The 72,089-nt window shown below is 37.0% G+C and overlaps 1 protein-coding gene and 1 long non-coding RNA gene across 9 annotated transcripts; one reads left to right on the top strand and one right to left on the bottom strand.

Annotated features, from left to right (window-relative positions):
• Positions 1 to 30,670: 30,670 nt before the first annotated feature.
• On the bottom strand, positions 30,671 to 39,225 carry LOC124170443. 4 transcript variants are annotated; one of them, XR_006867456.1, is made up of 4 exons: positions 38,760 to 39,024; positions 35,763 to 38,636; positions 35,474 to 35,662; positions 30,671 to 30,991 (listed from the first exon to the last, which is right to left on the bottom strand). It is a non-coding gene; the product is annotated as an uncharacterized LOC124170443 (long non-coding RNA). The 4 variants fall into 4 exon arrangements; XR_006867455.1 differs by having other exon boundaries at positions 38,802 to 39,024; XR_006867454.1 differs by lacking the exons at positions 35,763 to 38,636; positions 38,760 to 39,024 and adding an exon at positions 39,031 to 39,225.
• Positions 39,226 to 40,083: 858 nt separating this feature from the next.
• Positions 40,084 to 60,523, top strand: LOC124170439. 5 transcript variants are annotated; one of them, XM_046549160.1, is made up of 5 exons: positions 40,084 to 40,233; positions 41,293 to 41,374; positions 51,031 to 51,132; positions 53,361 to 54,835; positions 57,638 to 60,523. In XM_046549160.1, the coding sequence occupies exons 4-5, from the start codon at positions 53,504 to 53,506 to the stop codon at positions 57,641 to 57,643; spliced, it is 1,338 nt and encodes a 445-aa protein (XP_046405116.1). In that variant the 5' UTR covers positions 40,084 to 40,233; positions 41,293 to 41,374; positions 51,031 to 51,132; positions 53,361 to 53,503; the 3' UTR covers positions 57,644 to 60,523. The 5 variants fall into 5 exon arrangements, with proteins under 5 accessions (XP_046405116.1, XP_046405120.1, XP_046405115.1 ...); XM_046549164.1 differs by lacking the exon at positions 51,031 to 51,132 and having other exon boundaries at positions 53,361 to 54,829; XM_046549159.1 differs by lacking the exon at positions 51,031 to 51,132.
• The last annotated feature ends 11,566 nt before the right edge of the window (positions 60,524 to 72,089 follow it).

Below are 72,089 nucleotides of genomic sequence, written 5' to 3'. Positions count from 1 at the left end.
AACGCCCCATCAGGGTGGAAAGAGTTCCGATTCTCTCTTCGAATGCGTCGTCGCATGCGATTCTTGTCCTACTCATGAACCGATACCTGCTTCAATTCTCCGTTTCTAGACGATAAATGCTAAGAGAGTGACTTTCCGGGCCCGAAGATATCTTGATAGCTTCGACAATTAGATGATATGCACGAGATTTAAAAAAAGAATTAGACCAAACGAGACGCATTCCTAACGATATTTCTGTTTTTTTTTTCAGCTGTAATTGATTGTCACTCAGTTTTCTATCTACAATTCTTCAATTACACTTTACTGATATGCAACATTGTCCAAAACAGCATGATTTTCAAAGAAACAAGCGCAGCATTAATCCCTCAAACAATTGGAGACGGTTTGGAAACGCCGACTACATATATCACGTAGCGCGCCCGGCTTCGCTTTGAAGGCAACGACGTCACTGAAGCAAGATCTGACTTGTTCGTCCTTGACTCCCTATTTTGTAGCCTTGTTGTTTGAAATACGGAGGGAGGGAGCGTGCTCCTTCCTCTCCACCTCTCCTTTACGCGCTCATTCCCAGTGGCGTTCCCCATGGGGAGGGTCCGGACCCCACCCCCCAAAATATAAAAACACAGTTACTGTCCTTCACAAAAGAAAACAAAATATTGAAATATCGTAAAGATGATAGTATGCCAAGGTCAAAGCGGTCATCGATTTCGAAAAAGGTGACAGCTTCATCTTAGAACAAGAGTATTTTACCGCTAAATACGGATCAGGTACACGCGCAATCGACATCAATTTGAGTTCAAAACTGTAAATATTCTTCGTTGACATTCGAAAAACTTGTTCCAGTACGTTGAACAAAGTTACCGCACTTTTTCAGTACATTGGCCAATTGAAAATTTTCGTAAATATTCATTCCAAATTTTCAAACGCGGCTCGGCAATATTATGTGATTAAGCTGAAGTTTAAGTAGTTTATAATTCTAGAATATAACTGAATCCAACCGCAAATTTGCATTCGTAACTAATTCGAAAATAATTTTGTTGGCTAATTGCTCTTCCTGTGCACATTCATTCTTAGTACAATACTATATAATATGAGAAAATTGATAAAATAACGATTAAATATTTGTACTTTTGTGGTAAGCTCATAACCTCGCTCCAGCCAATGATATGCTTCGCTGTGTTTCTAACTAGATCAAGTCATACGGTAAATCTTCCATTTTTTAAACGAGCGTTCATGCTAAATTTCTCGATACTTAAACAAGCTGACATAATAATTTTTCCAATGAACGTTTCCTCGATCTACGATTGATTCCGCACTAAGTTTTCTTTACGAATAATGAATGGCCTCTCTTTATGCCTGTTCCTCAAGGACTCAAAAATCAGACTCATACCCAATTGACATGAATTTTAGTTCAAAACTATAAATATTCTTCGTTGACATTCAAACCACTTGTTTCTCTCCGTTATACATATATACCGCACAGTTTTAGCGTATAGGCAGAACGTAATCTTTGGTAAGTATCCTAAATATTCTAACGCGACTAGGCGGGGTAAAATATTATGAGATCAGGCAGTTGTTAAATGCCTGAAATAATTTTTTGGGACAAATGTTCCTGTAAAATTTTAATTCTCAGTATAAGACTGTAAAATATTAGTGCACTGATAACACAACAATTAAATAATGCGCTGTTGGAGTCAGCTCCTATCAATCATGTATCGCTACATCCAGTTATATGTTGAAAGGCAAATATGTTTGAAACTTTTTGAATTTCAATGCTAAATTATGCCGTCTTTAAAAAAACGTCACGGTGACCTGGGAATGTGAAAGGCTCGCGTAACTAAATCATGAATTCACATAAATGTGTGCTCATACATAATGAGAAGAGAAAAAGGCATGCGAAATACGATATATTCAATAGACTAAGAAGGAGAATAAAAATGTGTACTATGAGTCGGGTTAGTTAACTATTACGGGGCTTATTTCATCTGTTGTAAGTTCAAGAATTTTCTGGAATGATATAGAAAGAAATTGAAGGGGATTATTGCCATCTTAAATTTGTGCGATACGCCAATATTGAAATAGGGAAACAGACATGACCCAGGCAGCTATCGTCCACTATCGTTAGCATCGATTATAGGCAAGATACTTGAGCTTATCGTCGTTAGCAATATCATTACTTTCTTGGACAGTCGTAACTTCTTCCATGGCTGTCAGCACGGATTCCGAAAAGGTAGATCATGCGAAACACAGCTCGCGTTCTTTCATAACGACGATCTGTAATCCGGAGAATCGAAAAGACAAGGTGATGCATTACTTCTAGATTTTAAGAAAGCTTTAGACACAGTACCTCACATTAAAGTTTTATAGAAATTACAGTCACGCGCATTAAACGAAACAGTGGTTAACTGGATACACGACTTTCTGAATGATCATAAACAAAAAGTAGTTCTTGACGAAATCAGCTCTGATGTAGTTTAAGTGACATCAGGTATTCCACAAGGAACCGTAATCGGCCCACTTTTGTTCATTATATACGTTAATGATCTCTGCTCCCGAATTAGCAGTAAAATACGTTTATCTGCTGACGACGCTGTCTTCTATCGCGAAATTACTGATCACTCCGGCTATGAAGTTCTATCATCGGATTTAAACAATATTTATTTGTCGAGTCATAAGTGGGGACTCGAACTTAACCTGAGCAAATACATGTCGGTATATTTTGTGCAGCGTCCAACTTAAACTATGTGTTTATGCTGTGGATGGTATTAACATAAAGGCAACAGAGGAAGTGTACGATAAACCTGAACCTATCGCGGTGAACTTATATAAGAAATATTTGGGGCATAGCCCTGAATAAATTAGGATTCGTAATGCGTATTGTGGAAAGATTTTTGGATGGGAAAGTAAAAGAAGAGTGCTATTTCACACTGGGCCGTCCGCACCTCGAATACGCAGCGAGCTAATGTGATCCGGTGCAGAAAGACTTAATCTGCGAACTGAATAAATTACAAAGGAAGGCTGCATGGTTCGTCAAAAACCGCTACGAACGTACGTACAGAGTTACCCAGATGTTAAGCGAATTAGGCTGGGAGCCATTGGAGACTCAGAGGCTGCACGCTAGGGTTAAATTGTTTCAACAATAGGTCTCTGAACACCTATGTAGGTAAAGACGTTTCTGAAAAGTAGGTGTAATTATTAAGCTAAAAGTTATAACAATATGGCTGTAAAGTCATCTATTATTTTATTATGAGCATTTAAAATACGTCTCACAAGCCATCAAGGAAAAACGTAATTCGCACCGCCGCCATCTTGAATGACGTCAGCTCATGCAATAGTGTTGTTCTTAACCACCTTGACCGTGCACATTATTGAAGTTTACAGTGGAGATATTGTGGTTATTGCGCCGTATGTTTCGTGTCGTAGTTATTCCTCGATATGTCGCAGCGTATAGCTTCAAGTACTGCATTGTGCCTAAGTGCAGAAATACGACTAGAAATTCTCCAAATAAATATTTTCATACGGTCACCCAAGACTTAGAACGAAGATTGGTTCGGATGAGAAAGTGCCGACGAATGTGAATGAATGAAAAAAATGAATTATAATATTAACGCATTGTTTATCAGATTTGACACAATCCTATACCTCATCTTCACCAGTGGAAAGTTTATTCACTTGCTGGCTTTATCCACTTCGAGGGGATGTCTGTCCGACACTTTTTGAAAAATTTGTATTCCTCAAGGAGACTAATGCAACCATATAGAGCAACATTTGAGAAGTTTTACTTTAAAAAATAAAATATATATTTTTAAAACATACCTTTCTCGTGTACTATTTGTAACTATCCTTACGAGCAAAAACAGGTTAAATATTTTTTAAGATCTCTTAGTTTCCATAAGGTGAGGTGGGGTAAGTGCGACTGCGGGGTAAGTGCGACCCCCCTTCAGGTAAATCGTATTTCCGTTCTCGAAGCAGGTGGCGGTCGTGCAACATATTCCACACATTGTTATGAAACCAGAGCCAACGACTTTGTAATACTTATCCCTTAATTTCTCGTTCCACATGCTTAGGAAATATACCCGTCCGTTCATCTCGTAGTCTTAGTTGGTTGTGAGGAGAGGCTATACCGCAGTTCCCTCTGAATCAACGCATCGGAGGTGTTAGGTAAGAACTATATCTTGTTTTCTCTTCTTCATGGATTGGTTTTCCTTGCTTTACTTTAAATTAGGAACTCGGGTCATTATATTTAGTTTAGATGGGGGGTCGCACTTTCCCCGTCGTAACCATTCATTCCTACCTTCCGGGGCAAGTGCGACCCCGTTGCCTGGGGTAAGTGCGACCCCCTGCCGCACTTACCCAACTTTTAGTTTCTGTCTGGAAGTTCTTGCGTTAAACTTTCTTAAATAAATGTTGCAAAACACCGAAGTTTATAAAAACTAGGTCTTTGAATTAGAGTCCTCTCATTAAGTCTTATTTTGAAGGTTCATCTGATAAAGAAAGCTTACTTCAGTTTGTTGATTGATTATGATAGGGCATTGGATATCATGTCTTCTGACGAGGAGGATGTAGACGACATGGTATTAATGCCTGAAACAAGATAGCATGGGTCGAAAAAGCTTAACAAATTCGGTGACTAACATTCAAAGTGGAGATTGGATTCTGGCTAGATTCAGCACCAAAAAGTCAGTTGCTCACTATGTAGGGAAAATTCTGGAGATTAATGAATAAGGTGATGCCGTGGTTTACTTTTTGAAGACATTTTTTGGAACTGAAATAAGTTTCACCTGTCCATGGAATGAGGATTCCAGCGAAATACCTAGGGAAGGTGTTGTAAAAATATTACCGAAGCCCTCTGTCGGCCGTCGACCGGCCGGCTTACAAATGTTTTTTTTTTTAATTTCAAAAAGTATTTCAAATACTGTTTTAGATTTCAAACTCCCAAGTCACAGGTATTGTGCATTTCAATTTTGCCCAGCCCTACTTACACAATACTTGAACTGATCTCAGAACTAGCTATGCAATCATTGCAAGAAAGGCTGTTAACTTCCACCTCACCGCCCTCCTCAAAAACTCGTGCCTCCACATAATAAGTTGTGCTCGGGGCACACACGAGCTCGAACGATACATTCGTTTTCATTGTGCATAATTTGCACGCAACCAATGGCAGTCTGAACATATGTTTAGATTGTGCCGATGGCGCCGTCAGCGTAATCTTCTCGTCCGACCCTAATGAATGGAATTTCATTGTTAAATTTCATAAACACATTTAATATGTATTTTACAAGAGCCGGCGATATTATATTTCCATAGCTATGCATATTCACTCCCCGGCTTTCAGCATGCATGTAGCAATTTCTGTTGCTTATGTAAGTAAACATTGCTGCCGTTGTAATTTTCGGCAAGTTTCCGGTGTCAGCCTTGGTGAAACCAGGTTCCGTGGCATTAGTTTTTTTACGATAAAACCTCCGAAAGATATATAAGAAATAAAACCTCACGTTAAAGTCGTTAAATAAACCGAGAACTTTGGTGACAATGCGCAACGCCACTGGATTTCCCACACGATTGCATGAGCTGACGTCACTTTCCGGCTGGCCAATGGAATTACGTTTTGAAGTGGGTGTGTTTTTGGAACTGTTTCGGTCATTTCTTTTCTAAATTCTTAAGAAAATATGTGAAATGAGTGCGTTAAAGTGGCCTTTATGACAATTTTACTATATTTTACGATTTTTAGTTAGTGTTTTAAGGGATATTAAAATTTTGTCCAGAGACCTATTGAGAATGGATATCTTTAAGAGCGACATGGAGAACATTATGTTAGAGACGAACTATATTTCCCGGTCTGACATAAGCGATAAATTAAGATAGATGTTTTGCCGAACGGTTAGACATGCGAATTCGTTTTTCCCCCAAACCGTAAAGGATTTCATTAAATGCTCTCCGTAATTTCCTTGGAGCATTTCCTTTTTATTTATTCAATGCCCTAAAACCCCCTGCCACACGTATTTTAGGCGGCTTGCGAGAAATCATGTAGAAATCATGTTGAATTCATCTTTGGACGCTGAGTTTAGCCACGAGAGTTGAAATGTTTGAAGAGCGATGAGAATTTGGTGAATGGGCTAGAATAACTTCTTTATGACTTCATGGCATACAAAAACTAAATGGAAACTTCAAGTAATATGTTTGCGTCATAGAGCCATCAGCGTTACAAGATCCGATTACGGATATTTGTATTTTAAACTCCTTTTTTAAGAGGCAGTAAAAGAATTCCTCCATAATTCACGATTTGAGAAAAAACACGCCTGATTGTCTCTAGTATAAGTACAGCACTACTCTCTCGATATTTTTTGGTGTATTTCACAATCGACCAAACACTACGGTAATTTTTCCTTAACCAGCTTTAGTGTCAATATTTCCTATGGACATTCTCTCGCTCAGTTTGCTATACGAATTAGCAATGACTTTTCTTTATGCCCGTACCTCAAGGACTCGGGACTCAGTCTCATGTGCAATTGACATGAATTTGAGTTAAAACTTTAAATATTCTTCGTTTGCATTCGAACCAATTGTTCCATTCCGTTCCACACATTTTCCGCACATTTACAGGACGTAATTGTTGGTGAATATTCATCCCAAATTTCTAAACGAGACTCGTTATCATGGAATATAATGCGATTAGGTTGAAGTGTATCCAGTTTATTATAGTTGTCTATTGTAACTGTTTCATAATATTTCACAGTACTTGCCAATTCCCAAATCAAATGTTTGAAAAACTCTTCCTGCGCAGTACAAGGTTATAATGAGTGAAATAATTGATAAAATAACACATAAATATTTGTAAAATTGGAGTAGCATCCCACCAAGCATAAGTTGATTTAAGGGTATGGGAATGTGCCTTCCCCCCCCCCCCCAAGACGCTTAAGTTATAAACATGCATTTTAATACGGTTTTCATTAATTCCATTTTGTTTTGTGTATTACGGAGCCTAAATCTTCAAGTTTCATACTTATAACTTTAAATATTAAAGTGAAGAGAATATTTCTTGAAGCAATTGTTTATAATGTTGTTTATAATCTCAAATGTGGGAATACCGTTTGCCTGTCAGACCTCTGTGCTCCCCCCGGAAGATATCCATGATCTGTCCTTGCCCTGTATTGCTTTATCCAATGAAATACTGAAAGACTAAAATGTTTGGAATTAATGGAATTTCGATTATAAAATCTCCTATCGCTAAAATAAATGTCTGCACGTGATAATAAAGTATATAGCTCGCGTAAATGAATCATAAATTCACATGAATCTCTGCTCAGAAATGTCGAGATGAGATAAAGGCAGCCAAAATAGAATACATACGATAGAGTTAGAAGAAGAATAAGAAATGAATACTACAAGTCGTGTTAGTGATCAATGGGGTTGTTTCTTCAGTTATCAGTGCAACAATTTTCTCGGCAATACAGGATTTATTCAAGGGTTATAACATATTCTCCAATATATATGCAATGTCTAAATCTATTTCCCGTATTGTCCCAACGTGAACCGAACTATCTTAGTGCTTCAACTTGTAAAGGATACTTTTTTCCATCTTTTTTATGATTTAAAAAAGTAGATTTTACATGTGAGAGTGGTTCTCTCCATTAAATACAACTTATGCAGAAAACGCTATTTTATTATTTTTCATTTTACGAGTCCTTGCGTTGCTTTGTACGATGAGGTACTTATTTATAATGTTTTTCAAAAATATACTGCTATGCAGCTACAACGTAATATTTTCTTTCCAATGGTGTGTTAGCCGCTGCCTGTAGTAAATTTCAAGGAAAAAATGGTTGAAAAGAGAGTAAAAACATTTTCAAAAAGGCAGAAAAAGAAGAAAATACACAGCAAAATGACAAATGTTGCGGTAAATTACGAGGTCGCCAGGTCGCAATTATTTATTTCATACGCTGTTCACCCGTCTTTTGTTTAATCGAATCTAGTCAATTCTTTTATAATGCAAGGCCCTATGTCTGGATTGAAAATTGCACGGAAATATAAATATGGGAGGGCTGCTCAGAAGGCACTTCGACTCAATTTGAAAACACAGTTGTCTCGCCAGATAGGCTGTTACGTCTTCGATGAGTGATTATCGACGTTGTGTGTGATGAATGCTTTTACTGCAGAAATTAATACGAATTTTCTTCAACTTTTAAGTAGATTTGGACTAGTAATTAGATTACTTTGTGGGAATTTCCTTGAGCACAGCTTTTCATATTTTTTTGGCCGAAAAATCAGATAAGGTTTCTCGTTGCAACAGAATTTATTCTGTCTTTAGTTCCTTACAATTTACGAAATACCCATTTGTTAACTACCCAACAAAGAATCTACCGATTCGATCGATGGATTTTTCTTCCTCATAGGAAAATCCACTAGGATTGGTAGAACATTAATAGCTCACGCTTGGCTTCGCTAATTATAGCAGGGCCTCCTTCGCTTCTATAGCGTTGGGGTGTTTTTCCCTCGTCCCGTCCCTTCCGTTCCTATCATTTCCCAGAGGCGTCGGCTCCCATCGCGGCGGCGCACAGTGGTCCCAAATCGAAAAAAGCTGGCCAGAAGTCATTTTTTCAACTTTTTACGAGGAAGTTTTGAATTATGTATTCGAATTCTACAGAATATGGCCTATAATATTTCGTACCTGATAGGTCTGTGTGATTATTATGTTGGCCTGTGTAACCCGTCAAACATGGGCATGTTCAGCCTAAAACGCCCGAGACGTAGAAATAGTCGATTTTAGGGTAATTTAACTTAATAAATGACTATTTTAATTTCATGGGATTCATTTTTCAATTTTAATATGGTAATTTTGCATATTTTTTAACAATAATATAGTATGTTTTGTTCGTTTCAGAATTTATTATAACAATATTTAATTATTTATAATGTTAGCTATTTTTGGGCCTATTTTTAGTCAAATGTGTCGATATAGTTTTATGCCCGTCGAAGACTCCTATGCTGAATCCTTAGGAAGAGTATGTACAACAAGATGGAGAAAAAAATCTTGCCTATACTTGCCTATCCGACATCTAGAGGGTTTTAAGTTGAGCGGTGCACCGCTCCGCTGAGGGCGGCTGGCCGGCGGGAGACAGTGGCATTGTCGCTCAAATATTCCTGTATCGGTGGTCAAACTTGCATGGCGTATACTTAGTATAATGCTACATCCTGTACGATTACATAAATCAAGTGCTTCACGCCTATCGTTTGCACAATTCTCGTTTGTGCACTCACCTTCAAATATTCATGAAACCAATGAGGGCCGGTTTCCATGCTCTTAGTGAGAAACTATATGAGTGATCAAAAGCGACTACTTAAGTCCTTATGCGAGAAACTTACAGTAACCACAAGATGCTTTTCTCTGCAAAACTTTCCTCATATTTTTATAGAGAAGAGATCCCTTACATGCTGTACAGCGTTGTCAGCACGTTATTCCGAAATAAGGTATTGGCGTTAAGAGAAATAAATGCTCCCTAATGCCAAGAATTGTTCACAGAATCGTTTCAACAGCCCATAGACGTAGATAGGATTGAATTCGGAGGGAAAAATTCGTCTAAACTCACCAATGGAGCGTGAATCTTGCAAGTGCATTTTTTAATAATAATGGAATGAGGATGACGGCCTCCCTCACCAGAGCCATTGCATGGATGTGGTGAATATTTCCCACTCAGTAATAATTAATGATTTTCTTAGTGAAAAAGTGCTGTGCTCCGAACTGTGTTAACACGGCTAACTCGAGAAACCTCTCCTGTCCAGGTAATTAAAGCACTTGCTTTGGCAATGTTTGGCATTCAAATTTCACGATACGACGGAAACTCAGAGGCGAGTCTATATAAGCTTGTATATATTTTATTCAATGTCAACTCATAATTTCCGGTTTATTATTGGTTAAAAAAGACAACTTTTAGAAATCACATTCATCGTTACAGCCGTAAATACTCGTGTTAAATTTGAATTATGGGTGCCGCAAATTTTTTCGTACCTTGCGGTGTACAATAAATATACAGAGAGAAAAGAATATTAATGAGCGAAGAAGAAGGAATAGGTCGTGGAATATTTGAAAACAAGATATAAGAAAACAAGAGAACAAGATGAAATCAAGCATGCAAAAAATATTATGACGCGTTTTGTGATAAGAATGTTTTCTCGAAACACCTGAGAAAGTGGAATCAAAGCTCGAGGACAGATGAGCACTTCAAAGAGACGTTCAAAAGCTGGTTGCAGAAGGAAATGAAATTCCCTCCAGAAGCATATCAATACCTCCCTCTCGCATCTAGTGAGTGCAAATGATTTCCGTGCATGCACAGTCGGCGAATATATGCAGTGTATAAAAATAATCACTCATTAATCTCAATCATCATATTTTTAAAAGTGAAGTTTAATTCAGGATTTCATTTCAGACAAGATGAAATTACGTATAAATATAAAATTATAATCAATAAGTAAGAAATATTGGACCCGTTTCCATGATTTTGAAAAATCTACGAATAAATGCTTTATGTGTATGAAATGTAATTATTAATGTGATTTGTAATTTTCACGACAGGTATCGATGAAAGGGCCAGCTTTTTTCGATTTTGGACCACTGTGCGGCGCCTCTATCCTTTTTCCTTCCTCTCCTCCCCCTCCCCGGGTGATCGGGCGTATAAGCCACTGGCTTGGTTCCCGGCCCCGGTGTGTTGTATCCTCGAAGGGTTTGTTTTGAACCCTCAAACTCTTCACCCAACAAAGACCTTCTTTCTGGTATAAGGGTGAGCCTCGCGTATTTTTAAATACATTCTTTTTCACGTAAATGAATCATATAAATACGCATAAATCCGTACTTAGAGATGAGTAGATGAGTAAGTGAGACATTCAAATGACGATACAGACAATGCACTCAGGAGAAGAGAATGAGAAATATGTACAATGGTGCCGACTCCATGGAGTCCGAGGGGGCCCGAGCCCCCCAAAAATTCGTAATCGGGGGGGGGAGGAAAAGATGTCAATTTTCGCCGGAATGTCGAGTCATTGAGTTTTCAGAGTTCTAATGTTGATCATATGGCTCATCTAAAATGCTAAAAAATTTAAAACTCCCTATTCATAAATTTCTCGGAGCAAGACCCCCAGCATACCTTGGGGCTTCAACTCGCAAAGGATATATTTCCGTCGCTTCTCTAAAGCGGCATTTACACGAGATAGAGTGTGGACTAGATAGACTCACTCTTTATTGACAAATGGCAGGTGAGGGCAGATTCAAAGTGAGGGGGAGATAAGATATCGCCAATGGAGAGATTCACGACTTCAATGCCTCTCTTTGGACGCTAAGTTTAGCCACGAGAGTCGAAATACTTGCAGTGCGGCGAGAATTTTATTGCAGGGGATAAAACGTAATGACTTCATACTACCAACCCAATAACTAAATCGAAACTTTGAGTAATATCCACGATGGGACAGTGTGAGGACTGTTGTTTGTGTTATGTTGGCCAGACTGGTAGAAGAATTCAAGACAGAGTGAAGGACACACGGAAGTAGTTTCATATATAATGACGGAAAATCACGTTTTGCTAATCTATTAGGCATGAATAACCATTTTAGCAATTTTTACATAGATATTTTACATTGTGTTGACAAAGGGCTTAAGTTAGATTTCATGGAAAAATTTGAAATTGCCAATTGCCCCAATGGATTTTGTAATGATGTTTTATTTTGGACTGACTCACCTTTTTTTTTAAAGTTAAGCCTCCCCATGACGTCAAAACCCTGACCTTCACTCACGCTCCCCTTGTTGTGTGTCTTCTGGTTTCGGCCTTCACTCGTTTGTTCACCTGTTAAACTGTTTCCCCCTCCCACTACCCCCACTCCAATTCCATGTGCCCCCACCTCCTACCTTGGACTGCGCATACATATATAACGAGACATTATTTCTTGGATTACCTCGAAAATAACATAAGTGTCGAAACCATGGTCGGTTGCTAAGTGTTAAATTATACATCGTGGAAATAACCATTTGTATTTTGATCGTGGATATAGTAATATTCCACAAAATTATGCCTGAAACGATTTTATACGACTCAGCTCAAGGATTCTAACTTAATTCGCGATTTACATAAAAGAACACGCATTATCGCCTTAAGAAGCAATATAATTACCACACTACGCCCTCGATATATGTTTCGGTGTATTTCAAAATCGACTAAATGATGAGGTAATTTTTCTCTTACTTCAACCAGCATTCTTGGTAATATTTCCTTAAAATGAACGTTGATTTACGGCTAATCCCGCGTCAAGTGTTCTCAACAATTATTGAATGTTTTTTTCTCCTGCACGTGTACCTCAAGGTCTTTAAGCTACGACCATAATCACCTGAAGGTGTAGCTGCGTTGCGAAGCCAGGGGCGTGCCTATTTGAATAGAAAAGTGAAACTTACAAAGTTATATTCTTTTATTTCCAAATGACCTTTTGTCATGGCCATGAGTAAAAATTGGAACTTATCGAATTTGGTGAAAAACAGTTATTTTTAATGTCACAACCGTGAGGCACAGTCTTCAAATACGGTTATCATTGCAAAATTTGGCGCGATTTGAGAGTTTCGCAAATACTATTATAAATAATTTGATGGAGATTTACAAATATAACAATAGTAGATAGAGAAATATTGATTCAATTTGGCTTTTTCGTGCCGTTTGCTTTATTTAATTATTCTGATCAATCTCAATGACACGATATATATGCCTATACATAAGAGTCTAATTACTCTCGTTAAATATTCTAACTGTGGCAGTGCTTCTGTTTAAATTCATTTTCCGAGAAATTTCCGCCGCAGCCAATCCTGTGATAATTCAGCCTCCTACATTTCCCTTCTTATCTTCAGTCAAACGCATCTCATAAAGAAGAACTCACATCCTTTTCAAAGTATATGATATTTACTGAAGATGGGCTCTTCACCCCTGATAATAACGTCTTCCAACTTAATAGTGTTCTACCGAGTTATTTCTGAGCTAATCGGCTATCTTTTAATATGAAAAGACATATTTTTTAAACCATTTTTAGAAAGAAATCTGTTTGGTGTTGTCATTTCGTGAAGAAATTAAAAAAAAACTCAAGAGAGAATTCCAAAACACCCATTATAACCTTATCTATTTTAACATTTTTATCACAAATTAATGGTCTTTAGAGAACCCGCTAGTTCAAGTCTTTGCGTGCCATGGACGTCTTTCTATTTTATTGATTTTGCTTGCGTGAAACTGTAATATTTCGCCCATATTACTTTTCCAGTTTACTGCTCAGCTGCTCCGGTATTTCAAAAATGAACTGCTCGATGGAAAAACAGTTTTTTTAATGTCTTGAGGACGAAAAGCCCTCTGTAGCTACCAGCACCCTTTTCTCAGCCTACTTTGTGTGAAAATTCTTTTAGGAAAGAACCATTCGTTAAGGGTGCAGCGACCCTTTTTGTCATCCAGGATTTTGGATGATTTGCTTGGAACAATGCTTTTTTATGATTTCCACGGTTCTCATAGTTCAAATTGAGCGTAATAAAAAATGTCATGCATCTTACGGCGGTACATCATTTGTAGCAATTTTTTTATTTTTCAAATCAGTAGGTTTTTATTTATAAAATGTATATTTTAAAGTTACCAATAAATGTTATTCAGCTCATTCATATAGGAGAGAAAAGTCCATTTTTATTGAAATATACATCGATTTAAATATATTTTTGATGCTAATGTTTTGAAAAAATTGCGAATTAAGTAGAAACGGCTGGATTTTTCAGTAGGGATTAGTATTAAGCGGCCGGCACTCAAAGTGTTGAAAGGAATACCAGAAAATCAGTCACTTATTTGGGCAAAGATAAATAACGACTAATTGATACGTAAATGCATATATCCACTGAGCGATAGATGCAGAATGGGAAACATTTCAATGGGATCTTTTTATCCACATAGTATAAAGAGTCGTGTTTTAAATACCAGATTTTTAATAGAGTTAGCCATGATAATGATATAAATAATCGAATATTGCCAAATAAATAAATATTGTCAGTTTAAATCTATCTCATGTGAAAGTACTTCCAATTCTTTCCTCTTGCGATCTCAACCTCCTTTACACTACCACAAGCAAAGAATGTTTTTTCAATTAGATTATGAAGCGGCCATTGCAGCAGTGAGTTTTATTGAAATGAATGCCTTTCGAGTAACAAAACTAAATGTTAAATGAAATAACTACCTGGGTGAATTTAATGGCTTCATATTGCCCAGAATTTAAGCATTGTGTGGTTTACGAGAGTCAAAGGTAAGCACATACAATTTTAAACGCATTCAAATAGAGGAATGACGCTTGAGCGATCAAAAAAATACTTTTAAAAACTGTAATTGAAACCAGTGTCCGCCATGTTAAACATTGGAACAAAAAAATCAGTCAGGGTCCCCCCTGACAGTGGATGATTGTCGAGGACTTAAATTGATTTTATGTGTCAATGTACTTTAAATATTTATTATTGCAATCCCAACTTCTTTAGTGCTACCATAGGCAAGGATATTTTTTCAATGTATTTATGAATCGGTCTTTGGAGTACAGATATGGATTGAAATTCATTCAAAAGATTAAATGATTAGGTTAAGAGTAAAAGTAGTAACAAAATAGCCATGAGGACAGATGATTTTGAACTAATGTACTATTGACCCCTGGGTTATAAAATGTATCGATAAAAAAAGTTTTTGACACATAAGTGACCCAGATGTCCGCCTTAGAAACAAAAGAACGAAAATAGGCCTCCTGCATGTCCTAGGCTCCTGATAGTCGCCTCAGAGAAAATATATGAGATCGCCTATCCTTACTCTGAGATAGTCGCAAATAGAAAGAAATAAAATAAAAGAAATGAAATTAGGTAAAAATAATTGAACAGCAAAAATACTTGAGCAACGAACCACAGCAACCATTCATATCTTCATGAAACGAAAGACGAAAAAAGTATAATATAGAGGCTTTAAGTTATAATTGCTCAATATGTGTATTCATGATACGTAAGTATAAAACTTACGAGGTACACATTGAAATCTATGCTCAGATATGACTAGATGAAAAAATGGCACTGGAAATGCTATAAGAAAACAGAAGGATAGTAATAAAAAAAAATACGTTATATAGGTCGTCTTAATAACAAGCACATCAATACGAAATATTGCATTTATTAGAAATTTATCAGACGATAGCCGATCTCTTCCAAGCAAATTTCGGGAGTTACTTACAACAATTCGTTCGTGGGAAGAAAGTCAAGTCCTTATCGCTTTATTGCGTTTCCTTGACAGCGGAACATTGTAAACGCCGGGTTTCCCTCCGCACTTCTTTCTCTTCTTTCCTATTTATAAATGTCCATCGGACAACCAATTTAAAACGTTTCCTTGGAACGGTGGGATAGCTCGGATTTCGTTCGGGGGGGTCCAAAACCAGGGGGAGGATATTTTTAAAAGCAGAATACTTAGTAAAGGGTTTTAAACTAATTTTAACATTATTAATGATCGAAAAAACTTCATTTGTAAAAGAAATATTTTCTAAATTTAATGATTTTTCACTGTTTCGTTTTCTTTTATGAAGGAGCGTAATTGTGATATGATAATTTCGTGGGGTTCCGGACCCCTTTAGACCTCCCCCTCGCTTCGCCACTGCCTCGGAGTAATGGAGACCCCCTTTCACAAGATTCGATCTTTCAAGAATGCGTCGCCACTCTGATTATCGTGTGTTCATCTCTTATCTTATTAATATTATCCTCAACCTCTTATCTCCCTCTCAAACACTCTACATCTCTCTTGGAAATTCCTCACCTCTGCGTCCCTCCACACGTGCAAAGAAATTGAAATCGACCAAATAGATAACATTGTGGCCAAATTGAGTCATCTGACGATAACGGCAAATAATCACATTTAATTTCTTGTCGTTCCTCTCATAAGTCACGTGCACATTCATGAAACATTCAGTTTTGAATTATCGAGTAAATTTCTTTTTACAGATAAAAGAGTAGGCCTTCTCTTAAATTAATTTCAGCAAACACAGATTGCATGGCAAGAATATTTTTAGAATAAATTTTAAGTATTTCTTACTCTTATCCGATTATTCATTTTCAATTTGTTATTAAAAGCCTGCGTAATAAATAATTATTTGTTAAAGTATTTGTGGAAAACCCCGTGCGAGCTACTTCGTATAAATCGCTTGTGCAGATGTCGAAGAGAAGTGATCTTCAAAAGTGCGAAAACCTCTTTCTTGACCGAGATAATAAAGCAATAAGCGGCATTTTTTCGAACGGACTGCTATGTATCCATTATAGAACGTCTTAAACGCAAGGTAAGAATCATACCACGAAGGTTGGGGTCACGGGCACAATAGGGATTAACGCGGACGGCAGTGGTCCCAAATAGAAAAAGCAGGCCAAAATTAATAACATCGTGATTTTACCTAAATTAGCAACAAAAGAGGTAGTTCCTTACTGATTTATTTCATCTGAATCTGGCATTACTTTTATGACGTCTCTTCATTTTAGCATTTTTTGAGCTATTATGATTTAGGTACTCAATTTTTAGAAAATCTCGATATAGATGTCATTGCTATTGGCGATAACTTGGTGACCACGAAGAGCTTAAAAGAGTATAATTTTAAGGTATAAGATATATAAGTTGTTGTGAAAAGCATTGATGGAACGTAAGACATGAATTTGACGTGATTTCTAACCCGCGACCATGAGCATAGTCCGTGAGATATCAAAATCGGAAAAAATTCTCACATTTTTTCATTTTTGGCTTCCATGTATTTAATAGGTCATATTAAATGAAATAAAATGAGTGATGTTAAGAGAATTGTGGAGAATAATGTTTGAATTTATATTAAGTCACTTTCAAGTATCACAAAAATGAATTATAAAAGAATCGTCGGTTAAAGTCACCCCATCGGACTCGTTGTCGCTCTGCGAATCAATTAAAAATAGCAGATTTTCACCTCACCTGATAGGCTGGCCTCGTTTTTTGTAAATCCTGATGAAAACATTATCTACTTGTGTACTACAATTAATATTTAATTCACATGTAGCAAAATTTCATTGTACATGTTTCTTTTTGAATTTGCTTAAATTTATAATGTTTTTACATCAAGATAGATAAGGGGGAATACTTAGAAGGGAGGGAATGTTGAAATCAGTGTCAGAGGGTAGAATGTTAGGTAAACTAGGGAGAGGAAGGAAGAGAATAGGATTTTTAGATATAACAAAAGGGAGTAGGCCTTACTGCGAATAGGGTAGTTTCCTTCATCAAAGAAAACGAAAGGCATTGATAACGATTCGATACCCACCATTAGTGTATACATAATATACAGATTATTTGATTTCAGAAATCCCAGTTTAGACGAATGTTAATAGTCAATTTCAACCTCATTTGAAAAAGGCCAGATTGGCGCCCATGCGATGCCACTCCACGTGACGTTACAGGGAACTAGTTTCTGTACAAGTAGATAGGAGTTTTACGTCGTCTGAGATTACTACTGCATGCATGCATGAGGCACAGAGCTCAGGGAAACATCTCTTAATAATCACCTATTTAAACTGCCTATGGTCGGAATGTTTAGTTTGTTTAATAGAGTGTTAATTATCTTTATTTAAGCCGAGGGCTACCTGCTAGCAGGGTACTCTGCTACCTGCTAGCAGCCTGCATCGTAGCGGCACTCATATTCTCGCACCAAAGTGGCCTCACACTGCGGCAGCCGGAACCAGAATGATGTCACACGGGCTTTTCCCAGTATATGATCTTGCTCTTTCCCTGCGTACTCTGCTGGTGCAGTCTTATCGTGTTTTCCACCGGAGGAGGTGATTGTTCGCCGACGTATCGATGGCTGCCTCTGCTACCAAAACATGGGCTTATTCATCCATCATAAATCCAAGAAAACTTCACCAACAATTTTACTATCAGCTAATCTTTTGAATCCAACTTTTTCTTCTCCTCTTCTGTCTAAAATTTTCCCATCCTTTTATTTGTTTGAAACTGCCCAATGTTACGGTAATGTAAGTTACGATACTACGGTAATTTTCATAAATATTGTATAATACATCAATCCTTGCTTACAGGGACTCTACATTAATCTTACTCAGTTGCATCCTGACGTTTATGCAACACGAAAACCCATATTAATCCGTCCGGGATAATCCTATCAAAGCAGGTCAATCTGATGTTTGGCCAATTCTCCTATCGTTAGTCCACCAATTACACATTTTATTCTCGTAGAAGTCGATTTTTATCAAACCTGAGAGACTTGGTCCACTTCAGACATATCAAAAGTGGTAATAGGAATATTTTTCTGATGAATATGCCGTAATGGTGCTAATAACATTGGAAATTGATTGCTGATATAGTAAAAATGGAAAAATGTTGGGTTCGTCGTTCGTGGTCGATTATTTCTACTCCTACATTGTCTGCTACTTCAATGTTAAACAAAAAAACTGCTTTCTCCAACAATATAATCTCCGCATACACCTTTTGTCCCATGGAAGTCCTTGGTTTTACTTGATTGCCTGAATAACATACAGATTTAACTTAACTATCCATTATAAAGCCCAATCTTGGGACTTGACCAATGCCAAGTCCAGTTTTTAAATGTCCAGTTTAACCAGACAATAAAACATTTGTATGAAACAATAAAACATTAATATGAAAACGTTTACATCCCAAGTTAACAAGTTTTTTAATGACTGTCTCTGTCAGATAATGCGTGCATGCATGACGCATCATACTTCTCAGTAGTGCACAAGACAAAATGTCTCTTTCAAATCCAAGGAACTACGTACAACATGTGAAAATTTTGGCAACCCTTCCACCATGTTCAATATTATTTAAATAAATGAAATATCATAGCACTTTTCCACGAGATTCTTTAGTGCGTACAACGCGTTTCGGCTCACTGAGCCATCATCTGGTACGAGACACTGCAATACATTTGAAAATCTCCTTTATACCCTTGAGAAAAGGGGGTGGGGTTGGGGAGGATTTGACATCTTTGAAGAAGGGGATGGGGACGGGCGTACAGAGCAGAGACAGTGGGAGAAGATACGACTACGGGATGTGGTGAAGCCATGTTGGAAGGAGGACTATAGTCATAACTGTAAAATAATGACAGGTGGGGAAGAAACATGGAAAAACGGGAGGGGATTTGAGAAGAGTGAAAAATAGGGTAAAAAGAGAGGCCGCGTGTCTTTCGAAAGGGAGAGGAGTAATTAGCGACACAGGAAAAGAGGAGAGGGTGAGGAGTCCCTTTGGGTTAGCTGCGAAGGAGTGAGAATTAACCACCATTTTGGTGGGTTAGTGGTTATTACGAAAAGCGGCTCAAATGCTGGAAATAACTTCATGGTTAATTAAATGCAGGAGAGAAGAAAAAAAATCATTTTCGGCAGACAATGCATTTCTCGAAGAATGAAGACGAACTTAAAGCTATACAGTACGGTTATAACAATTAATTACGATCAATCTAAGTGCGATAGGGATTGTTTATGTAAATCTTTATTCATAATCTAGAATATTACAAATTGATCTACAATAGTTGCTCTCAACAATCAAATGAAATGTCCTCCTGTAATACATAGACGCAAATGGCACAAAGCAGTTTTTCCTTTTTTTTGACATTGTTCGACCAATTTTAAAAATGTGAAAAAAAATCAGGATTATGCTTTGATGTCGGGGTAACAACATATATTTTTTTCGGCATGTCTATTCTTTGCTAAATTTTTAAATATAATTTTGAAAATTTCAAACTCATGTAAAAGTTTAGTTTTCGGTCAATAAGTTTTGAAAAAAAATCAGAATGGTAGAACATAATAAGGTATACATTTTAAAATTAAGAAAAAGATTTTACAAGAATTAAAACTGGAGACATGGTTAAAAAACAAAAAATCGTGTTTCAATTCTTTTTGTTGTTAATTTCCATTGTTAGGGCCTGAAACTTTGGGGAAACAAATTTCCATTGTTAGGGCCTGAAATTTTGGGGAAACATAATTTTTTATGCAATTCAAGTGTATATTTTTTATTTTTCAAAACATCAGGGGGCACTTTTCACCATCTTAAGCGGCTAGACCAGGTTTCCCAAGCTCTTTCGAGCAACTGCCCCCTTGGGCCCATAAACCTATACTCAACGCCACCCTAATCGGTATATTCAAAATAATAATCAGAATCATATACTAATTAACCAAATGACGAACATTGTAATAATGAAATTATAAACAATGACTAATTAAATTTTTATTTAGAATCCAATGGATGTATAGTTTTTTAAAATCATTTATGCAAATGATTTAATACACAATTAAAGAAATATACTGAGAATATACTTTTTAATATTTAAATATATAATTTAAAGAAAGCTTTTTTAGAATTTTTCATGTCATTTTTTTACTTAATTTAAGCAATTATATAGCATGAAAATTTTCAATTCATAGTAATAGAATGACCAATCATGTTTTTTAAAATTATTTCAACAGTTAAGTGACTTTATATTATACTTGTTCATGGTCTATTGATATCATTTAAGAAGATTCTATAGCTAAAATCAATTACATATTTCCATCAAGTAAAATTTTAATGAGAAGGATTAGCTTGATGATATGATACAAGTTTTCCAGCGTCCGGTTTAATGTCACCTAGTCATTGCATTTGCAAACCTGAAGTCTGTTTCTCTGCTTGGAAATAAGCTGAGTGACTTCACTAAGACCACGTTCCACCGAATATGAAGTCGGAAATGCAAGAAGGAGTTTTTTTTAACCACCATCCATAGTGCAGGATAATGATGAGAAATCTCCTTCTGTAGCCAAAGCTCTTGATAATTTATCTTAAACTTTGGCTTTAATTCAATGTCATTTTGTGATCCAATTAATCCTTCCTCTAATACCCCAACTTCCTCAGTAGGGGAGACTGGGGCACAGTGGGACAGTTTTAGCATTTCATTTTTATTTCCCACAGAATTATTGGAAAATGGAAGATTTTGGTGCCATTGCTTAAAGAGTATATTCCTCAACTTATTAAAAAATTCGCAAGTAATCCAACTAACTTAAAATAGTTGAAATACCCAAGTTTCTTCTTTGTTGAAAAGTGTCCCACTCTGCCCCAGGCTGGGGCAGAGTGGGACAGTGCACGGGGCAGGGTGGGACAGGCTTGCATTACTCAATAAAATACAAAGTTTAAATTAATTGAGGGTACAAATGAATTAATTAACATTAATAGGTGAAATATACATGCAAGCGAACATTTTAATCAAGAAATTTTTATTCAAGATACATGTGCTGATAAAAAATATTAAGTCATGTAATTATAAACTTTAAAACACTGCATGCAATGTTTTTCATCAACATTTAATTACGCTAATGGCTGAAGTTCTGCCAACTGTCCTTGGTGGTAAATTTAGTCACTTTATTCTGAAACTGTAGCTATATCTTCCAGTTCCAATCTTTTTTTTAGTTCTTTAATGTGAAAATCTTAAATTTTCTTGACATTTTATCGCTCATTTTTCAACATTTTCTTATGACCAGGCTGTTTTTTCTCTCTTTCCTTTGATGATATTATTTTATTTATTATTGATGATATTTTCCAGTCTCTTTTTAACTGGTGTGTCCGTAGGTATCTCCTATCTTTTCTTTTGTCTAGCATGTGTAGATATTAGCCTGCTAGATTTTGGACGTTATTCCTCAGGGAGGAAAACTATGCTCTCTAAAACGAAGTTTCAACCCGGGTTGTCCTGGGCTTTCGAGATTTTACTCTGTTTCTAAGTGAAATTCTAAAGGTCCAACAAACTGATCTTTGACAGTTTCTTGGGCAAGGTCTTTGTCATTAAAAATACTTGGGTTAACAGGGCATATCCTGGTTGAACCGAAAGTAAAAATAATATGTATTATTAGATGTAAATGCTTTTTTATGTGCTGTATTCAACCAAGTTGCAAATTGTTATTCTCTCTCCTGGGTGGTTTATAGGCCATTTGCGGTCATTTCAATATTTTTTCAAAAGGCCAAACAAACAATTATCTAATTGATTGCAGTGAGGTGACAAAGTAAAAAGTACCACCCATTCATTTTTACTAACTCAATAGTATCGGCAGAAATATATGATTCGTGGTTATGTAAAACTAGCAATGCAGGGTTTTCTTTAAAAAAATTTGCGTGATCGATGAAATATTTTAAAACCAGTAAAAATAAATTGATAGCCATCCATTTAGAAGGACATGCGGCACCTACTGATCCTATGGGACACTTCAACAGTATTTTTTGGAGGAATTTCACTCTAGACAACACAAGAAATGGAGGAATTGTATTAACCTGAACCTTTATAATATAGCACAATGACATCGAGGAGCCTCTTTCAGAGGAGGTAACTTCACCTACTTGTTTTCACCTTTGAGGGCTGTCACTTTTCCTGAAGTTGAACGGCAGTGAAACCACTTTCATCATGATTACACCTCCAGCGGAAAATACATGTTGACATAAAGAGCTGATAGATCGGAAAAAAATGCACTCACAACCGTCCTATAGAAGCCCACGTCTCTGGCCAGTGAGGTTGCTTCTGGTTTTCGAAGGCTAATCGAAGGATTCCGCTTCAAAAAAACGTAAAATAAACCAACATCAGCGATGTCTTTCTGATCGCAAGATGGCGGGTATTTCTTTCTATTTCTCTGAGCTATCTCATATACTAATTTTTTCGTGCGCAGAGGAGACAGTCTGTGGTGCAGTCGTGCTGCAGTTTTAAGTCACAGTTTACTATGGTGGTAATTTATTTTATAAGCTATGAATCTCAAAAATTCAATTTATAAATAATTTGAATTAAATAGATAATACGTAATAAACAATCTTGCCTAAAAATTCTCTTTAAAAATAAAGTTTGATTGCCTGTTTTTCTTCCTTTCACGCAAATCACTGAATGTTCCCAGAGCAGGTTTGTAGAAAGGAGGAATGTGGCAGCAACTAATGTTTATGAGACTCTCTCTTCTCACTACCTCAAGCTCGCTTCTGGCCAAGACTGAACTGTTCCTTACAAAGAGCACATCTATATAACAGATGTGGGATTCAGGAAATGTAGACAAATTGTCGCATACGATCGGGGTTCACACTAATTATTTACTTCGGCATTACTTTTCTCATGTTCATTGCTGTTGCCATTCTTTAGTTTTGTCCTCACATTCACTAACTGAAATGTACTGCTTTAAATCCTAAAGCATCAATATGGAGCCAAAACATTATAAAGTAAGCATGATATGAAATTTGAGTGCGTTTAGGTAACGGATATTGATAGTACGAAGCTCCTGGGCTGTAATTCGGCATCAAACTGTGCCCCAATTCGAGTTGTCCCACTGTGCCCCAATCCAAGTTGTCCCACTGTGCCCCAATTTCAGCTGTCCCACTGTGCCCCGCATGTCCTGAAGTCTTGTATTTGTCAGCAAAAATTTTAAACATGTTACTTTCGAAAAATATGTCTAGAAAAATATTACTAAGTCTTTAAATAATGTATTCACCAAGTTATTCCTTATGAAACTTGCTATAATTAAGAGAATTGCATAAATATTCATAACATGAAAGTTACGAAAATTATAGCAAAAAAACATATTTTATAACATTTACGCGAAGCTACATAAGATTAGGAAATAAGATTTTTGTGCATTATTCCTCGTGATATGACTTCCTTAATTTTAATGCATTTGCCCTTTGACAGAGTAAATTGTTTAAATAAATCAATTGTCCCACTGTGCCCCGTGTCCCACTGTGCCCCAGTCTCCCCTATCTACAAACGGATTTACCACCCAGTCTGGAATTTCCAACAAAAGGAGATCCTCAACAATCTGCGTCATATTTTTACATAAGGTAAGTAGCTAAATGGTCGCAAAAGACGCTCAAATCATCAGCACATGAACCAGCTTGCTCTTCTAGCTCAAGCAGGGAAGGCAATTGATACAGCTCGCGGCAACCTATGCTGTGCTTAAATAAAATCAACTTGGAAATAAACACAGCCTCCACAGATTTTGCCTTCATAAGATTTTTGTCGTTTCCCTGCGATTGTAAATTCATTTCATTAAACTTTTCAGTTCATTTCATAAAAGTTCAGTCAAAAATGCAACGTTACTCCTAATCTCTATAAGGTTTTTGCTGAGAAAAGCATCTTTCTCCTAAAAAAATTGCACGACAGTGTTAAAAGGTTTATAGAAACGCCTTATACAATTGCCTTTTGACAGCAAACGGACTTCGGTGTGTAGTAACATACGTTTAAAATCTTCGTCGTTGTCATCACACACCTCTCGAAAGAGTCGATCGTTAAGAGCATGGGCTTAAATTTAGTTAACTGCTATAATTACTATTTTCAAGGACTTGTGAAGGCGATCACTCAGTTTTTGACCTCTAGATGTTGTCGGTGAATGACAAAATGAATAGCAAAGACAATTGATACATATTTTCTCAAGTATACAATACAACCATATGGTGACGACCAGTCATTGATGGAGCTCCATCTGTTGCAATCTTACGTGTACAAAGTATAAGGGAAAAGGTCCTCGTTTTGAATATTTTATTACCATTTCATGAAAACATAAACAGTATACTAGCCGTTTATTTTTGTAATATACTTCGCCATCATAAAATAATAATAGGAAATATTATATAGAAGTACTACAACGATATCATCTGAAGAATGTAAAATCACATACCAAAACAGCCTAGGTAATATCGCTGGAACCGACTTCTTTGGAAAATGATCATTCTAGTAAATATTTGGTGCGTAACTACCGAATCTAGTTATCAGATGACCTGATTCCTCTCCGCATTCACAACCGTTTTTTTTCACACTGACCTTTACTGCTGAAGTTCTCAGTGTCGTGAAGATGCACCAACGATAGACCAAATGATACTGAGCCCCTTCAAACGTTTCCTTTATGCAGGAAAGGGTTGGAAATATTTTTCAACAGTTTTTAGTTTAAAATGTAAGAAAACACATGGTTTAAATTTTTTCCAGACGCGGGAAACAAAGTAAACTTTAGAAACAAAGCTGGAAAACAAAGACAAAAGGAAGGTTATGGAACATTCGCACTTGTCACATTGTCAGGACCCTCCGATGCCCCCCTGCCATCCCCTTTGCACTTCTCGCCCCCGTATACCACAGCAACGCCCCCCAGGGGAGAAACTTTGGGAACCGCTGAGCTATACCCTTTGCATCTCAACAAAATGAAAACATAAAAAATTATTTTGAAAGACTGTTAAAGTAGTCTATTTGACTAGATTCAACACTCATGCCAATCTTTACACACTGAACTTTTGGTGACACATTTGACTATTTCAATACAATGTAAGCGGTAAAATATAAATAAATACATTTCTTTTATGAATACAGACAGAATATCCGGGTTGCGAATAATCCGTGCATTATTTTTTTCACTCTCGCCCAATTTTTTATGCGATATTTATAAAAAAATAAAATCCGACGCAAAATCATCGGAATTACTGCATTTGAATGCTAGGATACACCGGGCTCATTATTTTCGTTAGAATTCCCTTCGTAAAAACAGAAGAGATCGCTCGCTAGCTGCATTCACGGGATCACCGTGTTCCCGTTTTCCAAGCCTAGCAGTGCACCACTGCGCTCCTTGATCACGGATGCACGTCCCGCAGCAGTTGCTACCCGGGGAACCGGTGCGAGACGCAACCATGTGGCGTGGTGCCTGACAGTGTAGTTTCTGACGTCGAGCAGTTGTTTTAATGCATTCGTGGGAACCACTTTTCTGTATCTGTGATCATAAAGCTATGGATGTGTGATTTTCGAAACTAGGCCTTACATGGAGCATTAATAATACGAGTACAACCATGTAATCACCGCTAAAAAGATTGCAAACTGACAAAGAAAGCTTGGAATTAGTCCGGGAAGCACTCTAAAACAAGAGAATACCTGCCATTGATTTCAGGGTGAATGTCAAATTCAAATTCAGGGTCAATGTCAAATTCACCCTGAAGACGATGGCAGACTTTTGCCTCGAAACGTCGGTGCTGAAAAACCCTTGGACACGACTGGAAACCCTGTGAGAACTCTTCCTCCTAAATTTTCATTTCTAAGGAATTATATTAGGCCTGTTAATGTTTACGAGGGGATGGGGGAGAACAGCGTATCACCGGATTTCTTCTCCTGTATCTATTTTGGGTTGGAGAGACAGCCGATTGGTGTGATGTATGGTTGAGGCAAGCCATTGGAAGTCGAGGAGAGGAAAGACACATGGTAGGATGAGGTGTTGGAGGGAGGGAGAGCTATGAAAAGTGGATTCTTATACCTCAGCACCAACTCCCCATGGATTTCCCGTTGCCATGGACGCAGCTAGGAATTAAGGCTGGGGGGAGGGGTGGGTTTTTAGGCGCAACTAATACTGGGGTGTCTGCGGGTGTGGAATACCCTCCAGGGTAAGCGGGAGGAGTGGGGTCACTCCTTCAGAAAAATTTTAAGATAATTAGTTCGAAATGGTGAGTTTTATGGCTTTCGGAGGGATATTTTATTAATATTTACTCTATTCTGTAAGTAATATTAATCCAATTAATTAAAATGGATTAAACTTTTAAAAATTTCTGAGCTCTGAGGGGGGGGGGAGGGTTTTAACCCCCAAAACCCTCCCCCTTGCTGCGACACTGCAAGGTACAGGCATTCTTCTGCCATACTTGCTAATTAAGTCTTAATCTCCAGGTTGGGCTGGTTCAGAGGTCAGAGTTCGGAGACTACAGTTCCACCTGAGACCCTGTCTTATAATCTCAGGATTGCTGGCCAATGATGACGATAGATGCATAATTAGTGGATATAGAAGTGAGGTTTTGTTAGGAATTTTCATTGCGTAGCATAAGGATGGCACTGGTGAATACTTTTTCCACCAGGTGAGTTGCTTGTAGGCCAACGTTTCCTCAACTACCTCTGCCATCATCCTCCAAATATAGTAGGACATCGCCCTTAAGCCCTGAGGACAATGGCAGATATGGCTATCGAATCGTCAGCCTACAAGCAACTCACCCGGTGTATAACCCAAAAGTATTTCAGCAGTATCAAGTGCTGGGAAAAAACCCAAATCATAAACGGATGTCACCTTTGAATTACTCGTATTATGTACTTCTAAGCCGAGTAGAAAGAACAAATCTCTTTCATTTACCATATCCAGCATTCAGAATGTCCAATTTGAATCACATTCATTTGGATTGTATGAATTTTATACACACCTGGGCATTCTCCTCAGGAGAAAGTTCCTCCTTGGTCAGTGCGGATACAGGTGGGGGCGCAAGCCGCACCCTTTTGGGGCAGCCACAACTGTAATTTTTCATATCCTTTGATGGCATCGTCTTGTACATGCAGTGCTTTATTTGGGCCCGTATGGCGTACCCCCTAAAATCCAAACTATGTAGTTGCAAGCGTACTGGTTAAAATACCTTTGACGCCGGAAGAATAATACATGTTCAGCTGTTGGATTTTTTGTGAGTAACATCTAAATTTATTTTCCATTTATATTTATTTATAATCTACATCACTGCGTACACGAGTGTAATAACTTCAATTAAAACATTTCGTGTGTCATGGTTATTTTTTAATTACGTTAGAAATAAAGGTAACGCAACATATCTTTTGTGCCCCCCCCTTGAGTACTTTCTGCGTCCGCTATACTCCTCCGCCACCTCTGATACTCTGTTAACACAGATGTCTTACTTATTGTATACTATGGCGCTTCTTATTCCCTGATGTCGTACAACATAATTTTTTGGGGCTCATCACCTCACGCATCCAAAATATTTACCATACAAAAAAAGGGAAATTAGAATTATATTAAAAAAACCTTATGATGCTTCCTCCAGCCCCATCTTTAAAACTTTGAAGATCCTCCCGTTACCATGTGTCTATTTATTATCTCTGAGCAAAATATTTATGCGTAAAAGTCTGGACATGTTTGAAATTAACTCCGGTTTTCATAATTATGGAACCAGCAATAGGCAAAGCCTTCACTATAATACAGTGAGGACAAATAGAACTAAATTAGGTCCAAGAGAAATGGGACTCAGAACATACAATAAACTTCCGCACCATTTAAAAAATCAATGTTAGTCATTGGTATTGTATAAAAGGAAGTTAAAGGCATTCCTGCCTGAAAGGCATTATTATTCTGCTACCGAATACCTGATGGACTCCACAATCTAGTGCTTCATTTTCATGTATTTTTGAAAATATATTATATGTGAATATACACCCTTGTACATAACATTTCAACTATATGTTTCTAATCTACTAAATTTTATGAACATCCTTCTCCCTTTTTTTATGTGTCTTATATCTTCTTGTAGATCCTCGGACAAATAAATTATTATTATTATTATGATTACTATTCTTGGTCCCAGCCTTCATCCAGTCAACGTCTATCACAACGGCTCCTTTGTTTTGGCCGTCCACCTCTTCACCTCGGGAAGCAGTAGAGGCATATGGCAATCCACAAACAGCACCATTTATGACTGAGATACCTACATGCAGATACGTCTCTGAGAGTTTGAAGGTGAAATAAAATTTTAGTTTTATCTGAAGAAAATCTTTCCCTCCCATTCTCGTGAAAAATAATTCTTCCCTTGATATGATGAAAAAGAAAATAATATTTCAAATACAAAACAATTGGTACAAGGGAGATGTAGGAATGAAGAGATGAGAGAAAAACCAAGGTTAGGGTTGCTTCTTAATGAGGGTGATAAAGTTCACATGCAAGTCACGTTCAACAAACAACGAATGCATCATGAAGTGTGTTAACTGATTAACGGAGGTTTAAATGCATCTTTCCACCAGTGGTACCCTTAACCTTTGCATCCATAATAAAAGAACACACAAATGGTAATTACCACACTGTTAATCCAAATCTCAATTCCAAGTCTAAAAATACCAAGGTACTTTTTATGTGAGATATTACATAATTATTAGAATTTGTAAAATTAATGATGCGCTGAAACACCATGCGACCATATTCTCATAGCAATGACATCATTTTTTCATGTGTTAAGGTTCTCTGTCGTTCATTTGGGTAAGCACCTCCACAGCGTACACTGAGTTTGGAAAGAAACCATAAAGAAAGACATAAACATTAATAGAGGCACATAAACAGTGATGATCCTTGCAATATTATGACATAACTTGTGGAAACAAAGTCACTAAGTAACAGTACTCATACTAATTACTAAAAAATGGAAAAACAGGATTGGGTCATTCCATATCAGTTCACCCAGGCATGGCACCCAACGACTCGGATTTTAATGAAATTTTTGTCACTAGCTTCTACTACCTACTTAATTAACCATGTAAAATATTTCCTCCCTTACTCACATAGTTTGCAAGATATGAGGGGCCGAAGTTCGAGATGCTTGCTCAGAAGTGGCACTAGTGGGAGTGAAATTCCAGAGTGCAGGGCACAGGGTAAAAATTCATAACTCAGAAACCACATAATATATTTGAATGAAATTTTGACCCCTTGTCTATCCAAGTACATAGCTTTCATAGCAATGTCTTTTATTCCCCTTGCATTGTTATGCCACCCAAAACGATGTCAACAGTTGTTAATTAACCGATTTTTTTTAGCTCAAAAACATTACTTCATATTTTCAGAATTATCACCTAAAGGCAGAGTAGTTAACTCATCCAATTTTTTTATACATTGAAGGTTAATATGTGCTCCAATATACTGTGAAATAAAAATGGTGGTGTTTTGACTGCCACTATGAGTATTTCAGGTTTTACTTTTTTTTGAAATATTGGTCAGTAAATCTAAGACCAAACATGTAGTCTAGAGAATGTGGCTCTTGTTCATACAATTTTTTTTAATAACAATACTTGGCTTGTGGCAGCTGAGGGGAAAAAGAGTCCAAATGGCTCAGAAATGTGAAATGATATTTTTTTCCTGGAATTTACTTATTTTTCAAGTGTTTACTTTATGAAAAAAATGGTATCAACATACATTTAGACTCTAACTGTGCATTAGAGGATAAATGGAAATACTATTTTAAATAAAATTATTTAAATAATACACTTCAATGCACTTCATATACGCCTCATAAACTTACAATCAGACTATTTTTTTTTGTAGAAGAAAGCGGAGTTATGCGTGGTGGACGAAGCAAGAAGGATAAGCTCAATAGAATAACACAGAAAAAAATAGCATTCCACAAAATGCATAGTCGATTCAACACACCAAGCTAACTTATTTACGGGCAAAGAATTGACAGCAGCAGAGAAGTCAAGAGTGGAATCTTTGAGAAATGTGGTGCTCCATTGAACTGCACTGCATTACTATTTGTTATGCATAATTTTATTTCGAAACTTAACGTGTGACGAATACATCCACAATGTGGGTTCTTGGGTCAGTTCTCAAATTTTTTCAACCTTTTGTTAACCCACTCACACACGCCAAATAAAATGATAGTTAACAGCTTTCAATGAAACTGAATAATAGCGTATATTTTGATCAGCCATTCTTTTGCAAAGTATTTACACATGCATGCTTCGAGTCGAAATTCTTTTTTCCCACATTAATCGCTACCTTCTGCCAAAGGAATTTTTTTACATTATCACACGGGCAGTTGTCTTGAATTGCTTGCTCGAAAACAAACAATTTCTCCGAACATAAATAATATTTCCAAATAAATATGATCCACCACTGATGTTTAATGCAATATCCATGCAGAACATAATGCAATATTTATCATTTGGACTTCAATACAAAATTGTTGCCTCCATAAGCAAGAAAGTTTTTCACACAATTAAGATTCAGTTTATCGGGACAGTTCAGGGTCTATCAAAACTTTCAGTGAGCACATTAAAATCAGCTGATACGAAAACAATACTAATAAGAGGCGACACAACAGCACTTTCCACACGATTCACTATTGTTACATTCAATTTTCACAGCTGTTCATTCCATCCTCGAATTCACCATAACCTCCGTCTGCATTTTCCACGTCTGCACCTGAAACATCGAGATTATTCCATCATAGTACATGAAAGCACAGGTGTTACGTCATAACCTTCTTCACCTCCCTAACAAAAAATAAACACTGATAATTAGGGAGTCATATAATTTAAAGCTAGCGTTAGAAATGAACGCTAATGGTTCATCCAGTAAGGCTATATCATCACGACAAACACAATAGAAGTTGATACATATTTATTTTGAGGTGCAAAAAATACACAGACTTCAAAGTCTAACGCAATAACGAAGAACTTCAAAAATATTAGGTTTCAATGATTACTTCGCATAGCATACACCTTGAGTAGGACAAAAGAACTGATATAAGCAAATTGTTCATTATTTATTCCCAATTAATCAATATTATTACTAAGAAATAATGACCCGACCCACCTGTATGGAGCCATTGCAATATCTATCCAAACGAACAGCTCATTTCTGAATGAGATTTTAAAAATATTTTATACAAATTCAAAGTTTTCAAATTTTTTCAACATAAATAAAGCCATTACTAATCCTTGCAAGACAATATTATGTAGAAACAGAAAAATATATAAAATCTGCTCTCCCTCATTGGTTGCGAAAACTGTTCAGAAAGTTTTTCACACGGGAAGAGCTGCATTTTTTGTGTAAACTATTGGTAATATATATAAAAAACCCATATGGGAGGTGATATAAAGATGGCTGCTGATGAACTATAATAGCACAAAGCGTGATTGAATTCCGAGTCCCAGTTTTAAGACACTCCCCTTGTTAGCCTAGCTTCGAAGACCCAAAGAGGCTAGCAGTGACGTGAACGGATGAGAAACAGCCCATAAAAAGTAGGCCTGTGGTCCAAAAGAGTGACTAACGCTGCCTGAAATACACGCAGGGGCTGTGTGGGGTGATTGTGGGCCTCACGATGGATTCGTGCGTCCTCCCACCAAACATTTCAGGAAATGGCATGCACTGAAAAGGATTTAGACGCTATCAACTCTCTCATTACATTTATGCTGCAGGAACGGTTTTTATACGCATTGTATTTTTATTGTACTGCTGCATTCACCCAAAATTTCTTTTGCCACCTGGATATCTTGCACTTGTATAATATATCTCACCGTAAGGATCGCTAAAGGGCTTAATTCCAACAGACAATCCCTTGCGGCACAAAGACGCCTTCTGCACAGGGGGTCTCTCTTCGGAACTGGCAGCGTAAGTCGTGAACACTTGCAGCCCATGGGTTAAGTAACATATTAAAGTTCATATAAATATGAAAATGGTGAGTAAAAATACTATGAAAAGTGACAACTTCACAGTTCATTAAAATTCAATAATATGTTATGGTTCTATTATCTATTTAGTGAATTCATTCCTTGAAACTGCTCTAAAATATACCTTGTCAAACAACCCTTTGAAAAAATCATCAGGTTATCTTTTACATTCGGATGCCATTACTTTATTCAATATTTATATAATCATTTTGAATGGAGTATGCATAGAGTTCAAAGCAACTGATGAAAATGTACGACTTTACAATAGGGTGGTTTCCTAGTATTATGTCATAGCCTAAATCGAAGGATTATTACACCTGGAATACGTATTTCATGCTTTTACATCTTTAAATGACGATATCTATTTCGAGATTAAATGAAAAGTGAAAATTTTCAAGCGCGACAAAACGCGACGGCTAAGTATGAATGCTGGGAAAACCCCGTGTGATGTCGTTCTGGTTCCTGCTGTCGCCATGTGAGGTGACCTTGGAGTGGGGCTTTGAGCGCTGATAAGACGCAGGATGCTAGCAGGAGGCAGAGTGCCCTGCTAGCAGGTAGCCATTGGCTTAAATAAGGATTATTAATACTAGGGATGGGTCGAATAGTAGATTTCTCGAATTCGAATATCGAATTCGAATATTAAATCATTACTCGAATATTCGAATACCTCGAATTTCGAATACCTCGAATACTAAACGATGAATGTGAAAATGTTTGACTAGGTCTCCTATGCAGCAGGAAACCCAAGATTTTGGCGAGTAATTGTGATTGCCTTTAAAGGATTCAAACAGGAATTTAGCTGATTAATGGAATATTTTAATTTTATGTAAACAATAGGGTAGTTTCCTTCATTAAAGAAAACGAAAGGTATTGATTGTGATTCGTTACCCACCATTAGTGTATTCAAAATATACAAATTATTTCGTTCTATAAATACCGGTTTAGACTAATGGCAATGTTCAATTTTACCTCATTTAAAAAAGGCCAGATTGGCACCTATGCGATGCCACTCCACGTGACATCACAGGGACCTAGTTTCTACACGAGAGGATCGGAGTTTTACATCGTCTGAGGTTACCAATGCATGCATGAGGCACAGAGCTCAGGGAAACATGTCTTAATAATCACACAGTCTGTTTGATAAGGTATTAATAATCCTTATTTAAGCCAAGCGCTACCAGCTAGCATGGTACTCGGCTACCTGCTAGCATCCTGCGTCGTAATGGCGCTCAGAGCCTCGCCCCAAGGTCACCTCACTTGCGGCAGCGGGAACCAGAACGACGTCACGCGGAGTTTTTCCCGGCATTCATACTTACCCGTCGCGTTTTCGCGCGCTTGAAAATTTTCACTTTTAATTTAATCGCGAAAAATAGATATCGTCTTATAAAACTCTAAAAGCGTTAAATACGTACTTCAGGAGTATTAATATTTCGATTTAGGCAATAAAAAATAATAGGAAACCACCCTATTTGAGCATTACGCCTCCGTCGTATTTCTTCTTCTTCCCGGTATTTATTTTCCTGCGCAAAATGCTTAAATAAAGTCAGAAATATGTCGTGTTTGGTCTTATTCTTTTTTAAATTACGCGCACATTACTAATATTTCAATCCAATAAAGGTGTAATAACAATTGCCGAAAGTCATTGTTAGACACCTTTCGGGCTAGTAGATGACTCATGCAGCAGTTGACCTCGAGAAAGGGGGGAATTCGAAGCAGGTAGGTAGAAAAAGGTCAGTGGGTGAGAAAAGGGGGTGGGTGCGAGACACGTTTTTATTTTTCTCGCGTAACTTGATATTTTTTGAAGCTAAGGTTTTTGTAATACAATCCCTGCGCGAGCTGGGAGCTTTTGTTTGATTTCGGAGAAGGGGAAATCCTCAAGAGTGGGTGAGGCAAATGCTGAATGGAGGGGGATAGCAGATCGTGGAAAATGCGCTAATGTCACTATCCCACGGCACTGAGTTCCTCCCTATGGTAGTTTCATCTCCTGGGGAAGATTCAAAATAAGTGCCTGTCATTATTAGCCACAAAGGACACACGGCAAACACCTCCTCTCATTTTATCATAAGATGGATGCGGGAAAATGGTCAGTGGGGAGAAAGAGGGAAGGGTGAAACACGATTCTATTATTTTCCGGTAACTTGATATTTTTTTCAAAGCTGAGGTCTTCGTAATACGATCCCTGCACGAGCCGGGACCTTTTTTTTGTTTTCGGGGAAGAGGAAATCGTCTGAGAGGGGGGGGCGAACGCTGAATGGATGGGGATAGCGGATCGTGGGAAATGCGCCAATGTTGCTATCCCACGGAACTGAGGTTCTCCTGATAGGGGACACCTGGGATTTTCGGATTTTTTTCATCCGATCAATTTCGGTTCCCCACGTCGAACTCTTTTCACCGCTCGAACCCGTGAATTTGATGTATTTCGTTAGCTTGCCTAAAACGGCGCTGCATGCACTAGACGACTAGAGTTCTCATTTTTCCGAGTCAACTACCAACGACGTGCGAGCGACAGTGTATGACGCGAAATTCAAAGTATTCGAGGTATTCGAGACGGTACCTTTGGCATAACTATTCGAGATCTCGAATATCGAATACTTTCTATTATTCGAGGTATTCGAGTATTCGCGGATACTATTCGCACATCTCTAATGAATACCTTATCAAACGAAGGAAACTTTTTGACCATGGGCAGTTTTAATAGGTGAATATAAAGAGACGTTTCCATGTGTTAACCAACTCGTACTGAAAATAGGCCCCTGTCACGTCGAGTGGAGTGGCATCGCATGGGCGCCAATCTGGCATTTTTCAAATGAGGATAAAATTGACCATTGCCGTTTGTCTGAACTGGGATTACTGAAACCAAATAATTTGTATATTATGAATACACTAATGGTGGGTAACGAATCGCAATCAATGCCTTTCATTTTCTTTGACAAAGGAAAATACTCTACTGCAAAAGAACTGGTTCAAGTAATCCGAGTATCGTTTTATTTTACCTTTTATATTCACTCCACGTTAGACGCAAGCTTTGCGTGGCCCCCCCTAAGATCAGGGTCCTTGGCAAATGCCGACCTGGCCAGTCCACCATTGAATACACCAATAAATTAACGTCACCTTTTTGCAGAACGTGTGCATGGTGTTAACCGTGGGACACTTGTTAATTGGCTTAAGCCCCTCTCATCCATCAAACTAAGAATGGCACTTTCAAACCGACATTTCAAAACAGCTCACTCACCAACTTCATCTTCATCAACTTTCACATCCTGCAGCTTTTCTTGCATTTCCTGACCAATCACCAAGTGGAGCTCATTCTGCAAGGCGGAGCGTGATTCCAGGCACTGCTCCTTGAACAGCTTGAAGCCAGTTAACTCATTCAGGCAGACCAAACACAAACACTTCGTGGAAAGCCATCACACAGGCCAACCTACAAAAGAATAAGCCAAAAACAAAAGGGCACCATGAAATAAGCAGTCATGCAAAAAGCTAAATCTTAGATGCTTCTATCCATTAAGAATGAAATTCACCATGAAAGATCATTTGGTTGAACTGGGATTCGATCCAGAACAATACAATTGCCAGTTCCACAACCAATCCATCATTTTCGAATGTGATTCTCAGACTGAGTTAAACAAACAAGAGGTTGAAGACACTAGTCCACACATTGGCAGACAGAAGTCCACATCCACAAACAACACTGCAAGCTGCATAAAAAGGTGTGTGGTAGGGGGTGTTAGGACACCAGCCGTCCAACCACGCATTAAAAGGAAACAATTAAACAAAATAAATATAGCGACTAGTGATTGCAAATTTTATGAGTGCAGAGAGACTGGTCCAAATAATCTGATTCCTTTTCAATGAACATTTCATATACGCTTCACGATAGACGCGAGTATTGTGGGGGCCCACCTAAGAGCAGGGCCCTCAACGATTGCGGAACAGCTGATCTGGGAAGACCACCCCTGGGCATCAATACAGACAACTTCATTGGAGGCAATTGTTTCAATTAGGGGTGGGTGAGAATTTATTGGTGGAACGTAACTGCAATCTATCAGTTGTGAAAAAGGCAATGAAATTTAAAAAAAAATCATAAAATATAAGAAGCAAAAGATATTGTCCCCCCTCGCCTTCATTGTTTCTGTTATTGCGACGCTCTTATGCTAGCAGTAGATAGCGAGCAGCTTTTCTTTTATTTTAGTTACTTCACGACAGGTAAACACTCGCTTTGGGAATTTTGAGGACTCCATCACTTGGGTTGCGACATTCAAGGATGGTGAGAGCCTGAGTATTTTCTGTTTGTTCTACATATGTACTTCCTACATTTTATTCATCTCTCATCATCCTGTCCTATTTCTAACCCTCCCCTGAAACTCAGTCATGAACTGGTATATGAGCCACCGAGTAGCTGTCCAGCGCCACCTACTCTGAGAGAATCAGTAAACCAGAATTAAATTATTCCTCAACCCCTCCCCTTTCGAGTGTGGGTGGAATTTACCTACACTGACACTTAGCATATCGCCGACGACCACTTAGGACTCCAAGAGCTAAGACACATGACATTATATTTCAGCTGATATTGTTGGTTTCCGAAAATGGCTTCAATGAGATGTGCCCTCTCTTGACTATGCATAATTTTTGCACTAAACAGTACTTTTAAATAAAAATCAACAATATTGGAGTTAATTAAGGAAAAAAAAGCCATTAGAATATGTAACACTACCCAACAATTGTACTTTAATCACTCGCCATGGTTGCTTGGTTGCTTCCCAATCAACTCTTTTAAAAAATGTCTTGCAATTTAACAGAAGATAACAAACTAATGCAGAAGAAAGACATTTTCAAAATTCCAGTCTCCATATTACTACTACCGCATTAAAAACATTATAAAATTGATTTTTCCCCACAATTTCTACAATGGCCATTTTTTGGGTGTTACTTGGAAGTTTATTTCTTGATAAAAAGGTTCTTTGAAAATCTAAATTGACCGAATTTGGAATAAATTAAAGGTTCTACCACACACACAATTTTTAAACAAAATCCCAGGTGTTCTTGCCACAGATTTCAAAGGGGCCTGATTGAATTTTAGAGGAATTGCACTGGGATAAAATTTTAATCCAAATTGCATTGGTTTGAATGACTCATGACAAGTTTCACCTACATATTATACCTCAACTGTCATCTGTAACTAATTAAGTTGTGCCAAGAGATTTAGAAATTCAAGGCTACTTCGCGGGTCGAAAGAACATCACCACTAAAAACATGTGTCTGAGTGACACGGTCTGAAAGTATTCCTCTGGGACAATTGTTTCAAGACTAAATCAACGATTGAGTCAATGCTCGATCTAAAGTGTCTTTGCTCAATGCTGCAGCAGATTTTTAACACTTGGCACATTATCTGATTCATTCACAAAACGCCACAAGTATAAGCAAACATCAGTATGAATAGACGTTGGAGGTAACGTAGTGATAGTTACACAAAATAGAAAATAGACAGAGGCATCAGTAAGGTAACTGGTTCGATAACACTGATTAGTTCTATTGAACAATTGTACGCCGGAAAAAAATCAATTACAACGTTGACAGAGTAATCAAGGAAAGGAAAATGTAGCTATCAACTCAAAATTCATACTCAATACCTAATAAGTTTCGTGCTATGCCCTCCTACATCAATTGACTGATATTATTTATAAAGTCAATTTCATAACTTTTGGAACAATTTTGAAACTTTCTACAGGTGGTGTATTCAAACATTGAATTAACTACCACTCACAGAAACATATTTTCTTACTTTGAAATAGTACAACACTAAATCTTACCACTTTCTCTTCCGAGAATCATATTTTCTATTACTTAAATATGCCAGTCGTGCGTGATTTTAAGCATTAAGCCTATTTCAGCCCACCAAGAAGTTGGTATTCATTGAGGCTTTCGAGAGGCTGGCATATAATTGTACCATGAAGAATTAATTAACTAAATCTAGCAACAACATCAACAATGTGGTATTGTATTGTTAAGACTGGCATTTTTTGTTCACCAAAAGTCCACCATTTATGGAATACAAGGTCACAGAAGGAAATGGTAACATAATAAACACTTGAAAAAAATAATATTTGAGGTCGTAAACAGTATGCTACACGACCCGTGAATGTACATGGAACGGATCATGTAGTAGTTCCTATTTACACCACGAAGGAAATAAAACTGGATGAAAATAGGTTTGGATGTAGGTTCGAAGATTTTCGCGGCGTTGGTTAGATGGCTTCGACCTGAAGACGCCGACTGTAATTTCGGCGAAACTGTTGTCTTCAAAATACAACAAACGCGGTGAAGAAACCCGAATAGAATGGAAAGTTCATAGGTTTGGATGGTTTAGTTCGAGGAATTGTCATGACAATGAGTCCCTTGAAAAGAAAAGTAGCAATTAGCAAAATATCCTAGTCATCATATGGATATGTTACAAACATCGATTTCGCAATGGTGATTCAATTAAGTTCATGAAAATATTAATCTCGAATTAGGGTAACCTGCGATGTAGTGTTGAATCAAGGTTCTTAGACGGTACTTACTCTAAGAACCTTGGTGTTGAATGACCTTTCTTCTCACCAAGTTCACGAAAAAGTTCAGTCGCAACTATACAAAATATCTTTCAAATTCCAAACAAAAATCGTTTTCAAGGGATTATTGTTAAAATTGTTCTGTAGGCTTATATTGTTCCTCCGTTCAGACAACAACGATGGCACATAGTAAACACCAGTAATAAACAATAACATTCTACAGATGTACGAAACCACTAACCTCGATTCGAACCAAGTCCGTTACTATTTCAGCAGGTAAATAGTCATGCCTTTCACTCACACTAAAATATCACGGGATTATCACACTTGTGCAAGCAAAGCCTGATTAAATAAACTAATTGACATATTGACTAATGTTAACTAACGTTTACACCGGAAGCAGTTCTTCCTCCGGTCTCCAAGGACATTTCATAGATCCACACCCCACCCCAGCCATTTTGACTCGATGAAGTGGTTTGTGACGTCACTTAAGGGACTTGAGGCATTTTCCCAAGTACTACAATAAGAATCTATTTCCTGAACAATATTATCGCTGCAATGGCTTCTAAGATGATATTACTTGACTTTTGCATGTATTTCCTCTACATATTGACTTAATGTAGACAAAACTATCATCATTTTCAAACCGAGAGTAATTCCTTTTGGAGGCTTGTCAGTTCCATTGTTAAAGTAGTACATTTATTGTAACATTTTTCAAAAACGAAATATGGCTCTTGCAGTCGTGTTTTTAAAGAACTTTTCCCGTGATATTTTAGTGTGAATGATTTGTTTCTATTCTGATTTCGTGGCGTAAGAGGAAATTCCGGTGTCGTTAAATGTGTTTTTGTGTCCCATTACACAGCATTCTTTTCAATAAAAAATAAACCTATTAAAAATAAGCTCAAAACTTTTCCCAGAAACTGAGTCAGTCGCCTTCAAAAAACTCTGTAACTGAATATCACCATTGTAGTGGTAAACTAGGATATTTTTTTAATGATATTAATTTCACTGACTTTTTTTATTCAGTCGAACTTGCCGGCTTACTATAAGCCTGGCACTGAATTTGACGAAAAATTAGAGATAAATATAACAATTGAGTAAATAATTAAATTTAAAATGTATTTATAAATAGTGGTATATCAATTATTGTCGTCACAACTGGCGTATCGTTGCCAGCTGAGAAACAAACTGCCATTGAAATGCCGCTCTCGCAGCGATTCTTGAAATGTAGCAACTTTCAATGGTCGCAACGTCTCTACTTGCGTCTTGACTTGCGTGGCATTCTGGGTACTATGCGATTATGCCACGTGTCACAAGTGCATAGTGCTTATGTCTTGCGTATGCATTAAGGTGTTGATGGTGTGACCGTGGTCTTATATGTTTTTAATCGGATTTCCTGCTTTATTTCCCGTTGTTGAGTTCATTCATCGTCCTATAATACGAGGTATTTGAAATCTGCATCCTACCTTTGTGAGTTAACATTGCCATGTAATAAGGCAGTGACTTCTGTTGATATGTTTGGTACCTCTCATTTCCAGCATGATTCTTGTTACATATTTGAATACTTTCTAAATGCATGCCTCACTTCAGGTTATCTTATGATTGCAATTCAGCTCCTGAATGCATTTTAGGTTAGGCATTGAGATTACGCATAATTCCTCGTTGGCGAGTTTATGTTCGTTTACTCGTTGCACCTTTGTCGTGTTGTACGAATTGGATTTTTTGAATCTCACCGTTGATTGTGCTTCGTCTATTACTTATAATCTTGTGATTTTCAGGGACTTAATATATTTATATTGTTTATAATGTTGATAATTATAAGGACAGTAATGTTTGACTTGTCCAATATTTAACTCTTGTAAAGTATCTGGACCAATGAATATGTTATTATTATCATACCCTTAATTATTATCCATCCCCTCATTAGGATTAGTAGTGTGTATACAACTAATTCGATAGGCGTCGCTATGCTTCCTCCCACCCGTTGTTTGTTTAGAATATGAAGTATGTTTTGAATCCTAAATTTGGTGAAGAGACGACGAAAATTTGTATTCGACAAAAGTATACAGTCACCGCCTTATTTGTATTGAAAATTATGCCATTGCTGCGCCCGTTGTGCCATCATTCTATGTCTGATTTTCAACTATTTCAGTCGATGTTTGTCGGTCTCGTGTAAGTTTTAAAGTGTAAATGTTGTGTGTAGAACATTGACTTGTTACTGGGGTAAATGTTTTCTGACTATAATGAAATTCCATGTGCGCGTAGGTTGTGGAATGTGCAATAATTCGGCTATCTTTATCATTTGGTCTTGTCCTCTCTCTATGAAATTGTGGCAATATTTAATTTTTATTCACCGAGATGGGGCTGTAGTCAGCAAGTTTCTGCATGTATTCGTTTATTGCCATTTTCTCTGGTATAGCCATTATGTTCGTGAAATGACGTAAACGTACTTAGTTCATCTGCCAATTTGTTAATCTGCATCTGTCTCCCATTTCCTTTCCAGGTCCAATCCATTTTCATTCTCGTGAGGTTTTCCAACAAAATCGGCAGAAAGACTTCCCTTCCTGTATCTCTTGAGTCTGCAAGTGGGTATTATTATTAATTTATCGTAATCCTGTTTTTTTTTTCGTCTCCTGTGTGAGAAACTGCTAAATTCCATTCGCTGCAATGCCATCGTTTGTGTTTAAATCAGTCATCTCACCCAACTGGTGTCTCAGTACTGCTTGCAGGGTTGATTAATTTGAATCGCGATTTAAATCACTTGATTTTTATTTTTTGAATCAGGTGATTTAAATCATAATGTGATCTATGTTTGATTTTTAAAGAGTCAAGAAAAGGAAGCTGTAAGTGCATAATTTTGATTTTTATTTCTTAATTAATACAACGAATCGACATTTATCAGCACAATGGTTGCTCTTAAATAGAAATGATACTGTAGGAATGCATTTAACATGAGAATTTAAAAAAATGGCTTTGGTTAGAATACTAGAGTATCGGTTGAAAAAAAAATTGTTTTCTGATTTAACTTCTAAGCGTAGGCACCATACAAAGTTGCAATTACAGAATTTTTCTAAACTTCATATGCTTTAGAACCGCATAATATAGCACATTTGATACTTCCAATGGCAATTTTATAATATGCTGGTGTAATTTTTAATTTGATGCCATTGGCATTTCCATAGTTCTCTCCCCTGATTGACTAAATGTCGTACAGTGCAACCTCGATAAAACGACACCCCACGGTGCACCAATATACACTCGCTATAGCGAATTGTCGCTTTACCGGAGGTGGAGCAAATAATAGCCAATATGCCTGTTGCGAACAATTATACAGGAACAGGAGTGGTGCGGCGACAAAGAAGTTTCTATCCGATAAACGTAAGCATAAATCCAGACGAAAGACGATGTTTTTTTTGCATCACTAAATTTCCTTACTCAAACAACGACTAACTATTCAAACATTTTATAAGCGCCGTATTGAATGAAAATCATGCAAAGCATGGTTTTGTCAATTATTATGCCAATGCACAACTGACGAAGCCGTTTTTCTGTGCACTTAATCAGTGCATCTACGTAACCATTCTATTATTTTGGTATTTTCCACTGAAAATTCAAAAATTAACTAATAAAACCGTATCGTGGTTATTTAATACCTCAAATGTTTCCATTGGTGTATTTTATTGATGTACATATTATTGGTGATTCTTCCACGACTTCAGGTTTACACCGCCGGCATCACCAGCAATTATGACAAGAGATAACGCTTTGGTGCTTTGCATTAGTATAATCAACCTTCCTCACTCTTGAAATTCCTGATTCGCAATCTATCCTTAAATACTTTGCTTTAGGCTTAGGCGTAGCCCCTTCCTCAGAAGTTCCCGCAGATTGGAGTGGGCAAAACCACCCGAACAAAGCTTCTTATAACTCTACATAGTCTGCATTCCTTGGGCGCTTTTGTTTTTCTTAAATCGTGGAGAGCGAATAGGAAGATAAATTAATTTCGACACTCTCATATTACTCCTTTATTTTTATTTTCTCGCTTAGACGTGTTTGTTGTTTTTTTGGCCATGGTGTCTGCCATCAAATGCTTTCTATTCACGCAACTCAGGAACGTGCGGGTACGCTGCTGACTGCTTTCTGCCGCCCGAGGAACAAAAGAAGATCAAGAATTCGCGAATGCTAATGCCACAATATTAACAGAAATTAACTACTTATGTGTCGAACGACAGTTTACCACATAAATTTGAGACTGAGCACTCCATTAACTTCATTTCAAACAGATCGCTAGCAATTACAGAGATGAAGGAGTGTTGATGTAATTTTTTCGGGCGGTGAAACCCTCGCTATGGCGAGAGCCAACACCAAAAGGGCCTCGTGAAAACGAATTTTTAACATGCATATAATAGGGTCAATTGGCGGTGCATCAGCTTATCTCTTGTAATAGCGGGGGTCTCGCTATAGCCCGTACTCGCTTTAACGAGGTTCCACTGTATTAAGTTTAGAGTATGTTGCCTCTTATTGTTTCTGCAAACGATCATTCTTCAATATGCTGCCCAAATAGTTAGTTTTGCAAATAACTGAATTTTTGATGAATGGAGAATCATAAAAATCTCATTTAAATCAATAAATTCTGATTTAAATCACTAAACTCTGATTTAAATAAAAAAATCAACAAAAACGATTTTTTTGAAAAAAATCATGATTTTTATCAACCCTGAACGCTTGGCTTGATGTTTTGTGTTTTCTTGTTGTGGGATAAGTTAACAATGACGGCAATGAATGAATATATTGGCTTGAAGTTTTTTTATTTGGTTAATCCTGCCAGATAATTATAGCATTTGCTTTAAAACTGGTTAAGGTGGTAGAGTTTGTTGTTTATAGCATGTAGGTAATTATCGTGGAGTTGTCTAATGTGAAATGACTGCTCTTCATTTTCCCCACCTACCGTCGATTTCCGTTCGTCGCTCGCTGTTGCTGACTCGCAATCCCACGGTAGGAGTGAACGCTCATCTCGAGGGGTGGGGGGTGGGAAGGTGCTGACGATGGGTCAGCATACACGAGGCGGACGACGGTTGCGCCGATGGGACGCGCGTGGAGGAGGCGTCAGTTGGTTTGGTAGAGTGAATAAAGCATGTCGTAGGATGTACTGCTGCCTCTTTAATTCATCATCCCGTTCCCCTGATGCGTCTCCGACGAACTCCCGATAATCAATCGATTTACAAATGTGCAAATATCATTTGTGACTTTTGTTGTTGTGGTTGAATTTGTTTTTAAGGTATTTTTAGAGCCTTCAATGACACCATTTGACCATCAAGTTTTGAAGTTTTCTGTTATCAACAGGATTACATATCCGGGTGTGTATCAAATGTTGGAGGTGAAGCGTATAATTTAAAAGTCATTTATTCACATTTATTGGCCGAGTGGCCTTGAACATCTATAAAATATGATTGTTAACATTATAGGATTTTCACATTTTATTATTTTCATTAGAAAATCACCGTCTCATGAATGGTAACAAACTTTTGTAAGTGATATACGAGAAGATACTAATGAAGGCTATTTACACTGTACTTAATGGAATTTAGTAGCCCAATTAGGGATGTTTCAACTAGTGCTCACCTCTTTTCCAATTAATTAGGGTTTTTAATCGTGCACTGGGTTATTTATAGGAGACAGATCCAGGATTTTTCAGTTACGATCCTCAATTTCAGTATTTTGATCATCTGATATTTTTCGGAAACTGTGCACTTGGAATGCTACTATACCACACTATTAATGTAATGAATTATGTGAATAAGTTATTAATTTGCACTATACCTTTTACTTCTGAATGAATGAGGTACTTGTTACATCACCAGAATAGCTTGTAGATAGCAGATCGTTGACTCACACATGGTGGGTAAAGAAAACTATCGGTGCCTGTCACCTTTATTCCTGTGCGTTTGGTTTTGTTTGTCAATTTAGCTGGTAATTATGTAAAGGAAAAGTATTAAGCATCACTATTAATTAGTTTTCAACTCATAAAAGCCATATGTGAAAAATGAGCTATTTTTTTAAATGCTGGTGTTCAACAATGATGCACTTACTGAGCGATTTGACTTTGTTTGTGATATGTACTCTGATTGTCTAGCATATTGTCATTAGTGCTTTATATTTTCCTTAATTAATGAAAAGTTGGCAGCATGGTCAAACATAATTAATGCTTAGGGATCAGTGATAAAGTTTAGGCTAAAGCTCAGGCATTAAAAGACAATAGGGTAGTTTCCTTCATCAAAGAAAACGAAAGGCATTTATTGCAATTCATTACCCACCATTATGTATTCATTATGTACAAATTATTTGGCTTTAGAAATACCTGTTTAGAGGAATGTTAATGGTCAATTTTAAACTCATTTGAAAAAAGCCAGATTGACACCCATGCGATGCCATTCCACGTGAAGTCACAGGGACCTAGTTTCTGTACGAGTAGATAGGAGTTCTACATCACCTGAGTTTACCAATGCATGCATAAGGCACAGAAAACATCTCTCAATATTCACCTCTTAAAATATCTAATGGTCAGAAAGTTTCCATTGCTTGATACAGTATTTATAATCCTTATTTAAGCCAAGCGCTACCTGCAAGGATGGAAGGGGAGACTGGGGCACAGTGGGACAGTTTTATCATTTCAATTTTAATTCCTGCAGAATTATTGGCATCTTTGCTCGGAGAGTGTTTTAAACCTATGTTTTAAAATGTATAAAAAATCTGCAAGTAATACAAGTGACTTAAAATAGTTGAAATGCTTAGATTTCTTCTCTCTTCAATAGTGTCCTAGGTTGGGGCAGAGTGGGACAGAATTATTCAGACATATTCAATAAAGTACAAAGTTTAAATTAATTGAGCGTACAAATGATTTTATTCACATAAATTGGTTAAATATACATGAAAGCGAGCATAATAATCGAGAAATTTTTATCCAAGATTCATGAGCAGATATAAAATACGTACAGTCGGATCCGGATTTAACGTCTTTGCATTTAACGTTTTTCCGCATTTAGCCGTTTATTTTTTTGGGTCCCGATTCATTCCCTATTAGGGCAATGTAAAAATTATCCGTATTTAGTGTTTCCGCATTTTGCGTTTTTCCGCATTTATGGTCGTGAAAATTTGTCCCGCTCAAGATTTTTTTGCCTGATTTATATAACGTATTATAACGTTTCTTCATGACGATTCATCCAAATCTTCGAATTTATGCTCATCAACAAGAACGGTCTCATGAAAGTTTACCAAGAGTCGATAGAATCTCCCGGGGAATGCTTCTTCGACTGCTTTCTTCCGTGAGCGCAGCACTGCGACCTTCAACTCGCAAGTTGGTTGATTTGTCTTCTCGTAACGTTTCGCTCCCCTTCTGATCCAAACACCAGGTACTTTTTGTATCAGATCCGATCTAATGGAGCAAAGTCATCCCTTAATAACCTCGAACTACCATATCCTTCACTTCTTGAACTTGACTTCGATGATACGTGATGACTGATGACACGAGTTATCCTCCGAGGGCCACTACAATAATGGTTTTCTCATCGTTTTCAATTGATGGTTTATGCCCCTTTCAACTCCACTACCTACGGGTAGTCGATTATTAGCCCAATATTTTTTCAGTCTGCTACTTTTTCTTTTCAGAAGAGGAGGCCCACTATCAATTGCGCAGTTCACTAGAAGATTCTTTCTGTAATCCATTACAAGGTCAGTTTCCACGGAGGAACAGCGAAAGCACAGAGGAAGTGTTTCCCCTGTCATGACCGTGAGTGAGAGCATTCTTTCCCTACGGAACAACATTATTTTACATCTAATATGTAATTTAGATATCCCGGAGCCAATTTATCGACATGCGGCTGATTGATATCGCTGTTGATTCAAAAATATTTATCTGGTGCTAATTAATGTCAAAAGAGAATGACAATCAGAGTTTTGACAAACTATCACGGTCCATGACTCTAAATAAATCGCTCATGCTGGAAAAAAATCACCGCATACTCACGGTAGAATAGATGAGCGCGGAAAAATACGAAAATCCGGAACGAAAATATGTCCATAATAATAATCTGTGTGGGAATGCTTTTAAGTTGATGTTTATTATAATTTTCTTAAAATATTTCATTAAAACAATTGTCATTCTCTCATTACTTATTTTTACTACCCATTTTTTTAGCTGATTCCTGAAAAGTGTTATCCAACCTTCATAGGGCAGAGAACATTTCATTAAAGAATTTTTTGCTGCATTCAGCACCTTTTAGTTACTTAAAATAATATTTTTTATTCATAAAAAGCCATTCCAATCATTACAGACCCTAAAATCTGAAAAAAAATGGCAGGTCCTCATTTAGTGTTTTAAATTTTGTCCCCTCTGAAAAACCTTAAATCAGGATTCTACTGTATTCTTGTATTTATTAATTTTGAATCACTGCATACAATGTTTTTCATCAAAATTTAATTATTTTAATGGCTTAAGTTTTGTCAAATGTCATTTTTGGTAAATGTAGTCACTCTATGCTAAATCAGTTGCTATTTCTTCCATTTTTTTTTTTTTTGATTTTCAACTTAGATTCTTTTTACATCCTTATGAGCTGGCTATTTTTTTCTCCCTCTTATTTGATGACATTAATTTTCCAGTCTCTTTTTAACTGGTGTATCCATAGGGATCTGTGATCTTTTATTCTATATAGTATTTTTAGATATTATGTGGGTAGTTTTTGGGAAAGGGCTTCTTTCCTCAGGGGGTGACAACATTGCCCTCTAAAATGGAGTTTTCACCTCGGAATTTCCTGGGCTATGGAGATTCTCCTCGGGTACTAAATGAAACTCTAATGGTGCAACAAACTGATCTTTGACAGTGGCTTGGTTAAGGTCTTTGTCATTAAAAATACTTGAGTTAACAGGGCTATCCTGGTTGAACCAAACGTATAAATAATATTGTTAGGTGTAAATGATTTTTTTTACATGCTGTACCCAATAACTCAGCCAAGTTGCAAATTGTTATTCTCTCTCCTAGGTGGTGTCCAAGCCATCCACATTCAATTAAATATTTTTTCAAAGGGCCAATGACATAGTTATCTAATGGCTGAGGTTTGTGACTACAGTGGGGTGGCAAAGTTAACAGTACCACCTCATTCATTTTTACTAACTCATTAGCATCGACAGGCATATACTATTCATGGTTGTGTAAAATTAGCAATGCTGAATTTTCTTTAGATCGTTTTGCATGATCGATGAAATGTTTTAAAACCAGTAAAAATAAATTAGAAGTCATCCATCCAGAAAGCTTTGAAGCACCTACTGATCATATGGGACACTTGAACAGTATTTTTTGGGAAGAATTTCACTCAAGATAAATCAAAAAATGGAGGAATTGTATTAACCTGAGCATTTATAATATAACACAATATCATCGAGGAGCGATTTTCAGAGGAGGTAGCTTCGCCTACTTGTTTTTAACCTTTGGGGGTTATCATGGTTCATTGGAGTTGAACAGTAGAGGAACCACTTTCAACATGATTGTATTAACTTCCAGTGGAAAATACGTGTTTCACATGAAGACCTGATGGATCGAAAAATAAATGCACTCATAACTGTCCTGTTGAAGCCCTTGGCTCTTGCCAGCAAGGTTGCCTCTAGTTTGCAAAGGGTTATCGAAGGATTCTGCTTCATTAAACCGTAAAACCAATCATCATCATCAATTTCTTTCTGATCGCAGAATGGCCGGTACAGTGACTCCTCGTTTAACGTCGTCTATTCGTCCCTGATAAACTAGACGTTAGGCAAAACAACGTTAAACGATGCAGTATTTCCCATAAGAAACAATATAAAAAGCTTAATTGGTTCCTCACGTTCCATTTCTTTGTAATGAATCCAGAATTTCCCAGATCTGAATCGAAGGAGGCCAGAAATCGGAGCCGTTAATTTTAAAAACACGTTGCGACCTACACCTGAACCAGGCCAAAGATATAAATTAAAGGGCAAAAAATCAAAAAAATCAGGGACTCAGGCGCAAGAGGATGAATAGAAAGTCACTTTTCACGCTGATATGAAATCTTTAACCTGGCAGAAGTCGCAAGAAACATTCATTACCGATAATTCACTTCAGCAAAATAACAATTTCAGCACAGCACAACGATAAAAGGTTGGGAATGAGGCATTATTAAAAGAAATATGCAAACTAAATTTGGAAAGTATTTTAATGGCAAAACATCACAAATTGTCTCTTAGCATAAGCAAAGAAACAACACAAATGTTAATTGTCTTGATCTGATGTTGAGGGTTGGGGTTAGGGGGAATTAGTGGCACTCCTGAAGTAGTATTCAGCAAGGGTTTTCTGGGTGGCGGCCTTATTTTTATCTCGACATAATTCTCAACGGCAAGCCATACCACTCTCATTCGCCAGACACACTTTTGCACTCTCTTTCAGGTCAGGATTGTGATCTCTGAATATATTCATAGCACACTCAATGTGTTTCATAGCCTCCCTAATGTCTTTCGCAGTGACCCAGCCGGCACAGCAGAAATTCTTTACATAAATGGAAGAGAAAAAATGGAGAAAATATATCTGTAGAGAAATCACAGGGTAGGAATTTCCCTATCTTTTCTGTTCGCAGAGAGCCCACAAGATTACTTACGGCTCTAGCGCTAATAATGCAGTGAAATTATTTTTGAATTATATTCGGAGGACTCACACGGTTGGAGAGCTAATTAATATTTTTGTTCCAACATTAAATAAACAATTATAACATACTATTTAGCATTTTAAATTCTCGAAGTGGACCATTGTGCGCGAAAGGTTGTTATTGTGATGAGTACAACTGCTTCGATTTCAAGAATAACTTTATTCCCTTAGCCCTAACGATAAATTTCATTTCATGTTGACATTGGTACAACTTTATAATAATTCATCTGAACGTAATAGGCACGTTTCAGGGGACGAGATGTCCTCAATACCCAACTTTGAGATGTTTCTCGTCTGCTAAGTGGCCATACAAGAAGACTATCGATTCATACAATCGATATGATTGAAATCGAAATGCTGCCATGCTGCTCGAGTAACAACATCAATAACGATTGCAATCACGAATGTTTTGAAATTTGTCTCTATTATTCCTCGTGCTGTATGAGTGAAAGCGGTTGAAAATGAAGTATCTTTTACCAACGGAGTAACGCAGTAGCCCCTGCCCTGTCTCACGCCTTGAAATTTACCCAGACGAGTATGTAAACAATTGGATCTGTATTTGAAGCATGGAAGAAGTTGTTTGAAGTACGTATTATTAATTTCTCTTTTGTTCTCCATGTTGACTAGCATTTACTAGTGCAATGTTACTGGAATAACGTATAATATAACAGCATTTCTTTCCATGTTCGTTATTAATATTTGAATTATGCATTTTCAAATTATCTTCTAGTGGAATAACTTGAGTGGAACTCGTTGGTGTTGTTATATCCTAATAGTCCGGAATTTCTATCGTCCTTTGTCGTCTATGATGTTATTGCAGCGCTAAAGTTACCCATCTAACGTCAAGATAAGTACCGTATTAGTCATATTTTAATTGTAGTCACCTATGTGTGTTTTAAATGTGAAATAAGTCGTACATCCCAAGTGTTGTGAGGATATGACGAAAATCATCGTTTTGATAAGAGTATACTGTTACCTATTCCTCGACATTGGAGGTGAGTTTCATTCTTATCTCGTCATCACGTTTAACAGCTATACCATACTTATTTGCAGAGACGCTGACAACAGGGGAACTGTGGGCCCTAAATGGAGCTTTCTGTGGGAAAGGCCTTGGGCGAATGAACGGGCAGATGTCTAAAAATTATTTTTAAATAACGGTGTAGATGTGCCTAAATAAAGATAATTGTTTAGAGACTTATGATTTTTTGTGTGTAAAAATGTGTGAAAACCTCATCCCGCTTAGAGTTAGCAATAAAGGTAGTAATAAGCGAGCATCGAGTATTAGTCGCCGTTAGTTCGTTGCATGGCCTCTACGCGGCGCCCTACTCGCCGTTAGAGAAATGATTTCTCTTGTATTTAGGAAATCTTTCTCTTGGATTTCTCTAGTTTTTCTCCAAGATATACGTATATGATTTCTCTTAACGTATATGATTTCTCCGTTTTATACGGAAATTATACGTATATTTTGGTTCTATTTAAAACGTTGTGCCGGCTGGGGAGTTGTTTCACTACTGTGACTTCGCCAATATCTTCCCCTTCCAGACTCTTCTGATGTTTCATCTGGAGAAGGCCTTCTGTTGAGAGTTTCTCTTCATGGGATGCCAACAGCTCCTCTGCATCATCCCCGGAAATTTCCAGCCCAAGGTCTCTCCCAATCTTGTTAATCTCGTCCTTGATGGCTTCCGTACTATCCTGAAAACCAACAATTTGTTCTGGGAGAACCTTCCTTCAGCTTTGTGCAAAGTTGATACTTTAACTTCATTCCTGGCATACGCAATATTTTGTTTTGCATTTTTAATATTATATGCCTTCCAAAACTCACAAGGAGTAATGCCCGACTCATCGTTGGTTGCAGTCATCGCCTGCGAAAAGTTCCTGCGTAGATAATAACATTAAAATGTTTTTATTATAGCCTGGTGCATGGGTTGTAGGAGTGCTGTGGTGTTAGGTGGTAAAAAGACAACTTTTACATTTTCAACGTATTCGTCGAGATTGGGAGGATGACCAGGGCAATTGTCCAAAAGGAGTAGTATTTTAAAATCTAGATTCTTTTCTTTACCGTTTTTCCTCGGGACAAAAATGGTCGGCAAACCATTCTGTGTAACCCAAGCTTTTTTGTTGGCTTTCCATATGAGAGGCAAACGGTCTTAAGATAAACCTTTGAGTGTCCTGGGGTTCCCAGAATGGTACACCAACGTTGGCTTAAGTTTACAACCTCCTGATGAATTTCCTCCCAATCGATCTTTGGCCATTTTGAACCCAGACATGGTCTTCTCTTCCATTGAAATGCAGGTACTTGTCGGCAAGCGCTTCCAAAATCACCCCGTTTCGTCTGCGTTAAACATTTGTTGAGGCAGGTAACCTCCCTCCTCCACAATTGCTCTAAAAGTTTCCATAAATGTATTGGCAGCCTCACTCTCAGCACTGGCTGCTTCACCATTCATTTTGACGACTGGCAGTGAAAGGCTCAGGAATGCTCAAATGTTAAGTGAGGTCACAATAAATTGCCATTGGTTTCCTTTGAAATCTTGATGGGTCTACAGGCTGTTTTTTTAGCATTTCATTCTCGTAACAAAGAGTAAGCAAGCGTTCCATTTTCACTAAAACTGTGCTTCTGCTGCGAGATAAATGTGCGGCACTTCGAGAAGTGGCAACTCTCCCAAATTCTTTAATTTCCACTTCATTCTTTAAAATTGTCCCGACTGTCTTCGTCTGAAAACCTATAACTCGACCAATCTCTGCAGCAGTTGCACCTTGTTCACTTATTTTAATAATGTTTTTTATGTTAATATTCAGTTTTTGTTCTAACGTCACTGTTTTCCGTTTTTTCTTCACATCCGTGGAACTGCCAGCATCGTCACACCTTTTCGTAGACATATTTTTTGGTTGGAGACAGAAAAATATACGGATAATGGGTAAATGAGGCAATAATTATTTTCTCAGAGGAAGATTTAACACAAGCTACCATGCTAACCTTTTCTGTCGAACGAAAATCGTCAATCAGATGCGCTAGCGTCCTATTCGCTGTTAATTAACAAACTCTTATTTTTTTAAAAGGATAGGCTAAATATTTACATATCATCAATCTTTGGGCTAATAAAAACCTTAGATTCATTCTGTGATTTTAATAAAATTGTACGCTCTCGTGATAACCTAGTCAGCAGTTTTCACCAGGCATCATCTCTGATGGCTTTCCATGGTCTTTGCACAGCTTAGAATTTTTCCGATCGTTGTTAACAAAATGAGAATCAGTGGCATAACTATGGAGGGTTGAGGGAATGGATAATGCCACAAAACATCAGAAAATAAAAAATTATTTTAAATATTTCTCCAGTTTAGAAATTTAATCACTACATTTGCGTTAATTTTCTAGTGTCAAAGTAATGTAAAATGTATTTCCAGGCATGTCTTTTTTTCAATAATATTCCCAGAGGGGGGTCGGAACCCCTTGCCATCCAATCCCCCGAAAACATATTTCTAGTTACTTCACTGATCAGAAATATTGTGTGACTAAGTAGTGAATCAAATGGAAGGGAAATTTTCTTTTTAATCTTTATTTGGTAGTTAATAAGGCACTCGCTTTCTTCTGTCCTTTACATACCGTCCCGAAAATCTTTTTTGATAATCATATTGCTCAGGTAAGCTTAGAATTAGAAGTTTAATCATAAAAATGATGAGTGCATGTAATGGATTTTGATAGATACCACTTCTGTGCATTTGTCTTTTTTTTGAGTTGCGTAGTATATTTATGCTTGTTTCTCAAGTCAGACGTACGCTAGTTCTTTAGTTTGAGTATTAATATAAGTTTTTATGTAATTATTGCTCTTGCTTATTTTATGTATTAATTTCATATTCATTCCGTTTCTTTGCAGTCATTATTTCATCCTTCCTTGTAAACGCTGAGATAGTGTCTTACTTCTCTCAGACCATCGCCACCACGCATTGTTTCCATTAGTGCCTTCCTGTCTGCTAAGTCTATCAAACATTCAATTAAATATTTCATTGTTCCGTTAAAATGGCAAGCATCATTTCTACTAAAAACATGGAGGAATGTGTTGAGGAGAGGCTATTAATAGGATTGCATTCTGGTTCATTGCTCCATCATAAAGATTTACTGGACATGTTGGAAGATGTAAATGTTCGGGGCATGAGGCAAAGAACTCTCTTGCATGTTGGTGTGAGGCTTGGGAAGGCTGATTGGGTGGAAGAGCTGCTTGCAAGAGGGGCAGACACAGATCTTAAGGATGACTCTCAATTGAACGCAGTTTCTTCTGCCGCGGAGATGGTGCGGCGTTTCCCAGAAGAATTGGACCGCTCCCTCATTCTAAAGTTGGTAACATTGGTTCACAGGAGGGATCAAGCGATGATGCAACGCCTGGAGTCATCATCCAGGAGAAGCGATGACCACATAACACCCGTAGCTAGGAATAATCAGGATATTGAATCCCTCAAGTCCTCTGTGGACGCATTGAGGCAGGAGATGAAATCGCTAATGTGCCAGCTGATATCATCATTGGAGGAACTCAAGGCGCAAGTGTGTGGACGAGACACATTGTTGCGCTGCTTGGAGGAGGCGGTGACGTCGACTGTGGAAGATGTTACTTCTATAAGGTTTGAATTAGGAGGGGAGGGTGCAATCAGTCCAGCACAATTGGATCCAGTCGCAGCTAGACAGGAGTGTGTGGACGCCATGTTGCGTAGGACTACTTTAGTGTTTGGAAATGGAGTGGATATAATGCGTAGAGTGTATGAGAGAATGTACGATGTAGATGATCGCACTGCATGTATTATAAAATATTTGTGTTTGGATGATTGGGTGAAGGTGATGGTGGACTGCGATTTATGGAACATTGGAAGGATGAAGAAGAAGGTTGTGCAATTGGATGGGACTCAGAGGGATGGGAGTGATTTCTGTTCATTTTGTGATTTTGAGAGTGACAGTGTGTATTTGAGTGCATGGGGTAGTGAGACTTGGATATGTGCTTATTTAGCTAGGGCCCTCTCTCAATTATCTCTGAAATTGGTCTTTGGTAATGAGGGGAGGCCGTATAGCAAGGGAGATGTGGAACGTGAGAGAGAGTGGATGAGGGCTGTAGAGGAGGCGGAGGAGAGGAGGAAGAGGAGATTGGAGGAGAGGAGGAGGAGGAAGGGGGTACATGGGTGGATCATTGATGCATTGAATATGAAGACGGAATTGGCAAGGGTATGTCACCTCGCAGCTGCTGTCCCTTGGATAATCATTGATAATGGATCCACAAAAGGAAGAGATTATCTGCAGAAGTACCACCCTCTCCTCCTCTCCTTGTATTCTAACCACATGATGCCAACACTGCTAGCCAAGGTGAGGGTAAGTAATTCTTTTTATTCCTCACACTTATACTTCCCCTTCCTCTGTAATATTGAAACAAAATGAATACCTAACTTCCTTTTTATCAATTTGCATCCCTTTTTTAATCAATATCCAGAAATGGAGCAAATACATTGCTGTACATTGGAAGGCATTGCAGTCTGGAGTTTTTTTTTTTGCTATTGTGTAAAAGAGAATAATACACATTTGTTTGCAATTATTTGGCATGATTCATTATATTATTGTCTTACAAGGGGAATACACGACCTTCGCATCGCCGATCGAGCTCAAATTTTGCGATTCGGTAGTTTATGGGTACAAATGTAATATGCCGAAGTGAGACGACGCACTTCTCGTAAAATTCCGAGAAAAAAGCAATTAAAAATCGTAAAAATGAAGGTACGCTATATAAACTCTTTTGAACCCTTTGTTAAACAATAGGGCGACAGCCCAGTGGATACGGTGTCCGACTGTGGAGGTGAAGGTAGCGAGATCGATGCTCGCTCAGGGACCTTTTTTGTTGTGTTAATTTTAAAGGATTTTATTGTTTTAATTTTTAAAGTTCGTTTTCTTATCTTAGTTACTACTATGGAATATATTTTTAAAAGAGCTTTTTTTAAATATTTAAATCAGGAATGGATCAGCTCGGGATTAGGAACTGAGGATGAAGGGTGGATAGAAACCCGGCGTCGGCATTAGCCTGCTCTTAACGAAAGGCGCCAAGGGGACCACGGCTTAACATCCCATCCGACGGGCGGTGTAGTGCACAACTAGTGTAATCCACATTACACGCAGGGATTGAATTTAGGAATGCCCCTTCATACTTTACCGAGATTTGGATGTGGAAGGCCAGTACACTGCCTCACCACTCCAGTTAATCCTTTATTTGCAATTTTCAGGATGGAACTCACCATAAAGACATGCAAAGCAAAGTGATTTGCGGCGCCACGAACAAGCAGAAAAGGCGTTTTTTTCCACAACTGCAACGACTGTCCATAATTTTTGAAGGAAAACACACGTCAAACAAACCAAACACATACAAAAGTGATACCGGTCATAAATACACATACATCACCCCTTTCCGCTCATGCCTGTCGGCCGCGAAAGAGGGAACAAAGTTGCAACACTTTCCCCAAATATTCGATTCTTCTATTATAGGTTAATCAAGTACCCACATAACATTGTATGTTTCCGGGAAAATTATTGAACATGCATGGTTTGCTTCGAAGCTCGCTGGCACGAGACAATTTTTCGTAAATGTAAATGACGTGTGTTTTCCTTCAAAAATTATGGACAGTCGTTGCAGTTGTGGAAAAAACGCCTTTTCTGCTTGTTCGTGGCGCCGCAAATCACTTTGCTTTGCATGTCTTTATGATGAGTTCCATCCTGAAAATTGCAAATAAAGGATTAACTGGAGTGGTGAGGCAGTGTACTGGCCTTCCACACCCAAATCTCGGTAAAGTATGAAGGGGCATTCCTAAATTCAATCCCTGCGTGTAATGTGGATTACACTAGTTGTGCACTACACCGCCCGTCGGATGGGATGTTAAGCCGTGGTCCCCTTGGCGCCTTTCGTTAAGAGCAGGCTAATGCCGACGCCGGGTTTCTATCCACCCTTCATCCTCAGTTCCTAATCCCGAGCTGATCCATTCCTGATTTAAATATTTAAAAAAAGCTCTTTTAAAAATATATTCCATAGTAGTAACTAAGATAAGAAAACGAACTTTAAAAATTAAAACAATAAAATCCTTTAAAATTAACACAACAAAAAAGGTCCCTGAGCGAGCATCGATCTCGCTACCTTCACCTCCACAGTCGGACACCGTATCCACTGGGCTGTCGCCCTATTGTTTAACAAAGGGTTCAAAAGAGTTTATATAGCGTACCTTCATTTTTACGATTTTTAATTGCTTTTTTCTTGGAATTTTACGAGAAGTGCGTCGTCTCACTTCGGCATATTACATTTGTACCCATAGACTACCGATTCGCAAAATTTGAGCTCGATCGGCGATGCGAAGGTCGTGTATTCCCCTTGTTAGTTAAAACATTAAAATAATCATTTAAAGCTAAACGAGCAATTGAATAGTTAATTCATAAATTTAAGTATCAACGCAGTTTTGAATTACTGATAAATTTGTTCGTAATTTAATTTTCCAATATGTTCCAAAAGTGGGCCATTAATTTTAGATGTTTTGCTTGTAGAGGCGAAATGAAACTTCTTACTCATTAAACATGTCCTTTCTCTGTGTTCTATGGGTAGTATGATTCCTTGTTAGACAGGTGTAGTAATTTTAACATATTTAGCATAGGAATGAAGTTTTGATAAAATATTCTATCACCTGATATTACAAGTTGAATATATCCTTTCAAAAGATAGCCCATAATATAGCTCTAAAATGCTCAAAGATGCCATTACTTTAAAATGGTGACTATTCAAAACCTTCAAACTCTAATCTAATGGATAATTATCAAAGATTAATTTAATTTAATACAAGGTAGTTGAAGATTGTCAATATTCAAATCCATGATATATCAACGTAGTGATGCACATGTAAAATTGAAAGAGTAGTAAATCCAATAATTTTTACTGATAAAATAAAGAATTGTTTTTTGGAACTTAGATTTATTTGAAGATATTTCATAGTTAATTATTATTATTATTCCAATGAATTTCTGCTAATGGGAGTAATATCTCATTTCACTATTAATTATTATGGACCCAACGGTGACTTAGCACATTGGTTGTTATTGCTTTCTTTTCTCATGGTGCCATCCATTAATTTCTGTTTATTATTCTTTCAGAGATGAATTTGGCGTGATTCCTTTTAAAGGATACAATGGAGCTGGTCCAGAAGAGGAATATTCCGTTTACCTTCAATAGATTTTCATGAGGCCTTTCAGTTTTAGTAAAAATGGGTCAACTTAAGTACTCGCGTGTTTCATGTAATAGTTACACTTATCTTATGTTAACAAACACTCGTATTTTTATTGATTTCATGTTTGCTACATGGTACTGATTTTATTAGAATGGTAATCACATTTTGAGAGGTGTGTTGTTACAATAATGTGGGCACATCATTTAGTCACAGTTTATTTCATTTTTTTACTGATATATTTATTTTTTTATAATATTACACTTTACATCTCATGTATGCATTTGTAAGTTTTTTGAAGTAACACACCATATTGGTTTACATATTTAATATTTCTTGTTATATTGCTTCAAGCCATCTTCAATTCTATCTATTTGCAACATAAGTTGCCCTAATTCAACTATTAGAATTATATTTTGCCTTGTTATCTCCTTTTTATGCTACCCTTTAGTGAATATTGTTTTTTATTGGTTAATTTCTTTGACATTGATTGGCCCATGCAATTTTAAAACATTTCCTTGTAGTTTGCAGCAATGATGCTGAAAGGTTAACATGATGTAGTTCAATGTATTCGTTAAATATTATAGAGTTCAAACATCTGCCCTATGATATAAATCTATGGCGTAAAATTCAGTTTTGTATTAAGTTATAGCTAAACAAAGGTTTTGACTTGATTTTTTATACATAATTTACATTTTTGGAGACATTTAAAAATTTCACAATCAAATAATACGAAAATCCTTAAATTTCCATTCCCATATGTTCGTGACTATTTACCATTTTCATTCAGTTTTGTCGATATCATATTATCATTTGTGTTAGGGAGGATTATTGTCTTTATACATGCACGTATACATTTTCAATATTACTCTTATATAGTCAATATTTAGTTGCATAAAAAAATATGCATGTGCTTTTTTATGAACAACGATTAATGTCTCCTATTTCTAACGAGAGCTGGCTTTGTTTTGTCGGAGTAAATGGAGCGTAATAGATTATCATTGTACACATTCTCTGTAAATATAAATATTAAATGTAGCTATTTCTATAATGTCTTTTTGATTTCATTTTCATTTCGGAGTTCTTTTAGTCGTAGGCTCCATTTTTTATAATGGCTAATTATTTGTCAAATCGTTCAATATGTGCATGGATTTCATTTTATGTAACCGTATGTTACTTTACTTTTTAATTTTCAGCATTTAATACGTTACTCATTCGGTTCTGTCTGTAATTAAACTTTTGTTGAACAACATACGTATTCCCTCTGCTACGTGGGAGTACTTGAAATATGGTTCTAATTATGTTTTGTTTGTTTTCTGAAGGAGGTTGGATTTGTTGGTCATATCGTGTGAGTAGATTGTAATAATTTCATTATATTCTGTTTGGTGGTGTTATATTTTCTGGATTTATAAGATTTCACAGTCATGTCTGGTGCCAGGTTAATATTTTGAATGTTAATTGCATTATGATTTTTAACTTGTAAATATTAATCTTGGAGAGTGATTTCACATCTCCAAGTAAAAATGTTAATCACTTAACTATTCACTCTAATAATAATTGTTGCTTAATCTTCGTAGTTGAATTGAAAATGATCCTTACTTAAGTTATTCCGTTTTCATATGATGAATCTTCACTTTTACTTTTCTTCTTTTATGGTTCTAATTATGTCTTTAAACTTTACAAGCAATTTCTATCTTTTTTTCAAAATATCTATGCAAATGTGACTGCATGCCTTATTTTTGTAACTCACTGTACTCCCGGAATTAATTGGTGGAATACATAGATCAGTGGATCAGTGTTAATTAGCATTGATTTTTGTAACACTTATGTAAATGAAGTAACGTTAATATAGCAATGAAGCCAATTTTTATCGCTTATAAGAACCTGGCAGTAGGATTTGCTTTTCCTATTAATATTGTGTGTAAGCTTTCCTTGGTATTACCACCAGGTTTTATTCTTCATCCACGTGAACATTTACAACTCAGACTTAAGTCTCATCTACAGGGAATCTGAATGTCGTTAAATCTGTTAAAACCACTTTCTTTCATTTTTTCGTGAACCCATGCTGTGTACTGTTATTAGGTTGAAACAAACATTTTTAACGGCAGTGTGAGGAATACCTTTACCTGAAATGCAACATTAATGATGTTGAATAGCATATAATTGAAAAAATGGTTTTTCAATTGAGTGAGGTTCATAAATCATCTTGGTCAATCTTATGCTACCTTTGACATTTACAGATAAAATTACTACTGATCCAGTTTTGCAAAAGTTTATAGGTATCCTTGAAAAATATATTTCATTTATATTATTATGATAATTTTTATATGTAAAACTCTTTCAACAAGAGAAATATGAATAAAATGTATAAATATTTTACCATGGATAAAAATGGCTTAATGACTTCACTTGTGCCAAGTATGCTCAAGGGCTGGTGTTGGAGGATAGTTCGGGTGTTGCGATAACATAACGAAATTTAATTTGCATGCTTACTTCAATGATGGAAAACGATTAATGGATTTTTATTCAATTTATTGTGCATAGATACTCATAAGGTAAATTCCAAGTAACTTTATTTGTTTTACTTGAGCTAAAGTCAAAAAGAGACTTTAGAATATACTTAGGCAGTGTTAGACTAAATAATGAAGTTAATACTCATTGAATGCATGAACATGACTTGATCGCAATGCTTGTAGTGATCTTCAATCGAAAAGTCTGGCCAAAAATCATATCTTTATAAGTTTGTTTAAGTATCTCGCTGAAATATTTTGAAGGCTGTATAACGTGAAACTAATAAATATTGCCAAAAAATTGACTATGGGATTTCTTTAAACAAATTTGTGGAGACTGCAAAAATCCTAAAATCGATTATTTTGACCGCTTCATTTGAGAGGGCACATTTAATTGAAAATAATCGGTAGCAATAAAAAATAAGTTTAAAATTAAACTGAATTATTTGAATAAAAAGTTCACATTAAATGCATGAAATAACCTTTTAAACAGCGTTAATGATATAGTTATTTAACAGATAAACTTTCTTTCAACGTTTTTTCTGAGAGAACACTCTTAAGAAATCACTTAATTAAACAATTTATGTTAGAAAATGCAATCGAAAGCAAGCCATACAAAATTATTTATGACTCATGATAAATTAACATAATTGGGTAATACATGGGAAAACTTAAAGAATAAATTTACCAGCCCACAAGCAGTTTTCTTTGGATTCCGTCACTGTCCTCATCAGAAGTTAGCTCCTCCATTAAAAGTAAGATTCATATGTTTTGGAGACATTTCTTTATCATTATCACATACATGCCTATTGATATAATAAGGTTCAAAGTAACGAGGAGCCTTCGGAAAAGATCTCCCATTTCAGCCCAGCACAAATTTTTTTGCGTGTGATTAAGTCAATGGGAATATGTTGATACAGGTGCCAACATGAGCAAGAAGTCTCAAGAAGAGATTTATGCAAGTTTTCTGGGAACGGTGTATCCTTCTCTAACCAACATCAAAATTTTATTTCAAACTCGACGATAGTTCTCTTACATTCTTCAACTTCTGTAAATACCGACTGAAAAAGTATTAGCTCATAGCGTTCTTTAAAATTTCCTTTGTCTTCACGCCTTTACCCAATTTTACCTATGGAGAATATATTGAAGGGCCAATTTACGTTTTTAATGCGAAGGTTTTCGATTTTCATTAACTATAAGGTCATGAATTTCTTTGCAATTTACTATCAAGCACTCAATTTATTTCCCATACGAAATGTCAATAGTCTAAATAACCGGCCAAGGATGAAAATAGAATAACATTCCCTGAATAATACACTCACTTTCACATTTTCATTGGAAAAAGTACCTTTTTAAATTAAGTAGATATCCTTCACTACCAATAGTGGTAGTTTGGCCTCAACTCTGAAATTTCACGATCCAGGTAAAAGAAACCCTTGTTATTACCTTACGTAGGACAAGCACTGGGATCCTTTCGGAATCACAAAGATAAAGTGACTAATTTTCTAGGTGAAGTCGAGAAAGGAATATTTTTCGACCAATTGGAGGGAAGTATTTTTGGAAAACCCCGTGCGAACTACTTCGTATAAATCGCTTGCGCAGATGTTGAAGAGAAGTGATCTTCAAAAGTGCGAAAACCCCTTCATTGACCGAGGCAATAAAGCAATAAGTGGTATTTTTTCAAACGGACTGGTTTGCATCGATTATAGAACGTCTTAAACGCAAGGTAAGAATCATACCACGGAGGTTGGGGTCACTGACACAATAGGTATTAAAATAGTCGACAGTGGTCCCAAATTGAAAAAGCTGGCCAAAATTAATAACGTCGTGATTTTACCTAAATTAGCAACAAAAGAGGTAGTCCCTTATTGATTTTGTTCATCTGAATCTGGCATTACTTTTACGACGTCTCTTCATTTTAGCATTTTTTGAGCTATTATGATTTACTCAATTTTTAGAAAATCTCGATACAGATGTCATTGCTATTGGCGATAACTTGGTGACCACGAAGAGCTTAAAAGAGTATAATTTTAAGGTATAAGATATATAAGTTGTTGTGAAAAGCCATGATGGAATGTACGACATGAATTTGACGTGATTTCTAACCCGCGACCATCAGCATAGTCCATGAGATATCAAAATGGGGAAAAAATTCTCACACTTTTTCATTTTTGGCTTCCATGTATATAATAGGTCATATTAGATGAAATGAAATGAGTGGCATTAAGAGAATTGGGGAGAATAATGCTTGGATTTCAATTAAGTGTCTTTCATGTATTACAAAAACAAATCATAAAAGAATCATCGGTTGATGTAACCCCATTGGAATCGTTGTCGCTCTGCGAATCAATTAAAAATAGCAGATTTTCACCTCACCTGATAGGCTGGCCTCGTTTTTATGGAATTCCTGATGAAAACATTATATACTTATGTACTACTATTAATATTTAATTCGCATAATGACAAAATTTATCATTCTGGGAGAAATGGGTCCCTCTGGAGTACATGAGATGATAAATATATTATGCGGTTTCAAAAATATTTCTTACAACAGGAAAGTTTACATGGAACATCAATGTCAGAGAATGCAACAAAATATTTGCTAAAATATAGTAAAAATATATTTATTAATAAGGGAAATGTATGAATATACATGATGAGCATCTGCCTTTGTTAACTGTGGCACGATTTTCATTTCACTTAAAATATTTAATTCGCATGTAGCAAAATTTCATTGTACATGTATCTTTTTGAATTTGCTTAAATTCATAATGTTTTTACAACAAGATAGATAAGGGGGATTACTTAGAAGGGAGGGAATGTAGAAATCAGTGTTAGAGGGTAGAATGTTAGGTAAACTAGGGAGAGGAAGGAAGAGAATAGGATATTTAGATAAATACAAAAGGGAGTAGGCCTTATTGCGAATATGATAGTTTCCTTCATCAAAGAAAACGAAAGGCAATGATAACGATTCGTTACCCACCATTAGTGTATACAAAATATACAGATTATTTGATTTCAGAAATCCCAGTTTAGACGAATGTCAATAGTCAATTTCAACCTCATTTGAAAAAAGCCAGGTTGGCGCCCATGCGATACCTTTCCACGTGACGTCACAGGGACTTAGTTTCTATACAAGTAGATAGGAGTATTACGTCGTCTGAGATTACCAATGCATGCATGAGGCACAGAGCTCAGGGAAACATCTCTTAATAATCACCTATTTAAACTGCCTATGGTCGGAATGTTTACTTTGTTTAATAGAGTGTTAATTATCTTTATTTAAGCCGAGGGCTACCTGCTAGCAGGGTACTCTGCTACCTGCTAGCAGGGTACTCTGCTACCTGCTAGCAGCCTGCATCGTACACGGGCTTTTCCCAGTATTCGTACTTAGCCGTTGAATTTTTGTGCACTTAACAGTTTTCACTTTTCAGTTAATCGCGAAAAATAGATATCCTCATTTAAAAATCTAAAATCAGGAAATGCATACTCCAGAAGTAATATTCTTTCGATTTAGGCAATTAAAGAATAGGTAACCACCCTATTCCACTATCATATGATCTTGCTCTTTCCCTGCGCACTATGCTGGTACAGTCTTATTGTGTTTTCCACCGGATGAGGTGATTGTTGGCCGACGTATCGATGGCTGCCTCTGCTATCAAAACATGGGCCTACTCATCCAATGATGAATCCAAGAAAACTTCACCAATAATTTTACGATCAGCTAATCTTTTTAATCCAACTTTTTCCTCTCGTCTTTTGTCTATAAATTTTTCATACTTATGTTTGTTTGAAACTGCCCAATATTATGGTTATGTAACTTATGACACTACGGTAATTTTCATAAATATTGTACGATACATCAATCCTTGCTTACAGGGACTGTACATTTATCTTACTCAATTGCATCCTGACGTTTATGCAACACGCAAACCCATATTTGTATCTCAGCGCTGCCTAACACGTAGGATAATCCTATCAAAGCAGGGCAATCTGATGTTTGGCCAATTCTCCTATCGTTAGTCCACCAATTACACGTTTTATTCTCGTAGAAGTCCATTTTTATCGAATCTGAGAGACTTGGTCCACTTCAGACATATCAAAAGTGGTAATAGGAATATTTTTCTGATGAATATGCCGTAATGGTGCTAATAACATTGGAAATTGATTGCTGATATAGTAAAAATGGAAAAATGTTGGGTTCATCGTTCGTGGTCGATTTTTTCTACTCCTACATTGTCTGCTACTTCAATGTTAAACAAAAAACTGCTCTTTTCAACAAATTAATCTCCGCATACACCTTTTGTCCCGTGGAAGTCCTTGGTTTTACTTGATTGCCTCAATAACATGCAGATTTAACTTAACCATGCATTATAAAGCCCAATCTTGGGACTTGACCAATGCCAAGTCCAGTTTTTAAATGTCCAGTTTAACCATAGAATAAAACAGTCCTTAATATGAAAACGTTTACACCCCAAGTTGAAAGTTTTTTAATGACTGTCTCAGTCAGATAATGCGTGCATGCATGATGCGTCATACTTCTCAGTAATCCATGCACAAGACAAAATGTCTCTTTCAAATCCAAGGAACTACGTACAACATGTGAAAATAATGGGAACCCTTCCACCATGTTCAATATTATTTAAATAAAAAAAATATCATAGCACTTTTCCACGAGATTCTTTAGTGCGTACAATGCCTTTAGGCTCACTGAGCCATCATTTCGTACGAGACACTGCAATACATTTGAAAATCTCCTTTATACCCTTGAGAAAAGGGGTTGGGGTTGGGGAGGATTGGACATCTTTGAAGAAGGGGATGGGGACGGGCGTACAGAGTAGAGACGGTGGGAAAAGATACGACTACGGGATGTAAGGAAGCCACGTTGGAAGGAGGACTATAGTCATAACTGTAAAATAACGACACGTGGGGAAGAAACATGGAAAAATGGGAGGGGGGTTGAGAAAAGTGAAAGAAAGGGTATAAAGGGAGGCCGCGTGTCTTTCGAAAGGGAGAGGAGTAAGTAGCGACGCAGGAAAAGAGGAGAGGGTGAGGAGTCCCTTTGGGTTAGCTGCGAAGGAGTGAGAATTAACCACGATTTTGGTGAGTTAGTGGTTATTAGGAAAAGCGGCTCAAATGCTGGAAATAACTTTATGGTTAATTAAAGGCAGGAGTGATGAAAAAAATCATTTTCGGCAGACGTTGTATTTCTCGAAGAATGAAGACGAACTTAAAGCTATACAGTACGGTTATAACAATTAATTACGATCAATCTAAGTGCGATAGGCATTGTTAATGTAAATCATTATTCATAATCTAGAATATTACAAACTGATCTACAATCATTGCTCTCAACAATCAAATGAAATGTCCTCCTGGAATACATAGACGCAAATGGCACAAAGCAGTTATTCCTTTTTTTGACAGTGTTCGACCAATTTTAAAAATCTGAAAAAAATTAGGATTATGCTTTGATGTCGGGGTAACAACATATATTTTTTTTCGGCATGTCTATTCTTTGCTAAATTTTTAAATATAATTTTGAAAATTTCAAACTTATGTAAAAGTTTAGTTTTCGGTCAAAAAGTTTTGAAAAAAAAATCAGGATGGTAGAACATAATAAGGTATACATTTTAAAATTAAGAAAAAGATTTTAAAAGAATTAAAACTGGAGACATGGTTAAAAACCGAAAAATCGTGTTTCAATTCTTTTTGTTGTTAATTTCCATTGTTAGGGCCTGAAACTTTGGGGAAACAAATTTCCATTGTTAGGGCCTGAAATTTTGGGGAAACATAATTGTTGATGCAATTTAAGTGTATATTTTTTATTTTTTAAAACATCAGGGGGCACTTTTCACCATCTTAAGTGGCTAGACCAGGTTTCCCAAACTCTTTCGAGCAACCGCCCCCTTGGGCCCATAAACCTATACTCAACGCCACCCTAATCGGTATCTTCAAAATAATAATCAGAATCATATACTAATTAACCAAATGAGGAACATTGTAATGATCAAATTAAAAACAATGACTAATTAAATTTTTATTTAGAATCCAATGGATGTAATGTTTTTTAAATCATTTATGCAAGATATTAAATACACTATAAAAGGAAATATACTGAGAATATACTTTTGATATTTAAATATATAATTTAAAGAAAGCTTTTTTAGAATTTCACATGTCTTTTTTTGCTTAAATTAAGCAATTATATGGCATGAAAATTTTCAATTCATAGTAATGGAATGACACATAATGTTTTGTTCAAATTATTTCAACAGTTAATTGACTTTTAATTATGCTTGTTCACTGTCTAGAAATCATTTAAGAAGATTCTATAGCTAAAATCAATTACATATTTCCATCAAGTAAAATTTTAATGAGAAGGATTAGCTTGATGATATGAAACAAGTTTTCCAGCGTCCGGTTTAATGTCATCTAGTCATTGCATTTGCAAACCTGAAGTCTGTTTCTCTGCTTGGAAATAAGCTGAGTGACTGCACTAAGACCACGTTCCACCGAATATGAAGTCGGAAATGCAAGAAGGAGTTTTTTTTAACCACCATCCATAATGCAGGATAATGATTTGAAATCTCCTTCTGTAGCCAAAAGTCTTGATAATTTATCTTAAACTTTGGTTTCAATTCAATGTCATTTTGTGGTCCAATTAATCCTTCCTCTAATACCCCAACTTCCTCAGTATCTACAAACGGATTTACCACCCAGTCTGGAATTTCCAACAAAAGGAGATCCTCAAATTTTTGCGTCATATTTTTATGTATGGTAAGTAGCTAAATGGTTGCAAAAGACGCTCAAATCATCAGCACATGAACCAGCTTGCTCTTCTAGCTCAAGCAGGGAAGGAAATTGATACAGCTCACGGCAACCTATGCTGTGCTTAAATAAAATCAACTTGGAAATAAACACAGTCACCAAGATTTTGCCTTCATAAGATTTTTGTCGCTTCCCTGCGATTGTAAATTCATTTCTTTCAGTTCACTTTTCAGTTCATTTCATAAAAGTTCAGTCAAAAATGCAACGTCACTCCTAATCTCTATAAGGTTTTTTCTGAGAAAAGCGTCTTTCTCCTAAAAAAATTGCACGACAGTGTTAAAAGGTTTATAGAAACGCCTTATACAATTGCCTTTTGACAGCAAACGGACTTCGGTGTGTAGTAACATACGTTTAAAATCTTCGTCGTTGTCATCACACACCTCTCGAAAGAGTCGATCGTTAAGAGCATGGGCTTAAATTTAGTTAACTGCAATAATTACTATTTTCAAGGACTTGTGAAGGGTATCACTCAGTTTTTGACCTCTAGATGTTGTCGGTGAATGACAAAATGAATAGCAAAGACAATTGATACATATTTTCTCAAGTGTACAGTACAACCATGGTGACGACCAGTCATTGATGGAGCTCCATCTGGCGCAATCTTACGTGTACAAAGTATAAGGGAAAAGGTCCTCGTTTTGAATAATTTATTACCATTTCATGAAAACATAAACAGTATACTGGCCGTTTATTTTTGTAATATACTTCGCCATCATAAAATAATACAAAATATTATATAAAAGTACTACAACGATATCATCTGAAGAATGTAAAATCACATACCAAAACAGCCTAGGTAATATCGCTGGAACTGACTTCTTTGGAAAATGATTATTCTAGCAAATATTTGGTGCATAACTACCGAATCTAGTTATCAGATGACCTGATTCCTCTCCGCATTAACAACCGTTTTTTTTCACACTGACCTTTACTGCTGAAGTTCTCAGTGTCGTGAAGATGCACCAACGATAGACCAAATGATACTGAGCCCCTTCAAACGTTTCCTTTGTGCAGGAAAGGCTTGGAAATGTATTTCAACCGTTCTGACTTTAAAATATTAGGAAACACATGGTTTAAATTTCTTCCAGACGCGGGAAACAAAGTAAACTTTAGAAACGAAGCTGGAAAACAAAGACAAAAGGAAGGTTACGGAACCTTCGCATTTGTCACATTGTCAGGAACATAGCGGCGCCCCCCTGCCATCCCCTTTGCACTTCTCGCCCCCGTATACCACAGCAACGCCCCCCAGGGGAGAAACTTTGGGAACCACTGGGCTATACCCTGTGCATCTCAACAAAATGAAAACATCAAAAATTATTTTAAAAGGCGGTTAAAGTAGTCTATTTGACTAGATTCAACACTCATGCCAATCTTTACACACTAAACTTTTGGTGACACTTTGACTTTTTCAACACAATGTAAGCGGTAAAATATAAATAAATACATTTCTTTTATGAATACAGACAGAATATCCGGGTTGCGGATTATCCGTGCATTATTTTACACTCTCGCCCAATTTTTCATGAGATATTTATAAAAAAATAAAATCCGACGCAAAATCATCGGAATTACTGCATTTGAATGCTAGGATACACCGGGTTCATTATTTTCGTTAGAATTCCCTTCGTAAAAACAGAAGCAATCGCGCGCTAGCTGCATTCACGGGATCACCGTGTTCCTGTTTTCCAAGCCTCGCAGTGCACCACCGCGCTCCTTGATCACGGATGCACGTCCCGCAGCAGTTGCAACCCGGGGAACTGGTGCGAGATATGACTACGTGACTGACAGTGTAGTTTCTGACGTCGAGCAGTTGCTTTAATGCATTCGTGGGAACCACTTTTCTGTATCTGTGATCACAAAGCTACGGATGTGTGATTTTCGAAACCAGGCCTTACATGGAGCATTAATAATACGAGTACAACCATGTAATCACCGCTAAAAAGATAGCAAACTTGCAAAGAAAGCTTGGAATTAGTCCGGGAAGAACTCTAAAACAAGAGAATACCTGCCATTGTCTTCAGGGTGAATGTCAAATTCAAATTCAGGGTCAATGTCAAATTCAAATTCAGGGTCAATGTCAAATTCACCCTGAAGACGATGGCAGACTTTTGCCTTGAAACGTCGGTGCTGAAAAACCCTTGGACACGACTGGAAACCCTGTGAGAACTCTTCCTCCATAATTTTCATTTCTAAGGAATTATATTAGGCCTGTTAATGTTTACGAGGGGATGGGGGAGAACAGCGTACCGCCGGATTTCCCCTCCTGTATCTATTTTGGGTTGGAGAGACAGCCGATTGGTGTGATGTATGGTTGAGGCAAGCCATTGGAAGTCGAGGAGAGGAAAGACACATGGTAGGATGAGGTGTTGGAGGGAGGGAGAGCTACGAAAAGTGGATTCTTATACCTCTGCACCAACTCCCCATGGATTTCCCGTTGCCATGGACGCAGCTAGGAATTAAGGCTGGGGGGAGGGGTGGGTTTCTAGGCACAACTAATACTGGGGTGTCTGCGGGTGTGGAATACCCTCCAGGGTAAGCAGGAGGAGTGGGGTCACTCATTCAGAAAAATTTTAAGATATATAGTTTGAAATGGTGAGTTTTACGGCTTTCGGAGGGATATTTTATTAATATTTACTCTATTCTGTAAGTAATATTAATCCAATTAATTAAAATGGATTAAACTTTTAAAAATTTCTGAGCTCTGAGGGGGGAAAGGTTTTAACCCCCAAAACCCTCCCCCTTGCTGCGACACTGCAAAGTGCAGGCATTCCTCGGCCATACTTGCTATTTAAGTCTTGATCTCCAGGTTGGGCTGGTTCAGATTTCGGAGACTACAGTTCCACCTGAGACCCTGTCTTATAATCTCAGGATTGTTGGCCAATGATGATGATAGATGCATAATTAGTGGATACAGAAGTGAGGTAATGTTAGGAATTTTCATTGCGTAGCATAAGGATGGCACTGGTGAATACTTTTTCCACCAGGTGAGTTGCTTGTAGGCCAACATTTCCTCAACTACCTCTGCCATCATCCTCCGAACATAGTAGGACATCGCCCTTAGGCCCTGAGGACAATGGCAGAGATGGCTATCGAATCGTCAGGCTACAAGCAACTCACCCGGTGTATAACCCAAAAGTAATTCAGCAGTATCAAGTGCTGGGAAAAAACCCAAATCATAAACGGATGTCACCTTTGAATGACTCGTATTACTTCTAAGCCGAGTAGAAAGAACAAATCTCTTTCATTTACCGTATCCAGCATTCAGAATGTCCAATTTGAATCAAATTCATTTGGATTGTATTAAATTTATACACACCTGGGCATTCTCCTCAGGACAAAGTTCCTTCTTGGTCAGTGCGGATACAGGTGGGGGCGTATGCCGCACCCTTGTGGGGCAGCCATGCATTGCAGAGCCACAACTGTAATTTTTCATATCCTATGATGGCATCGCCTTTTACATGCAGTGCTTTATTTGGGCCGGTATGGCGTTACCCCTAAAATCCAAACTAGTTGTAAGCGTACTGGTTAAAATACCTTTGACGCCGGAAGAATAATAATACATGTTCAGCTGTTGGACTTTTTGTGAGTAACATCTAAATTTTTTTTCCAACTACAGCACTGCGTATACGAGTATAATAACTTCAATTAAAACATTTCATGCGACATGGTTATTTTTTAGAAGTAAAGGTAACGCAACATATCTTTTGTGCCCCCCCTTGAGTTCCCTCTGCGTCCGCTAAACTCCTCCTCCGCCGCCTCCGAAACTCTGTTAACGTAGATGTCTTACTTACGGTATACTATGGTGCTTCTTATTCCCTGATGTCGTTTAACATAATTTTTTGGGGGCTCATCACCTCACGCATCCAAAATATTTACCATACAAAAAAAGGGAAATTAGAATTATATTAAAAAAACCTTGTGATACTCCCTCCAGCCCCATCTTTAAAACTTTAAAGATCCTTCCGTTACCATGTGTCTATTTATTATCTCTGAATATAATATTTACGCATAAAAATCTGGACATGTTTGAAATTAACTCTGGTTTTCATAATTATGGAACCAACAATAGGAAAATCCTTCACTATAATACAGTGAGGACAAATAGAACTAAATTAGGTCCAAGAGAAATGGGACTCAGAACATACAATAAACTTCCGCACCATTTAAAAAATCAATGTGAGTCATTGGTATCTTTTGAAAGGAAGTTGAAGGCATTCCTGCTTGAAAAGCATTATTATTCTGTTATGGAATACCTGACGGACTCCACAATCTAGTGCTTCATCTTCATGTTTTGAAAATATATTATATGAGAATATACACTCATGTACATAACATTTCAACTATATGTTTCTAATCTACTAAATTGCATAAATCTCCCTTTTCCCTTTTTTTATGTGTCTTATATCTTCTTGTAGATCCTCGGACAAATAAATTATTATTATTATGATTACTATTCTTGGTCCCAGCCTTCATCCAGTCAACGTCTATCACAACGGCTCCTTTGTTTTGGCTGTCCACCTCTTCACCTCGGGAAGCAGTACAGGCATATGGCAATCCACAAACAGCACCATTTATAACTGAGATACCTACATGCAGATACGTCTTTTGAGAGCTTGAAGGTGAAATAAAATTTTAGTTTTATCTGAAGAAAATGTTTCCCTCTCATTCTCTTGAAAAATAATACTTCCCTTGATATGATGAAAAAGAAAATAATATTTCAAATACAAAACAATTGGTACAAGGGAGATGTAGGAATGAAGAGATGTGAGAAAAACCAAGGTTAGGGTTGCTTCTTAATGAGGGTGATAAAGTTCACATGCAAGTCACGTTCAACAAACAACGAATGCATCATGAAGTGTGTTAACTGATTAACGGAGGTTTAAATGCATCTTTCCACCAGTGGTACCATTAATCTTTGCATCCATGATAAAAGAACACACAAATGGTAATTACCACACTTTTAATCCATAACTCAATTCCAAGTCTAAAAATACCAAGGTACTTTTTATGTGAGATATTAATTATTAAAACTTGTAAAAT

Source organism: Ischnura elegans, chromosome 13, assembly GCF_921293095.1.
Source record: "Ischnura elegans chromosome 13, ioIscEleg1.1, whole genome shotgun sequence".
Taxonomy (NCBI): Eukaryota; Metazoa; Arthropoda; class Insecta; order Odonata; family Coenagrionidae; genus Ischnura; species Ischnura elegans.
This window is presented reverse-complemented; position numbering and strand designations above follow the sequence as displayed.

Bases quoted from the DNA above. Each gene is read 5' to 3' on its own strand.
- LOC124170439 (XM_046549159.1), top strand. From the start codon at position 53,504: ATGGCAAGCATCATTTCTACTAAAAACATGGAGGAATGTGTTGAGGAG.